At 38.3% G+C, this 72089-nt stretch overlaps 5 protein-coding genes across 9 annotated transcripts in view; 4 read left to right on the forward strand and 1 right to left on the reverse strand.

Moving 5' to 3' along the window:
- LOC131438980 (protein unc-79 homolog) overlaps positions 1 to 22874 on the reverse strand; it is a 676107-nt gene extending 653233 nt beyond the window's left edge. For 2 of the 5 annotated variants that reach the window (XM_058609436.1, XM_058609433.1), the window contains exons 1-3: positions 22629 to 22855; positions 22475 to 22577; positions 22296 to 22415 (exon numbers count right to left, since the gene is read on the reverse strand). In XM_058609436.1, the coding sequence (XP_058465419.1) occupies positions 22296 to 22415; positions 22475 to 22529 (175 nt within the window). In that variant the 5' untranslated portion in view covers positions 22530 to 22577; positions 22629 to 22855. Of the gene's footprint in view, positions 1 to 1237; positions 1338 to 22295; positions 22416 to 22474; positions 22578 to 22628 lie in introns of those variants that run through there. The other 3 variants (XR_009231033.1, XM_058609434.1, XM_058609435.1) reach the window with 3 other exon arrangements.
- Positions 22875 to 36916: 14042 nt separating this feature from the next.
- Positions 36917 to 37258, forward strand: LOC131438984 (ataxin-8; the record flags this gene model as incomplete). The annotated part of the gene is made up of 1 exon (XM_058609441.1): positions 36917 to 37258. A coding segment is annotated over one exon (342 nt), but the record flags the coding sequence as incomplete, so codon positions are not given.
- Positions 37259 to 37327: 69 nt separating this feature from the next.
- LOC131438985 (ataxin-8) lies at positions 37328 to 37669 on the forward strand (the record flags this gene model as incomplete). The annotated part of the gene is made up of 1 exon (XM_058609442.1): positions 37328 to 37669. A coding segment is annotated over one exon (342 nt), but the record flags the coding sequence as incomplete, so codon positions are not given.
- Positions 37670 to 37681: 12 nt separating this feature from the next.
- On the forward strand, positions 37682 to 38023 carry LOC131438986 (ataxin-8; the record flags this gene model as incomplete). The annotated part of the gene is made up of 1 exon (XM_058609443.1): positions 37682 to 38023. A coding segment is annotated over one exon (342 nt), but the record flags the coding sequence as incomplete, so codon positions are not given.
- A 3-nt stretch (positions 38024 to 38026) lies between these two features.
- LOC131434008 (ataxin-8-like) lies at positions 38027 to 38395 on the forward strand (the record flags this gene model as incomplete). Its single annotated transcript, XM_058600627.1, has 1 exon — positions 38027 to 38395. A coding segment is annotated over one exon (369 nt), but the record flags the coding sequence as incomplete, so codon positions are not given.
- Between the last annotated feature and the right edge of the window lie 33694 nt (positions 38396 to 72089).

Raw genomic sequence — 72089 nt, forward strand, 5'->3', positions numbered from 1 at the left:
CTTTGAAGTCGGATATCATCACCGTCACTGGTGGCATAGATTGATGTTTCTTCCCAAAACGACAAGTGTCCATTTTGGGAATTTTTGAAGAATTTTCTTCTATGTCGCTACAATCGGATTCAGGAAGAATCTCGTAAATATTGTTAGACGGCATAGGATCAACGGAAGGGAAATCCGTCCGTTGTCTTTTATTTTTACGTTCAGATTCTATAAGATCGTGAATGTTAGTCGAAAAATGTTGAATAACGGATTGTGATTTATTCCATATTGAATTATTTTAGCCTTAGGCTTGTTGCCTTTCCGGTTGGACGCAGGCATTTTTGAAATGAATGAAATTTTAAAATAAATTAACTAGGCTAAATTAGTCTTCGATTAGACTCCTAGTTTGGAAAAGTCTTGATAAAGACTGATTTTGTGGCAGTCTTAATACAGACTGATTAGTTCGAATAATAGTTCTTTGAATAGCTAGCCTTAAAAAAAGCTGATTAATTTCTTAGTCACTTTAATATCACTTAGTCACTCTAATACCACTCTTTGTATCACTTAGTCACTCTAATATCACTCTTTGTATAGCCTTGAGAAAGGCTGACTATTTTTTAGTCTTTAAAAAAACTATTTGTGATTCAGGTAGCCTGTATTTGATTCAGGTAGCCTTAAAAAAGACTGAAGCCTCGAATCAATGAAACTCTAGGTAGCCAGAAAAAATTTCCTGGAGCCAAGAGCTATACGCGTGCGGTACGAACGACTGTTCAACACTGACGAACGATTATTCCATGATTCTTTATTTTTGCAGTTATGATACTAATGTTAATTCTTTCCGCTCGACCACCCTTTCGTTCTTTCCACCATCTCCATTGAAAACTAATAAATTCGCTCGTTGTAACTAATCCTGTTGTATCTCATCTTCTCCGCTCTTTATCGTTTTTCTCCAATCTTTTCGAACACTAATTAGATCTATATGTCGGTTCTAACCACGTTTGCTCACCCTCCTTTTTTATCCGTCTTCCACCATCTTTTTCGACCACTAATTAAATCTACATGCCGAACCTAACCCCGTTTCGTTCGCCAACACTCATTCACCACTCCCTCCTTCTACCTCTCATTTTAAAGCATATTTCTTTTCTTCTCTAGTTTTAATGCAAAATCACCATTGTTTACCCGATGGGTTTAGTGGCATCTAATTACTATAGAGTTAGTTAGCTAGGGTTAGTTTTAATTGATAGTATTAAGTACATACATGTATCTGTTGGATTGTTGTAATCTGTTGATATAAACGATGAGGAGGTTTTATGCCTGCTGGAGTGAGTGATTATTATTTCAGCTCCATTGGGTTTTTCCTGCTCCAAATGTATAAATAAATAAATAAATAAATAAATAAATAAATAAATAAATAAATAAATAAATAAATAAATAAATAAATAAATAAATAAATAAATAAATGAATGAATAAATAAATAAATAGTAAAAGTTCTCGAAGTGCTAAATTTGATCCATTCGGAAAAGAGGATTTTAACGCTATAGAAAATATCATGGCATCTTATAGCGATGTTTTCTAATTAGAAGGGGATAAATTAATTATCACCGATGCAACGGTACATGAAATTGGAACTACTTCAAACGTGCCTATCAATAAACGGCAATACAGATTTCCAGAAGCCACTAAGAAACACATCAATGAATAAATTGAAGAAATGCGTAGGTAAGGTATCATAAGGCCTAGCAAGAGTTTGTGGAATGCACCAGTCCTATGCGTTCCTAAGAAGGACGATGAATTTGGTAACAAGAAATACAGAATCGTGGTTGACTTTAGGGCTTTAGATTTTAGATAATCTCGGAAACAGTATTATCGGGGTTTTATCAAGTACCCATTAACCCAAGAGGTTCAGCCAAGACTGCGTTTTCAACTCAAAAAGGCCATATTTCGTTCACCAGAATGCCTATGGGTCTACCAAATAGTCCATCCACTTTTCAGCGATATATGAATACGGTAATGTATGGAATAAAAGACGTGAAAGCTATAGTCTCTTTGGACGAAAATTGTTTTTGGTTCAACAATTGAAGAACATAACGATAATTTGGGCAAAGTTTTAAGCGCATTGCCCGGCATAATTTAAAAGTCGACCCAGGAAAATGCCAAATTTTGAAAACGCAAATAAAATACTTAGGTCATGTAATCGACAAGGAAGGCATCCGGCCTATGGAAGAAAACATTAAGACAGTTAAAGAAATGACAGTACCCACGAAGTTAAAGGTTAAAGAAGTCCGCTCATTTTGAGGAACAGTTAATTTCTACGGAAAATTCATACCTCACATAGCAGAGAAACGTAAACCATTGAACGATCTCTATTTGACTATTTGAATGGACGAATATTAGCAATTCCAGAACACAGAATACGGGAACTGGTTCTAAACGAATCAAGTAAATCACTAACCGACACAAAAGTTCTATTTAATGGTTTAATAGATGCATTCACTAGCTGTCCTGTTGCCATGAGAGATGCGAAAAACATTCAGATAATTTCCTACCGAAATATGCAGATATTGAAAATTATGTAAGGCAATGTGATTCTTGTCAGAAGAATAGATTCGGGCGTTAAAATAAGATTCCAATGAAAATTACAACGATATCATCGGAACCATATGAAAAGATGTACATGGACATCGTAGTACTTCCGGAATCGAACTGGGGTAATATGTATGGCCTCGTTATGCAGGATGACCTGACGCGACATTTGACGATAGCACCGATGGAAAATCAAGAAAGTTCTACGGTGGCACAAACGTTCGTAGAACAATATATTTGTAAATTTGGATCACCATCAGAGCTCGTAACAAACAATGGTACCAATTTCAAAAGCTCAATGATGAAAAATGTATGCTAAATTTTGAAAATAAAGAAAATAGCAACGAGTACATATCATCCACAGGCAAACCTCGTCGAAAGATCCTATAGAGAATTGAAAACAAATCTTAGACAATATGTGGGTAACGATCCAAGAAAATGGGACCAACTTTGACCATTCTTTACATTTGAATATAATACTACGATTAACTCTTCAATGGGTTACGCTCCGTTTGAGTTATTACATGGGAAACGAGCGAATATTTCTAATTTAATTTATAAATACAACACTGATTCAATTTATTATGACGATTATGTGAATGAAATGCAATCAACATTCAAACGATTGCATCATCAAGCATGAGAAAATCTAATTAAATCCAAAAAAACTAAAGGAGTTATACAATGAGACCTATAAAAATTGGCAACCAATGTGGGGAGATTTAGTGTTAGTCAAAGATAATCTCTCAGGCACAGGACAAGAATTATAATCACTTTGGAGAGGACCATATGAAACAGTCGCTCTATCTAGTGAACAAACAACTACTATTAAAAACCTGTTTTAATCCACCTAGTGATCTAATGATGCCTTTCTCATAGTACTCATAACATCACAAATATAACTGTGAACGCGAGTGGGATCCTTTTTGCAGTTTTTAATCACTATTTCCAATTCCTCCGAAACCGGATTCATATGACCGGAATAGCCGAAGTTGGTTTGTTTGCCAGCAACAAATATTACCTACAATACAAATTGGAACAGTTTTGAACTTAGTTAAACATAGACTTACTATCTCATTTTCTGTTTTAATTAATTATAATAATAATAATTATTATTATTAAAGACTGTCCCAGAAAGCATGGACGCGACCAAAAACCGCTGCCATTTCGCAATGGTTCAGAATTTGTCAATTTTTATGGTTGCGTTCTGTTGTTTACACTCTTCTCCAACCACTTGTGCAGTTGTTTATTCGTTTTCATTAGTTTGTTTCGAGATGCGTGGACTTTCAGCAAAACAACGTCGAAAAATTGTGTACAAATGGTGCACAGAACGCGGACTGTCACTGAGAAAGATAGCAAAAATGGAAGGAGTAAGTGAAAAAGCCGTGCGAAATGCAATCAAAAAGTGAGGATTACATCTTTGAGGATAAACCGAAAACGGGTCGAAAAAAGGTCCTGCTAACCCTCAGTTGGATAAACGTATACTGAAGGCGTTCGAGCAAAAGAAGGAGATTTTAGTTCGGGATGTGGCCAAAAAAAGTGGGCACTTCGAAATCAAATGTTCTTCGTGCTATTATTATTATTATTATTATTATTATTATTATTATTATTATTATTATTATTATTATTATTATTATTATTATTATTATTATTATTATTATTATTATTATTATTATTATTATTATTATTATTATTATTATTATTATTATTATTATTATTATTATTATTATTATTATTATTATTATTATTATTATTATTATTATTATTATTATTATTATTATTATTATTATTATTATTATTATTATTATTATTATTATTATTTTTATTATTATTATTATTATTATTATTATTATTATTATTATTATTATTATTATTATTATTATTATTATTATTATTTTTATTATTATTATTATTATTATTATTATTATTATTATTATTATTATTATTATTATTATTATTATTATTATTATTATTATTATTATTATTATTATTATTATTATTATTATTATTATTATTATTATTATTATTATTATTATTATTATTATTATTATTATTATTATTATTATTATTATTATTATTATTATTATTATTATTATTATTATTATTATTATTATTATTATTATTATTATTATTATTATTATTATTATTATTATTATTATTATTATTATTATTATTATTATTATTATTATTATTATTATTATTAATATTATTATTATTATTATTATTATTATTATTATTATTATTATTATTATTATTGTTATTATTATTATTATTATTGACATCACTACACAACTGGAACGGTATTACTGCACTACCGGCTGTGCAAATTGCATATTTTTTCAAATAAATTTGAATTCAATGACATTCGTTTATTCTTTCGGTCGCTCTTATCATAGAATAGCTAAGACTTTTATAAACCGCAGCACCGTCTTTTACCAATATCACACACCAGTAGAAGACATTCTTAACCGTTTTTATTTCTTCATAGCGTCATAAATCAAATAAACATAGATTTCTCACTATACGTTGACACTAACAGCACCTCTAGTGACTAACGGGTGTACTTTTTTCCATTAGCTACTGTGATTGTGTTAAATGCGCAGGCAATATTTGCATGCATTTTAGGAGCATTTACGCACCCATTCCCCACCAGACGGTGCTTACGAATTTGCTAGCTGCCGACAATGGAACTTATCAATGGTTTTTTTTATGTTCTTTATAGATATGATGTGTGTTTAAGGAAGGGCTGATCGCGAGTTCAAAAGGCGGTTTACTGATAATGAGTTTGTTGTAGTGTGTAGCGTTTGCGATCGATTATGGTTTCTAAATGATATGAAAACTATTAAGAGAGAGGAAGAAAATTTGCTTATCACATTGGCTTCTTTTGAATCCACAGATAACTTTAGAGCATGTAAAACATGACGAAGCAGTTTGAAACGTAGGTATCCCAATCGTCCGCTGGGTCTACCTCCATTTGATCCCATAAGTGAGAGACTCATCTCATTAAGAACACGTTTTATGTAGATTCATCGTTTGCGTCACGCTGCATGTAGTCAATAAATTATGGGACAAATTATTAACATACCAGTAGCTGTTTCTGAGATGGTTCACATGATTCCTAGAAACATTGATGATGATTAGGCATTCAATGTTAGCATTAACAAAAAATTACATTCATAAATCATCCTATTTGAATGGATTCGTTAAAAAAGCTACTGTGAATGAGTGACTTATGTATCTTGTTGATACTCCATTATACAGTCATTGTAACGTAATTAATCAAGATCAATTAAAGAAGTTTGGCCACTCCTGACAACGAGCTTGAATCTATTGACTTTGAGGCAACAACAAACGCCCCTTTGCAATGAAGATCAGTGTTTGGAAATTGTTGCCTCAGAACAGAATTCCTCTGTCAATAATATATGACGAGTTAGCGGAAGAACTCTAATTTCCAGATATTTATTTCAGACATCCACGCACTTTTAAAACTAATCTTCATGTTACACCATGCAATGCTGTTAAAAATTTTATATAGACTTTCTGATGAACATATCGCTAACTTAACAGATATAATAATGCAACTGACTGCTTTGCATCGAGCTACACTCGTTACTGAGGATCCAGTCACTTGTTGAATTTATTTCAATAAACTCGTTGATACCTTGCTCAAAATATGATCTTTGTCAAGATTTAGTCCCTTTGGCGAATATTATGCTGTCAATTTTTTTTCAAAAGAATAAAGTTTCAGCATCGTACACATTTTGCTGTGGTTGAACAATGATCTTAAAGAAACAATTCCAGATCACATGCCCGCCAGAGTTAAGCTTATTAACACTCCAAATACCAAGCCTCAAAAAAAGTTGGAACGGTAACTTTGAGCTGTCTTAGCTCAGCTGTTTTTTCAACGAATCTCAATAAATTTTACACCCTCGAGTTCTGTGAAGTTCGTAGATTGATTCCAAAATTTTGTAGCAGACGATTGGTAAAGGAAAACCAATGAAAATTTTATTTTTCCCGTTCCAAGTTTTTTCACGCGCCCAATATGCCCTATCTGCTTTCCAATTTTCTTTCCTTTGGCATAATCGTCGCATAGAAAATATTGAATACTTCAGCTTTACCGAGTCATAACATTGTTGTTAGTCAACCGATCTTCAAAATTTGTTCACCATTGGAAAGGTACTACTTCCACAAATAAAATGGTGTCCTCAGCAAAGCTGCTCGATATAAGTTTATCTACAATTTTGCCGAAGAATGCAGTCCTCTATCTCAATACATCCGGAAAATAAGTTTTGGATCACCTTAATAATAAGAGCCACCCTAATACCATGTACATCGACATATGACTTATACTACACTGATCATTTGTTTTGAAGACATCATAGCACTATAGTATAAGGTTAAGCCACAAATGTTTTTGTCCCCCTAAATTGTGGATCCGGACCACTGTGCAATGCAATTTAACTCGGAAAAGTTAAAATTTCCGATCTTTTACCTATTTTTTGAGATTGTACGGCAAACCTACAACAAAATCAGAATTTTGTTAGTTATCAATAGCGTTTATTTACGTTATTTACTAAAATTTTAAAAATTTTCGGTGAAATTCAAGTTTCAGTTTTTTTTTGTAAATTTTGTTTATAATAAATTTCCAACTAAAATAATAAGAAAATAATGTCATGAAATTTTAAAGTTTTGATTACATGTTGTTTGGCAAAATTTTCCCAATAATACAAATTCTCTGTATTTGTATCAAATTTCTTGAAATTCTTTGAACGGATATATAATTTTGGTCATCAGTACATTGTCTCTAGTATGGATTCCAATATTCTGAATCAAAAAAATGTACATGTCATCGCTATAATTTTTTAGTTATATACAAAAATGTGAAAAATAAATGAAAAATTTATATGTATTTATAAATTCATCGATTGTTTAATGTTTTCTTTTGATTGTGCAGGAATGGTGGTTGGGCGAAGATTGTAACTGGTATCACTAGCAATCGAATGATGTGTAAAAATATATAGGTCATCGCTTTGAATTTCGAGATATTTACGATCATTGTAAAAAGTCTCACCTTTTCTTAGGTCATCTATCTACAGTTTTCATTATAACTTTGGGTAGACAACCCTATTTGCATTTTCTTTCTGGAAGTATTACCTTTCCAATGGTGAACAAATTTTGAAGATCGGTTGACTAACAACAAAGTTATGACTCGGTACAGTTGAAGTTCTCAATATCCGATTCGCGATGCAGGTGCCGCATGAATGCAGATAGGGCACTTTTTGAGCTTGAAAAAAAAAACTTGGAACGGGAAAATTCAAATTTTCATTAGTTTTTCCTAAAAGATCGTCAATAATGATATACTTAAAATCATCTACAAACTTCACAAAATTCGAGGGTAAAAAATTTATCGAAATTGGTCAAGTAACAACAGAGCTATGATAGCTCAAAGTTACCGTTCCAACTTTTTTTGAGGCTTGGTGCTTCGCGTAACTTATTTAGGCTTGGTATTATGAGTGTTAATAGACTATGTTCCATCAATTCTAACAGTAATCAGGTACGGTTACAACCGTAAAAGCGATGTCTGTTTAGTATCTCATATCAAATAGATCAAACTAGAATTATTTTGCCAATGCCATCGAATGACTCCCGTCGTAATCGGTTGATGAAAAAAGCTGGAGAAATGCGCGAAAATTTGAATATGAAAATTTATGCGACGAAGTAATTCGTGCCTCCACACAAAGACCTATTATTCTTTTAAAAAGTTCCATGGATGTGCTTTGGACCAACCCATATAATCTATGGGTTGCAAAAAAATTACTGTCAAACATGGATCTTCAATTTATTCTAGATGAATATTCGTGTGCTGCGTATGTTGTTGAATATGTTAATAAAACGAACAGAGGTATAAGTAACTTACATATCTCGAATTAGTTAAGTGGCAAGAAGAATACCCTGATCAAGATTATGCTTCATTGCTGAAAAAAGTTGGTATCAAAATACTAAATTCAGTAGAAATGTGTGCCCAAGAAGTTGCTTGGTACTTACTGCGTCAAACAATGTCAGAGGCCAGCCGGAAAATACAATTTATACCCACCATGTGGCCACATGAACGCATAAAGTCAAGGGAGCATACTAAACAAATGCACGAGGAAGGTATTGATGATGATTCTACCGAGGTTTGGACGCTGAACATAATACAAAAATATCAAAAGCGTGCAGATCTCGATGACATTTGTTTAACTGACTTCGTAGCGTGTTACACGACGGATAACAGTAACAGGAATTCGTATAAGAAACGAAATGCACCTTGCATAGTGCGATGGTTGAAATATAAAATATCTGAATTAAACTATTATATTTAAGGCACAAATCTCCAAATGTCAAGGGGAACGTGCCATTTGAGCCAATTTGTTCTGATTCCTGAAACTATTACAAGCGTGAAATGGTTCTTCTATTCCTATAATTTCGAAATGAAGCTTGTGATATTCTTGATCGTAACAAGTTCATTGATTTGTATAATCAACATAAAACTATTATATTCGACAAGTTAAAGGAATATGATTGTTATATTAAGTTGGAGCAGATTGTCGAAGAATATCTTCGAGCAACAGAAGAAAATGGAAGTAATGATCAACAAAAATCCAACGATAAACACAATGAGTACGTACGGGCCATAACTATGGAGCCCAACGATCATATAGAACAATGCCATGAACAAACAGGGTTATTGTGCTATGGTCAAGGCCACAAATGTAGATCAAAGAAAATTGATTTTACGTTTGATTGATAGTTTGCATGCGTTCAACGAGATGAACACGAATTTGCAGATATTCTTCACTGGTTCCGGAGGATGTGGTAAAACGTTTACTCTGAAAATATTGATGGAGACTTATAATCGTTTTAGTCAAGAGCATTGCATGAACGAGGGGGCTATGATTTATTATCAACAATGTTTTCACAGGTTATCGAAATGCGAAACAACTAGCTAGTGCTAGCTTGAAAATGCATAAGATGAGCGTAGTGGAAACAGGAGGTCTACCTTATCTATTACGGTTGACGCTACATGCCCTACATGATATCTACTAACATTGATGTCGAAGATGGGCTAGTTAACGGGACCATAGGAGAGCTTAAATCCAACGAACATGTTAATGATAATCCCGATGAGCGCATTCATCGATTATGGCTAAAATTTGAGAGTAATATTATCGGTGCCAGCTTAAAGATCAAATCTATACCTGTGGTGTATTCTAATCCAGGTGAATTGGAATTTGATTGGGTACCTATTTTAAATTCAGCTAATATTAAGCTTGGCAGCATCAATTCAATTTCCGATAGTTAGTGCATGTGCACTCACGGTCCATAAATCACAGGGAAATACATTTTCTGAAATTGTACCTGACTACTATGAGTCTTTGGAACAACAACTAGTTTATGTTGGATTGTAACGGGTGACAACAATGGATCGGCTTTGCTTAACTAATCAAAAGAACATCTTCAAATTTTGGCACTCGAAGGGCAGTGATTCGCCCAGAATGATGGAACTGAGAACAGAATTAAACCGCCAATCCAATCATAAACTATAAACAATCTGTGATGTACTGTTGGATTTTATCGATATGACAAATCATGGTCTTAGCTTGATCAGTTTCAATGTTCAAAGCTTAAATGATCATGCTTCAGATATTTCAACTGACAATATACTAAAAAAAGTTGATATTTTAGTATTTAGCGAAACTTAGTTAGACAATTGTTCTGCAGTGAATATAACAGGCTACAATTGCATCACCGAAACCAAACGTTCTAATTGTAGAGCTGGTGGTGTTGCAATTTACCTAAAGGACACTGCGTCTTTTATTGCAACTGTTCATAAACTCGAACAACTTGGTGAGCAATATGACGAAAATTTGTTGTTGACTGACAATTTCAGTGACATATGTGCAATTGATATTACGCGATACTATACGATACGATAGTACAACAAATACTGTTTTTTTTTAAATTTTTGACAAGTTTATTTGAAATTAAAGATTTACAATTCTGCAGCTGAGATATTCACATCATTTTCACTTTGATTAATAAAATTTATATATGTTACAAATAATTTCAGAACTATTGCTTTCATGTTTCTCGACACTCCTTCTAGTGTTGGTTTGATCAGTGTAGAAAACGAGAATCTTCTCCAGCCCCTACATAGTCTTGTATACACTTTTTGAAGTGTTGTCCATGCTGCCGCTACTCGCTGACATTCGCAGTACTTATGTTGTATTGTTTCCACAGCTACATTACAATGAAGACAGCTTTCTCCATCTACTCGTCGCATGTTGAAAAGCAGATGTCGATGAGGGAATTTTCTGTTGACGATGAGGTATATATCGCTCCGTTTCTGTGATAATAGTTCATGTGTGCGGTGAATGTTGTTCCATATCCGTCGCCAACCAACTTCTGGGTTTTCTCGTTCTACTTTCGGTTCATCAGTGCTATTTATGAAAAGTTTGTGTATACTATCGGTGGATGAATTTTGCTGAATTTCTAAGGGTAGGTTTTGCAGTTGCTGTTGAATCAGTTTCAGACAGGGGTAGTCGGCAGGTGTAGTGTTTGGTTGAGATATGTTTTCTAGGAAAGATTTGTAAAACGGCATACAATCGATCTCTTTTAGATGACGGTTAATCAAAAGCGATTTGCATTTGAACAGCGGAAGCTGAAGTTTTAGCCCACCTTGGTTACGATCACGAGCGAGCTGCTGCATTGGCATCCTGGCTATGTATTCTCGCCACAGGAATGTGCCCATGATTGAGGTTATCTTAGCTATGTGCGCGTTTGACGGATGTAAGGTGGACGCAAGATACCAAATTCGGGATGTACCGAACGTATTCAGTAATGCTACTTTTTGTAGTAGTGTAAGAGTTCGCATCGAATGTAACCAAAGGAGTTGTGTAAGTTTCTTCACCGCGTCATCCCAGTTAAGTTTAGTCATCAGTCGGATCGAATTGGCGTACGTCACACCCAGTACCTTTACCGTATTCTCTGTCCGTAGCCATGGTACGGCCAGACATCTTCCATCAATAAGCCCTACATTAATTGATGCTGTTTTCGCGAGGTTGAGTACTGCTCCAGACACTTGAGAGAAACGTGTAAGCACATTGCGTATTCTCTTGATTTTTTCCACGCTAGTAGCAATGATAGTAATATCATCGGCATAAGCCACAATTAGATCAGTTCCACAGATACGTTCGAGTTGCAGTAGTAGTGGGGCAATGTAGAGCGAGAAACATAGAGACGACAGGGGGTTTCCTTGGGCGACAGATCGTTGTATTGGGAAGGGTACCGAAATATGTCCGTTTACTATTAGCCGACACGACGTCAATTCAGCTAAACGTTCGAGTAATGCGACTAATCTTGGGTTGATACCGAGTGAGCACATGTTACCGAATAGGAATTTTCGGTTCACCCAATCGAACGCGTTGTCTAAGTCGAACGAGATTAATTTGGCTCTCTGTTTACGAGCGATCAGCTGTGCGATTCGGTCTTTCAGTGAGAGAGTAGCTTGAAAAATATTACCGTCTGAATTGGAGCATTTTTGAACACTTCCCAAAATCCGATGAGAGTTTACAATTCGTTCTAGTCTTGTTTTGAGAATACGGCACAGGAGCTTATAGTCATAATTTATAAGAGGTATCGGTTTATATGAGTATGCGTAGTTACCTGTCTTTTTTTTCTTGACGAGCACTATGACACTGTCCACGAATTCGGCCGTGAAGTTTGTTTGTAAAACCTCGTTCAGCACGAGATTGAGTTCTCTATGTATTACATTAAACGTCCGCAAGTAAAACTCTCTCGGTAGTCCGTCGGAGCCTGGAGATTTTTTCGGGGCGCTCGTTTTAATTGCTGCTAAAATTTCTGCCGTCGTTATCTCTCTCATGCTAACATTGTTCGCTTCATCGTTTTCAGGTATCAGCTTGTTGCTAACGAAGTCTGTGTCACGATCGTTTGGTGTTTCGTCCGTTGCGTACATTCTTCGGAAGTATTCCAAAATGTGCTGCTCGATGTCTTCGGAGCGTTCTAGCATATTATCGTTCTCGGTCTGCAGTTTCGTGATGATCGTTCTTTTTTTTCTTCTCTCACCTGATTGGAATGTAGACATCGGTTCTCCTGCAATGTACGTTTCGTTGTTTCGGTTGAACATGTGAGTGAATTTCCGCTGATGCACCAACATTTGTGCTTTAAGCTGGTTGATTGTTTTTAACATACTCGGGTTTTGGTAATAACAATCGTACGCTCTGCGAAGTTGATTGTATAATCGCTGGTGTTCACGATGAAAGTCGTCCACCATTCTGTCCAAGATTGGAAATTCCGACGTTGGCGAGTCCAGTACTGCCATTTGATTTTGAATTCGTCAATGTTTTCAGTCGTCAGAAGGTGTAGGCGGAGAGACTAATAGCCGCGATCAGGTTCTCTCCCGAGATGAGGGAGAGATATTCTCACCGTGACAGCCTTGTGGTTCGTAAACGAACACACGTGAGTATTTGCGTTCCTCATATGGTTAAGAAGACTCGAGCTGATGTAAAAACAATCGAGCCTTGAAGACGAGTTGTGTGTTACGTATGTGTAACCGGGTACTTATGGACATAGCTTTACCCACACATCATGTAGCTGCATCTGTTGTATGATAGCTTGCAGAGCGGGACTCGTGTTGCTACCAGTTGCGTCACATTGCCGAAGTACGCAGTTAAAATCTCCTGCCAGGATCACGTGCTCAGTCGGGTGCCGAAGGTAGTATGCTAGTGTGTTGTTGTAAAACCTTTCTCGTTCGGCTCTCATAGCCGTACCAGATGGGGCGTATATATTGCACAAGGTTGTGTTATTTATACGCAGCGATGTGAGGCGACTGTCGAGGCTTTTTTCAACGTTGGAGAACTGAATGTGTTCTTTTAAGGCAATAGCTGTCCCTCTTTTCGCGTGGTCAACATTGCTTATTACATTATAACCAGGTAGCGAGAGTTGCTCGTTTTCAACCTCATGTAGGAAAACAATGTCGATATCCAACGTTCGTAGAAAACTATGAAGTGCGTTTAGTTTGGTGGGATTGGTTATTGTGTTTATGTGTATAGTTGCGACGTTGTAACTGTTGTTCTCCATCACAGTGCTATATCATCTTCAGGCGATTCGTCGCCACCGTCTTGCCATGGTTTTTTTCCTGGTGGACGACGGAGAGAGCGTCGGCTACCAGTGGAGATCGTTGAACGATCTGTGTCATTACCATCATTTTTTATATCATTGAGTGCTGGTCTGCGTTGTGAGTCTCCAGAACTAATTGGTAGTGTTTGGAGGCTGGGGGACTTAAATGTTGTATCGTCAGATTTGTATCTCCGAGAGGAGTCAATCACCGTTTGATTTTGTTTTTTTTTTGTGATTTTGCAGTGTGCGTGTCAGATTTCGGTAATACTTCGTTCACTTGCTTTGGATGAGTTTCCGAAGTGACGGAAATCGGTAACTTCGTGACTGACGGGTTGTTGTTGACTTGTTTTTTGTTTGATAGTTGTGGATGTGTCGATTTTGGCTTTGCCAATTGTTTGGCAACGTTGGCGTACGATTCGTTAGTTCGATCGGCCTCTAACTTTTGGTATAGTAGCTTTTTGTTCTGAACACACGATATACCGCTGTGTACAAACTCACTACAGTGACGACATGTTTGCTGTTGACCGTGATATTGTAACGCTGTGCATTCCCCATCTACAGTGACAAAGGATGGTATATTTTTTTCACGAGCATTTTTGCTACACGAACTCCTGTCGAAATACCGCCGAAGGCGTATTTTTCGTTCCACATAATCTCGTTAATCGAGAGCACTTCGCCGTATTCTCCTAGGAACTCGATAATTTTTTCGTCGGTTACGTCTTCGGAGAGATCAAACAGCTTCACTTCCACTGCTCCATCCTCCATCGTAATTCTTAGTCTGTATATCTTCCCTTCGATCTCGGTTTCGTGTACGTTGTCGTGTTTTGGACGGTGTTTTGGGTTATCGTGAGTTCACTGACTTTAACAAAGGCACATCCAAGACTTCGGCTCGGTTGAATACGAACCACTTGTTCCTTTTTAAGTTCTAGAACCTCATTTGCGAAGCAATGAAGCTCTTCATTGGACGGTTTCCGCGGCAATTGCGAAAAAACGCTATTCGCGACGACGCCGACTTGAAAAAAAAATAAAAGTTTATTGGCGGTTGCTTCACAGCTCTTCGCCGATGACGAAACGTGGTAGTAAATAGCCCGCGCACGACTTCCCAGTAAAGTGCGTCTACTCAGCTTGGAAGTTGAGCGCTAACTGATACTGTTGGTTGTTCTATAAATTTCGCCACGTGCAACCTACGAAGAGAAGCAATTTTTCTTCACGCGTAATTTATTTTTATATTCTCGTAAAATTACGACGATGATAGTTGTAGGGGATTTCAATATAGATGCTTCAAAACAATGTAATAATAAATTCATTGATTTCATGAGCAAGTATATGAAGCTGGATATGGAATCTGATCCCTCACAAACTACCACGCTTGGAGGCACATGTATTGATTTTGTATTTGCTAGGAACATAAATGTAGAAAGCCATAGATATACTTCATACTTTTCATATCACAGGCCTATTGTATCATTGATCAATCCAGCAATTTGAAGTATCTTTACTGGAAGATTGTAATCGGTTGTGAAAGCTATACCTACTCAAACCATATCAGTATCGCACCCACGGACAACAGGTCAGCCTGAAAACAGATGAAGAAAGTCAGCGCTATCCATCGGAAGTCAACGGTATCCATCGGAATTCGAACTCAATTCGTTATTCTCCATCACGAACGCTTTCATAAAAGCTTCTTTTCAGAGCCACCATTATTTTATTATAAAGAACTATACTGGTTATTTCATAACATTTAAATGTGTCGCAGAATTTTTAATGTAACTAATCTGTCTAGGTGCATTGTTTAACATTCTAGTAGTGAAAACAGATTAATGTCGCAATAGAGAGTGGAATCGAGAGACTGATCAGGTCTTCCAATGAAGCTTTCGGAGTCTGACAGAAATCCCTGCCGAAAACGAAAATTGTTATCAAATAATGATGAAGAAACGATGCTTGTTGGCAATGATAATGACGAAAACAATAATGAAGTTTTTGCTAAAAAGGGTATTTCATACGCAGATATTTTATCAGGGAAATCTAAAATTAGAAAAGTTAGCATTAAAAATCATAAGACTCACCCGCTTATTGTGATAAAACCGATCGAGTCGTCACAAACGAGCGATGATACAAGAATATTTTTGAAAGACAAGTTGGATCCAAGGGCACACAGGATTAGTAACTTTAAAAATGGTAAAAATGGTTCGATTATTGTTGAGTGTGCAACAGGAGAAGACATACAGACTTTAAAAAATAACATCGAAAGCAATTTGGGAGTTAATTACAATGCTGTTGTACCCACGCCTGGTAAACCAAAACTGAAAATAGTGGGGATGAGTGATCGATATTCCGCTGATGTTGATCTTTTGAAAAATCAAAATCAGGAAAATGGTGATTGAAGGCGTAAAAATTGTAACTGACTTTGAGAATCCTCGCTTCAAATATAACAAATATAGTGTTAAAATTGAGGTAAATAATAACACTTATTCTAGCTTGATGGTCGCTGGCAAGGTGTGCGTCGGCTAAGATAGGTGTTCGGTTTTCGAGTCGTTCTACGTATTGCGCTGTTTCAGGTGTGGTGAGTTTGGTCACAAGAGCACCGAATGTTCGAATAAAGAAAATTATTCCAAATGCAATGCTGCACATAGAACATCTGAATGTACTTCAACTGATTTTAAATGCGTGAATTATCTGAAAATGAACACTGTACGTAGAATGAATTTGGACATCAACCATCCAGCATTTAGTAAGCAGTGTCCAGTATATTTGAGACTGCTTGAATCGAGGAAGAACAACATAAGTGAATAGCAACTAACGAAGGGGAGATTATCGGAAATATTGTACTTTAATATTGCCGGTTTATCTACTAATTTTGTCGCATTGCGGCATCTTGTGGAGAATAACTGTCCTTTGTTAGTTTTGCTCTCAGAAACACATATAGTTGATTATGATGCTTTCGATCAGTTCAGTATTCCGGGTTACACTATTGCTTTTTGCTTGTCACATTCCAGACACACGGATGGAGTGGCCATTTACGCCAGATAATCGATTAAGTTCAGCATTCTATCAAACGAAGTAGTTGAAAATAATTGGTTCTTGGGTATATCAGTTGAGAGAGGCATGCAGATGGGAAACTATGGAGTTGTATATCATTCCCGTAGTTCAAGCGATTGCCAGTTTCTGGAAATTCTAGAAAACTGGTTGGAAAATTTTGTAGATTTTAGTAAACTTAATATTATTGCGGGAGATTTCAACGTTGATTGGCTCAGTGATCAGAGTTCGAATCACTTGAAACAGTTAGCAGAATTATTCAGTTTCAAACTGTGAATGAATTTACAAGAATTTCTAGACATAGCAGAACTTTGATAGATCACGTATATTCTAATTTTGACGGAGTTTATTCGTGTGTGGAGACCGATTGCAAGATTTCAGATCATGAGACAATTGCGATTTCCATAGCGAGTACCCCTAGAGATGGGAAAAACACAGTGAAAATAAAATGTTGGAAAAAATATTCAAAGCAAGCCATGTCTCGACTTGTGTCAAGAAGCTTGTATTGTACGCAGTTGACGGGAAATTTGGATCGCAGGGCATCTATTCTTACGGACGTATTAAAAAAGTGTACTAATAAATTAGTCACTGAAAAGTACGTTAGTTTGAACAGCTGGTACTCAATGGACCTCTTACGATTAAAACGAGAGAGGGATAAACAGTAAAAGTGGTTCTGTAGAACTAAAATGAATGTCACTGTCGTGCTTATACCAATGCACGAAACATTTATTCACGGGCCCTGAAGAAGACTAGATGTGAATATGTTCAGAGGAAGATCGATCAAAATCAGAAAAACAGCAAGGAGTTATGGAAAATTCTTAAACAATTACCAAAACCTACACATTGCTCAGCAAAAACTTTAACATTTAATGGTAGAGCCGATTAGTAATTATTGAAGATTTCTTGAATTTCACCCAATCACTTTTGAACAATTGAAAGATATTTGTTTTAATTTAAAAAAAATCGACTGGTATCGACAATGTTAACTCAAAAGTGATACAAGATTGCTTTCATGTTATCGGTCACGATCTGCTACTTGGTAAATGAATCGTTACACACGGGGCATGTGCCAAAAGTTTGGAAAGAATCACTGGTGGTTCCTATCCCCAAGGTTACTGGTACGGATAAAGCCGAGGAGTATCGGAAAAGAAGTCACTCTTGCGAAACCGGTTTTAGCAAAATGGAAGGAGAAAATCGAGATTGAAGATACTATTTTTGCAGTGTTCTTGGATCTCAAGCGCGCTTTCGAAACAATTTCTAGACCTATACTGTTACAAACACTACAACACTTTGGTATCGAAGGAGTAGCATATAATTGGTTTGAAAGCTATTTATTTGATAGAACCCAGAGAACTGTTTTCAACGATGTTGTGTCTAGTTTCCAGGGTAATTCACTGTCCCACAGGGTAGTGTTTTAGGTCCGATTTTATTCATTATGTTCATAAATGACATGAAGCGAGTATTACGGTTTTGTGAAATAAAATTGTTTGCTTACGATACTGTGCTGTTCATTACGGCTGAGGATTTGGATAAAGCGGTTGCACATTTGAGCGAAGACTTACATTCTCTGGCTCAGTGGTTGGAATTCAAGCAATTAAACCTGAATGTCGCAAAAACTAAATATATGATTATTTCTTCTTTAAGCAATGGACGTGAAGCCAACATTGAAATTGATGGAGAGATTATTGATCGCATTAGAGAGTTGAAGTTTCTTGGAGTCATAATTGATGAAAAGCTAACATTCAAATCTCACGTTAACATCATCATCAAGAAGGTTGCCAAAAAGTACGGTGTATTATGCCGCCTGAAAAATTATTTAACGACCAGTAGTAAAATTCTCCTGTATAAATCAGTAATCTCTCCTCACATTGACTTCTGCTCATCGATTCTGTTCCTTGCTAACAACACGCAAATATTGAGACTCCAAAATACTCCAGACTCCAGATTTTGAAATGTAATAGATATACTTCCTCTAATATTCTATTGAACGCATTACAATGGCTTTCAGTGAAACAGAGAGTATATTATTTAACAATGGTGTTCATTTTCAAAATCTTAAATGGAATGCTGCCTCGATATTTGTGTGATAGGATTGAAAGAGGAAGTAACTTGCATAGGTACAATACTAGAAATTCGTCTGATGCGAGAACACCAAGCTTTTTGTCAGCCAGATCGCAAAACTCGTTATTGTACAAAGGGATTGGTTTTTTCAATTCGATGCCAGAACGAATTAAGCGGGCTGCAACATGGAGGGAGCTCAAAAAATTGTGTATTTCACACATAAAATCTATTTTGTAATTAGATCTTTAATGAATTAGTGCTATTTGATTTTTCGAAAACTGTTTAAAATGACGAAGATTGTATTTATTTTATTTCTGTTTTTTTTTTTCAAGTAAGACGCATTAGGTTGTTATGTTCTGTATGATGATGATGACGGATTTTTAATAATTTGTTTAGTTAAAAAAAATGAGTTGTCTACAAAAGTATGAGCCTCGCGCGCGCAAAGCAGGTAGAGGCAATCTGGAAATTGAGTATGACTGGAACTGGATATGTTCTCTTTTATTTTTAAGAGCTTTAGCATTCTACGTGTCGAGTTCGAATCTTGACTTTGTAAGATTTGATGAATGATTTATTGATTATATTTCGGAAATAATCGGGATCGGAAGTTGTTGATGGAACTGGGCTTGGCTCTGCTCATCCGCAGTCTCGTTACTCCATCGTAGCTGATGTTTGTAGCGATGAACTGGTCCGACGGGAAGGGCCAGGTGAATTACTGGCTGATACTGACAAATATATCGATTCCTGATTTGTTCAAGGATCTTCCCGGGTAGGAAATTTTCTTGAATAACCCTGGATAGTAAATCGGAAATATTTGAATGTTTTCTTGTTCTCAGTTGTACTTTAGAAGGAGAATCTATACCTGCTGGATTAACCAGATCGTTTTATATTTAGTTAACTGGTTAAAATATGTGATGCAATATTTATTATCATTTAGATAAATCGTCCAGCTCACACCTTTGTAGGGGTATGAGGCGGGACCATCATCATCTTCATCAATAAATATACTTACGACCATCTTTTAGTTGTTATAATTATTTGTGCCTGTCGAAAAATGTCGATTGCTCGCAAAACACTAACTTCATCCTCTCCTTTCTATTTATCCTTTGAACAGAAATAATAACTTGTGCCATGTTAGGTATGGTAATCTTTTAAGTTGTTTTGGAATTATGGTCGGTAAGGAAGTATCTGTGCCAAGTTTTATAGTAATCCGTTGAGTAGTTCAGAGTTATGTCGTTACCCCCTTTTTAGAGGTCCTCCCTTTATAATTATATCTAAGTTGCGCAAAAAGTATCTATGGTTTTCAAAAAGTATCGATTCTCGTCAAATTAGTTGCTACATCTATCCCGATATTATCATATCTAAGGTGTGTAAAATATTTCTATGGAAAAGGGGAATTGATTCTTATAAGTTTTTCTACTGTGTAAATGAATCACTGCAATAACTTTTTGACAAAATTTTCTTATTCGGTTTGAGCCAAATAAATTCGATTAAAATTAAACAAAATGCATATCTTGATCTTCTTTTCACAAACTGTACTGAAGATTTCTGTGTAAATGCCTTACCAAATCCACTCTGGAGAAATGAAACATTTGACACACCAACTGAATACTCCATCTAAATGCATAACATGTCTCTCCCTATCAAAATAGACTCTCGACGACCCTGACGACATGTAGCTCTTTATAGAAATAAAAAAGTGGGTGGGTACCATCAGAGACATAACTGGATGACGTGGATACGAATAATACTTCGCACTTCTCACAAGTTGATATATTGTGTGAATTGTGCAAGGTATTTCCAGAATTGTAACCGTGCACGTATACTAGAGTACGACGAATTCACGATTCACTAATTCTAACAAAAAATAATGAGACAGTGCAAAAGAGAGTAAAAAATTGTTCGTCTGCAGAAGTACACACGGTACGAATTGACATAATTTCAATTTCCTTCCATCTATATCAAAAAGTTCTTAAATAATTATTTTGCTGATATTAAAAGTCAACTGTGCAGTCTGGAATGAATGAAACGTGTCAGTTTTAACATTTTATACCAACCCTGTTGGCAACTCGAAAATGCAAAGTCGCTCACTTCATCGAACCCGTCACCCGAGCACAAGAAAGGCAATCATCATGATTTGTCTTCTATATACTCATATACATAATATTTCCGATAGCATGGAGAAAAAATTACGCTGTTGTGATAAGCACAACAAGAGATAATAACGATTGAGTTCTATTCATTCTTGTACAGGGTAAATTTTGAAAAGGCGCTCCATAATAGAATGAGTTGTTTTCACGACAAAATGCTAAAATTTTGGTGCAACAAAAGCTTACTGAAATTTTGGTGCAACAAAAGCTTCCCCTTCTATTGACATATATTCGGAAACCAAACAGTTGAATAATATGACATTATAAGAGACTTAGGTGTAATTATGGACTCGAAACTTACTTTCGTAAAGCATTATATTAGAATTGGCTTCATTAAAGGTTTCAGTCATAATTTTCTGGACTATTACACAATAGAATTATTATATACAACTTGTGCCAGACCAACTTTGGAATACTGCAGCGTAGATTCGAAGCAGTCCAAAAACAATTTCTACTGTATGCGCTTTGCAGACTTAACGCTGAACTACATTTCCTTTTCAATCATATGAAGCGTGTTGTATGCTCGTAAACTTAGAAACACTCGAAGAATGCCGCAAAGCTACAATGCTCTATTTTATCAACGACATTATTTCTCAACGAAGACAATCTAAATCATTGTTTTCACAAGTAAAATTGTATGCTCCTAGTCGCCATCTAAAAGTCTTGAAATATTCTAGGAAAAAATATCAGAAAAAGTATGCTAAAATTAATCTTGATATTCACCCCTATTCTGTATTTCGATCGAATCGGATTTTGTCGAATGAATGAAAAAATTTACATTCTGTAATTCGATCGAGTGATGCTTTTGTATGGAAAACTCAACCTCGATTGAGCTACAGAATGCAAAATTTCTTATTCGATCGAAACAATCCGATTCGAGCGAAATACAGAATCGCTACGTGGTATAAGCAGATCAACGTAATCTGCTAATGCACTGATGAGCCAAAGGCAAAAATTAAAAATTGAAATTAGTCATTTGCATTTATACACAAACTCATGAGGTACTGAACCCCATTAATGACTGTAGTCATCAACAAATGATGCGCTTTTAAAACGAAAACTGCAAAACAATCGATCTAACTATGTCCAGGAAACGAATAAAAGAAAAATTGAAACCAAATTGTAGAAATAATTAATTGTATATAAGAAACCTTTTTTGTCTGTAGTCTACATTTGTTTAATGAAAAAATAAATAAATATGCTATTATGTAACAATTACCGCAGAATATTTTGGATGACTTAAAATAATAAGCACGAATAAACATAAAGGTTACAAAACAACTATTACACGAAAACAAAGGAATACTTACTGAGCAATGTTTGCGAGAAATATTTTATTGTATTTCCTATATCGGATCCTAATGGTACAGGAATTTGATTGCTGAGAAGACGAACGTGGTATTCGTGCAAGCAACGCAATTTCGCTTGAACTAGAATGCGTAAAGCTACTGTAGTAAATAGATGTTTGAAAATTAGACAAATAATATACATGCCGCTCCTCTGGTGCCCATATTGACTAGCTGTACTCTAAAGCTTCCCGTCATTTGTTCTTCGTTTTATTGTGATCAGTCGTCCGGTTTCATTGAGGGTCACTAAAAATTTAATTATGGAACAATTCGTTTTATATGCAGCTATTCACTTACCATAACACGCCAAAAATTATCCTTCCTTTGTTAATTGTATTAGTTTGTTAATTGTATTGATAAAATTTATTGTGCTGAATTTTGATCTATGAGATTTTTCCGCTTCGAACAAAATTCAAAATATCATGAAACAAGCAAATGGTATTGAGGGACGATATGCTGTTTACTTGCAAAGCATTAGATGTAAAGAAAAATCAATAACACAAGCATTTACTGCTGAGAAATACATTTATATGAAAAATCACAAGCAGCGCATCGAAGATGGAAACACAAAGCCATTCTTACTGTTTAAATGTGTACATGCGCCGGTACAGTATACGAGATGTAAACAAACGTATACTACCACGTGGCTTGTGCAATGTGATACATGCGCGGAATCAACTCATCTATGCAATATTATTCAACAGGACTAAACACGAAATTCACGATCGAAAGTTCCTACACAAAATCTATATATAGGTGCAATTCCATTAGTAGACAAAAATTAAACTATCTCGTGTTGATATTAATAACTCACTATGTTGACTAGGGTTACCACCATACTAACTTCTATCGCCCGACAAGCAAAAAATTATTTACATGTGAGTGAAGACGATTGTTGGATGAGTTGAGGAAAACTGAAACTGAACATCAATGAAACTGTTGGCGATTAGATACGTTTGAATGCACGGAAATTCGTGCTTGAATTACATGATATTATTTGGATTGTCACTTGTCAAACTAATTTGCTAGGCCCGGCAGTCCGGCAAGTAGCTCTTGCCCCGGCACTGCCGGGCAAGGCCTGCTCGTAATTATGATTGTTCATAATACAACTTCGACTGATTCATGTCACCTGAAGATGCAATACAAAAAATCATCTACAATATAAATATCTACAAATATCTAGAATAAGAAATATTCGGAGGAAGAGAATAAATCTAGTGGTGTAATAATGTTTTTCTCATAGTATTCACATTCTTATTAACATAACTTTCATACACCTCAAAATACATTTCATTAAGTATTGAATGAAAACAGAAAAGTCTATTTAAGCATCAACTAGCATAACCAATGAACTGAAACAGTTTGGATCCAAATTTAAGAAAACGTTTTGTATTTTTTTGCATCTGCATATTAAATGACGTTCCGAAATCTTAAATCGCTTTGTAATTTCGGGACAGTAAACAACAAACTAGATAATATGTAGTGTAGTTTTCATATCACATTTAGCGAAGCCCGTGCCCAGGATTTTGTTTCGGGAGGAGCCCACAGATCATTAAACATCTAACTGATGATTTTGTATGTATTTTGGAACATCGTGAGTTTTTTACGTTTTTGGAGACTAAGGCACAGATGGATGTTATCTATACGGATCCAAAAGCTGCTTTTGACAAAATTGACCATAAAATACTGTTGTGCAAATTGTCTCATCTCGGGTTTTCTGCTCAGCTTGTGTCGTGATTAAACTCGTATCTATCTGGTAGGATTTTACGAGTAAAATTGGATAATTGTACGTCATCGCAATTTTCGAATAGTTCTGGAGTTCCACAAGGCAGTAATTTGGGACCATTGCTATTCACACTGTTCTTCAATGATGTTTCATTGGCTCTGAGAGATGGTTTCAAACTGATATATGCAGACGACTTAAAATTGTATGTCGTAGTTAGAACTGTGGAGGATTGTCGGCGACTACAGCATCAACTACAACTACAACTCGTCAATTGGTGCTGCGTGAATAAACTTTTTATCAACACTTCAAAGTGTCAGGTGATGACGTTTCATCGTAATATGCATCCTGTTAAATTCGACTACTGTATTGGTGGTTCAGTCCTGACTAGAGTGAACCTGGTGAATGATTCGGGAATACAAATGGATGAAAAATTGACATTCGATTCACATCGATCATTAATAATCACGAAATCGTTACGTCAATTGGGATTCATTTCTAAAATCGCTAGGGAATTCACAGATCTACATTGTTTGAAGGCTTTGTACTGTTCACTGGTTCGGCCAATCCTTGAGACCGCGTCAGTTGTTTGGTTTCATCATCAAATTTCGTGGTGCACGCGAATTGAACGTGTTCAAAAATGCTTCGTTCGTTTGGCACTGCGACACCTGCCGTGGCGAGATCTAGCAAATCTGCCACCCTATCCTGATAGATGTAAACTAATTGGTATCGATACTTTGCAACGTCGCCGAAAAATTCAGCAAGCATTGTTCGTCGCAAAATTGATTAACGGAGAGATTGATGCACCTGAGTTACGTTGTGAAATGAATTTTCGGACACCGAGTAGAACACTGCGAAATGCAACTCTGCTTCAGCACAGATTCCACAGGACTCTTTTCGGATATAATGAACCGATATCCGCTTGTATTCGAACGTTCACTGCAGTCGAAGGTCAGTTCGAGTTTGGTGAAACATCTAGTCCCTTTGCTAGTAAAATTACACGATGTGCCATTATGTTTTGACAATGTTTTACAATATTTAGTTTTTATGTTATTTATTTAGTATGTAGTTAGCCGTTTTAAGATTATTGTAGTTGTTTTGTTCTTGACCAATTGACCAAAAAGCCATCTCTTTATTCTTACAACAATGACGATCTTATAGAATCTGAATGTAAAAATAAAAGACAACGGACAGACTTCCCTTCCGTTGATCCTATGCCGTCCAACAATATATACAATATTCTTGCTGAATCTAATTGTAGCGACAAAGAAGAAAATTCTCAAAATAGACGCTTGCCGTTCTGGGAAGAAACAACAACCTACGCCTCCAGTGACGTTGACGATATCCGACTTCAAAGCATTCCGTACTGAGCTACTACTTTTCTCGCGGAAGTAAAAGTATCATTTCAAGTCGGACGAAGAGGAGAATGTCGAGTTTTGGTTGATAGATTGGAAGCTTACGAACGGCTTATCCGTTATTTGTCCGAGAAACTTGATAAATTTTATTCATATGATATAAAATCAGATAGACCTTTCAAGACTGTCTTGAAAGGCTTATCAAATGATCAAAGTACTGATGAAATTAAAAAGTACGGGTGTGTAATGTCAGAGACATAACTGGATGCCGTGAATACGAATAAAACTGACACGATTTTTTTACACTTTCGAATTCGAATTGATAGTTGATGGATTGTGTAAATTGCGAAACTTTTCCCCTTTTCACTACTAAAATTTTCAACGAGTTTTGACGTCGATTATCTTAGAGTGCCTATAACCAGAGTGACGCTATCTCATCCGTAATTTTGGCAACAGTTCAAAACATTCCATTAGCTTTACATTGAATTGACAGGTCGTTTGCTCGTTTGGAACTGGGAGCTGTCATTCCAAACGAACAGCTGTCGCCACTCTGATTATAGTCACTCTAGATTATCTCATTTCGGATTTGCATATTTCATTGAACGAAACTATCAAGATGCTGTACAGAATTCATTTCTGACTTTTAGAAGGACCAAATTGTGGAGTTCTCTACGATATTTACCACAGTTCGGAACATTTATCTCGAACGATTTTCGCACAGCGAAAAGTGCACGTACCGAATCAAATTATTTTGGGTTTTTACTAAACTGATGATTTCTAACTTCGAATTTCAAAGAAGTAATCTTAATAGCTCTTTAGATAACATTTAGAGCCATTAGAACGGCTGATTTTATATAATGTTGTCCACTTTTCGTTTCTTGTTTTCTTTCTCTCCAATGCAAACGACCAGCAGCTGATGCAATCGTTCTTGCTTGAATTGAAACTAGCTTTGCGAACAAACCGACACATACGCTCGCAGTGCCAAATGATGCGAAACTGGTTTAATGCGTCTTCTCGCCTTGACGACCGGAAGCAAATGAGAACTAAGATCTGAGCGTTTGAGGTTTTTAATCACGCATAAGGTCTGCTTTCATTGACGACTGCTCCACCTGCCGATTGAAGTCCAAATGAGAGCACGACCTGAGCGTTTGAGGTTTGGCACCACGCAAAAGGTCTGCTTTCATCGACGACTGCTCCACCTGCCGATTAAAGTCCAAATGAGAGCACGACCTAAGCGTTTGAGGTTTGGCACCACGCAAAAGGTCTGCTTTCATCGACGACTGCTCCACCTGCCGATTGAAGTCCAAATGAAAGCACGACCTAAGCGTTTGAGGTTTGGCACCACGCAAAAGGTCTGCTTTCATCGACGACTGCTCCACCTGCCGATTGAAGTCCAAATGAGAGCACGACCTGAGCGTTTGAGGTTTGGCACCACGCAAAAGGTCTGCTTTCATCGACGACTGCTCCACCTGCCGATTGAAGTCCAAATGAGAGCACGACCTAAGCGTTTGAGGTTTGGCACCACGCAAAAGGTCTGCTTTCATCGACGACTGCTCCACCTGCCGATTGAAGTCCAAATGAGAGTACGACCTGAGCGTTTGAGGTTTGGCACCACGCAAAAGGTTTGCTTTCATCGACGACTGCTCCACCTGACGATTGAAGTCCAAATGAGAGCACGACCTAAGCGTTTGAGGTTTGGCACCACGCAAAAGGTCTGCTTTCATCGACGACTGCTCCACCTGCCGATTGAAGTCCAAATGAGAGCACGACCTAAGCGTTTGAGGTTTGGCACCACGCAAAAGGTCTGCTTTCATCGACGACTGCTCCACCTGCCGATTGAAGTCCAAATGAGAGCACGACCTAAGCGTTTGAGGTTTGGCACCACGCAAAAGGTCTGCTTTCATCGACGACTGCTCCACCTGCCGATTGAAGTCCAAATGAGAGCACGACCTGAGCGTTTGAGGTTTGGCACCACGCAAAAGGTCTGCTTTCATCGACGACTGCTCCACCTGCCGATTGAAGTCCAAATGAGAGCACGACCTAAGCGTTTGAGGTTTGGCACCACGCAAAAGGTCTGCTCTCATTATTGACGACCGCTGCTCCCGACGATTGAAGTCCAAATGAAAGCATGACCTAAGCGTTTGAGGCTTTATACCACGCAAAAGATCTGCTTTGATTGCCGACTGCTCCACCTGACGACTGAAGTCTAAATGAGAGGTGCGACCTGAGCGTTTGAGGTTTTTAACCACGCAGAAGGTGCACTTTCCGAAGCTGCTGGTCCCACGACGTCTGCTTGCATCCAACGCACAAGAAGAAATGATCGAATTTCGACCACGGTTCCCCTTTTATACGCAGTCAGTTGAAGATATGTGCCTGACTACCTCAAAATCGTCGTCCTTGCGCGAAAAAGCCAAGCAAAACTAAAGAGTTTTCCGCGTTGTTTTCAAAGTTTGAGAAAACTTAATTTTTGAGTTGTTTGTGGTTATCTCACACTGTTCAAAATATTATCCTAAATTCCTGATCATATTTTTGATGTAATGGTGAAAGAATTATGTTGCTGCCTTTAATACAAGTCGAGATATTCACGATTAAGTTCTGCCCATTCTTCCATAAGGCTAATTTTGAAAAGGCACCCCATAGTAAAGTAAGTCGTATTCACGACAAAATGAACTAAAAGAATTGCTTGGTTTTGCCCCTTCCCAAGTAATACTTATGAAAAAAAGAGCGAATGGTACTCAGGCCCGTACCCAGGATTTCGTTTCGGGAGGGGCCCAAAGATAAAAAAATAATCTTACTGAAGATTTATTATGTACCTAATTCTTGCTGTACCTTTTATGGGTGTTTTTAACATACACTTTAAACTTTTCCACTGGAACTGTTACATTTCTTTACGTTTACTGTCTTGTTATTTATGTAACACATGTCTGAGACCTTCTAAATATGTATACATAAGTTTTCGATTTCGGGAGGGGCCAGGGCCCCTCGGGCCCCCCTCTGGGTACGTGACTGGTCATATATACCAGAATGGATCTCACTCACTTTTCTCAGCGATGGTTTGACCGATTTCCACAAACTGAGATTCAAATGAAAGGTCTTCCGGTCCCATACGAAATTCCTGAATTTCATCCGGGTTCGACTTCCGATTCCGGAATTATAGGGTAAAGTGTTTTCAATATTGTACACCGTCACTTAAACCGGCGAAACAAAAAACGTTAAAAAATTTCTAAACTGGTCTCAAAACTACACAAATCGAGAGTCATTATCAGTTGGCAATTAAACAAACCGATTCCGGCTATCCTGGTTCCCGGTATTCGATTCCGGAAGTACTGGAAATAGTGGTCATATATACCAAAATGGATCTCACTCACTTTACTCAGCGATGGTTCGACCGATTTTCACAAACTTAGATTCAAATGATAGGTCTTCCGGTCCCATACGAAATTCCTGAATTTCATCCGGATCCGACTTCCGGTTCCGGAATTATAGGGTAAAGTGTTTTCAATATTGTACACCGTCACTTAAACCGGCGAAACAAAAAACGTAAAAAACTTTCTAAACTGGTCTCAAAACTACACAAATCGATAGTCATTATCAGTTGGCAACTAAACAAACCGATTCCGGCTATCCTGGTTCCCGGTATTCAAATGATAGGTCTTCCGGTCCCATACGAAATTCCTGAATTTCATCCGGATCCGACTTCCGGTTCCGGAATTATAGGGTAAAGTGTTTTCAATATTGTACACCGTCACTTAAACCGGCGAAACAAAAAACTTTAAAAAATTTCTAAACTGTTCTCAAAACTACACAAATCGATAGTAATTATCAGTAGGCAACTAAACAAACCAATTCCGGCTATCCTGGTTCCCGGTATTCGGTTCCGGAAGTACCGGAAATAGTGGTCATATACACCAGAATGGATCTCACTCACTTTTCTCAGCGATGGTTTGACCGATTTCCACAAACTTAGATTCAAATGAAAGGTCTTCCGGTCCCATACGAAATTCCTGAATTTCATCCGGATCCGACTTCCGGTTCCGGAATTATAGGGTAAAGTGTTTTCAATATTGTACACCGTCACTTAAACCGGCGAAACAAAAAACGTTAAAAAATTTCTAAACTGGTCTCAAAACTACACAAATCGATAGTAATTATCAGTAGCCAACAAAACAAACCGATTCCGGCTATCCTGGTTCCCGGTATTCGGTTCCGGAAGTACCGGAAATAGTGGTCATATATACCAGAATGGATCTCACTCACTTTTCTCAGCGATGGTTTGACCGATTTCCACAAACTTAGATTCAAATGAAAGGTCTTCCGGTCTCATACGAAATTCCTGATATTCATCCGGATCCGACTTCCGGTTCCGGAATTATAGGGTAAAGTGTTTTCAATATTGTACACCGTCACTTAAACCGGCGAAACAAAATACGTAAAATCTTTCTAAACTGGTCCCAAAACTACACAAATCGATAGTCATTATCAGTTGGCAACTAAACAAACCGATTCCGGCTATCCTGGTTCCCGGTATCCTGTTCCGGTAGTACCGGAAATAGTGATCATATATACCAGAATGGATTTCACTCACTTTTCTCAGCGATGGTTTGACCGATTTCCACAAACTTAGATTCAAATGAAAGGTCTTCCGGTCCCATACGAAATTCCTGAATTTCATCCGGATTCGACTTCCGGTTCCGAAATTATAGGGTAAAGTGTTTTCAATATTGTACACCGTCACTTAAACCGGCGAAACAAAAAAACGTAAAAAACTTTCTAAACTGGTCTCAAAACTACACAAATCGATAGTCATTATCAGTTGGCAACTAAACAAACCGATTCCGGCTATCCTGGTTCCCGGTATTCGGTTCCGGAAGTACTGGAAATAGTGGTCATATATACCAAAATGGATCTCACTCACTTTACTCAGCGATGGTTTGACCGATTTCCACAAACTTAGATCCAAATGAAAGGTCTTTCGGTCTAATACGAAATTCCTGAATTTCATCCGGATCCGACTTCCGGTTCCGGAATTATAGGGTAAAGTGTTTTCAATATTGTACACCGTCACTTAAACCGGCGAAACTAAATTTTTTCTAAATTGGTCTCAAAACTACACAAATCGATAGTCATTATCAGTAGGCAACTAAGCAAACCGATTCCGGCTATCCTGGTTCCCGGTATCCTGTTCCGGAAGTACCGGAAATAGTGGTCATATATACCAAAATGGATCTCACTCACTTTTCTCAGCGATGGTTTGACCGATTTCCACAAACTTAGATTCAAATGAGAGGTCTTCCAGTCCCATACGGAATTCCTGAATTTCATCCGGATCCGACTTCCGGTTCCGGAATTATAGGGTGCGTGCTAGAAGAGTTTGTGTGCCATGTTAGTTGGTGGCCGAACGAACCGACTTCGATTATACCGGTTCTCGGGTTCCGGAGCCGGAAGTGCATATAATAGTGAACCCATTTCGTTCTCTTAAGGATGGCTTACGCAATCAAAGCACTGTTTTATTCTGTATGTTATGCATAAACAATCACTTAGTTTCTTTAAAAAATCGAAGAGAAAATTTGAATAGAATACCACAATATTATATGTACATGAGAAAGGCATCATTACACCACTAGGTGGATTAAAACAGGTTTTTAATCTATATTGATTAGTGACCTGTTTACCAGGTCGTATATTGTACTGATACTTCCAGTCTGTTCGTAGACGGTTCCTTTTAGCCTTTCCTCGTTACCTCATAGTTTATCCATGTCTATGTCGAGTCTCGACCTGTCAGCTGAGTCCATGAGCCCTATTGCACTCCATATGCTTCGTAGCTTCCTCAGAGAATATAACGTGCTTATTAAAAGACCCTTTTTTGTAGTTTGTCGTTTTCTACACCTAAAATTTTCTTTAAAGCTTCACATGCGCTTTCGTTCAGTGTTTTTTTTTAATGTTTCGCATACATTCGTGTATTCTTCGAGTAGATTCCCTATACTGTATCTTTCTGTATCAATTTGCTTTAAGTCTAGACTCACCCTAATATTGAATTTTCCCATGGTAATCTTTGCGTCGTCCAGTTCCTCTAATACAAGTTTCGGTAGCGCGCTATTAGGTGGTAATTGTGCCTCGTCATTTTGTTTTTGTTCGGTTTCCGATATGGAATATCCTAGAGCCATTGTCAGTAGTCCAAATGTTACAGCACTATTAGATTATAAATTACAGCTTTATTTAGTTATGTTCGCGAATGGAGAAAAATAATGTTATCGTAGGTTCAATGCTCGTATGGTTCGTGTGTTAGGCGCGGTAAAAAGTATGTATCATATGTGATGATTTGAAACTGAGTTAACTATGGTTAAGTGCATAGTTGTGACTCATTGTAATTTTTTTGTATAAATCTTGTGCATACATTCTGGGAATGCATCATGGAAGCCCATCATATTCCTCGTTTTTGATTTTTCTAAGTTTATTTGACGTCAATAGCGGCTACGCAAAGAACATCATATTTGTCGGCAAAAAAAATTCCTTCATGTGAACTAAGAACTGGTGATTAAAAATCAATTACAAATTCCTACAAATTATAATCATAAAGCATTCGAATTTTTATTTGGGATTCCGCTGTGTAAATTTTCTCACTTTTATTTATTTTTTTTTCATTTATGCTGTCCAAGGCGTATAGTGCTGCTACCGTGTGACACATGGATCAATAAGTCCCGAGACTAACAATGGAAACAACATTTGTTTTTGCAAATTTTTTTTTATTCATCAACATCCTATCCAACAACTATCCTTTTAGGATGATACAATGGTTCCAACGTTTTTCCAATTTTTCAATACCAATTTATAAAAAAAATATCTTTCGCTTCAAAATAAGCTTCAGTTTCAGCGATGACCTCCTCATTTGAGCCAAATCTTTTTCCCAGGAGCATTTTTTTAAGATCAGCAGAGAGCCAGTAGTCACTGAGGGCTGAATCTGGCGAGTATGGGGGGTGGGAAAGCAGATCAAACTCCAATTCGTTCAATTTCTGAATCATCGAGCCGTTGCTGTTTTTGTTCCATCGAAAGCAATCGCGGCACCCACTTGGAAAAAACCTTTTTCATGCTCAATTTTTCATGAAGGATAGTAAATACACTTCCGTATAATATCTGTGTCATCTCAGCAATCTCACGGAGCTTCACTTTACGATCTTTCATTATAATTTTTGTCACTTCACTCACATTTTCCGGTGTAACGGCTTCCACAGGTCTACCCGAGCGTTCCGCGTCATTTGTGTCGGTACAACCACGTGTAAACTCGGGGAACCACCGACAAATCGTTGCTTTTGATGGACAAGAGTCCGGATAAGATTTTTCAATCCATTGTTTCGCTTGCACGGTGTTTTCTACCCATTAAAAAAAACAATGTTTTATCAAAACACGAAACTCGTTTTTTTTTTCATTTTTTAAACGAACTACAAAACGACTTTACTCCAACCTCGATAACTCAGCTGTTTCTGATCGGATCGACTTAAAATTTTGACCCGATTCAAGCAAAGGTTAGTACTCTTGAAAGACGTGGTTACTGGTTTACTACGAGCGCCATCTCCGCTTTAGTCTCGGGACTTGTTGATCCATGTGTTATGTGATTGTACACTGTGTTATATTACAATTCGTGTTGGCCCGCACCGCTGCCCTTGACCCAATTTGCTCGGCGCGTGGTTTGTTCGCTTACCTATTCTATAGATGCTATTCTCTATTCTATATTCTATCTATTCTGTCGTTTTTCCTGCCTTCCGAGACAACGTTCCAATTGCCCGCTGTAGATTGTTTTAGTTTATATGTCCGCAAAACCATCGTCGAGTTTGTCTGATATGTTTTCCAGGAAGATTCTTAAATTACAGTTTCAAGTCGGTCGTTTATGGCTCGCCCAAGCTTCGTGGGCGTTGTGATCTTCATACAATGTACGCTCCTTACGAATAGTACAGCCGATTTGCGAAAAATGCTTATTTTTGCAGTATCCACTCCTGGTCTTTCGCGTATGAACTACCACGTTTTGATTGCTTGATTCATTCAGTTTTCATCCTTGTATCAACCAACATCATATCGCAAAGGTGTATTGTGCTTGCTAGCCTGATGTCATTGTTCTTGCTAGCCTGATTGTCATTTCAACCGCCCGAGTGAACGGGTGCTTTTTGGGCATTGTGCCACAAACCCGCGCGAGCAAATTATTTATTATTTACTTTTACATTTCTTGACCCGCGTCGCGTAGTGCTTAATTGCACATATATTTTTATTTTCTTCCGACAACCTTGTCGCATGTATATTTTTTTATCGTATCGCGTAGTGCAGTATGGCAAAATGCGGTGTCGTCAATTGTGCACTGAACGATAATCGTTCTCTTTGGAATTGCAGTGGAGCCTGCGGAAGGAAATTTCACTCCGCCTGGCGTTCAGCGAAATAATGAAGAACTGCTGCGTACATTCATGCTTCCTTTATGCATCGAATGTCAGGAGGACTATTACGAACAATTCAATTTGAAGGAACTCATACGCCAGCAGAAAAAATTAACGGACAAAAATCATTGAAATTTTCTAAGCTATCAGAAACTATAAGTATGCCCGAATCTCTTGCTGAAGATTTGAGTAAATCAAATAATACACTGGCAATTAATGCGCAGTCGGCAATCTAAAAATGCACCGCAGTACTTCTTCACAAATTTGACGAATTCGAAACAAGAATCGATGCTGACGCTAGTAATATCAACATAGACACGAACAAAATCGTCTACCAAATTATGGACGAAGTCAAATTTTTATCGTCAGAATTCTCTAATCCAAGGCCAGAAAAGAAATTCGCCCATCCAAGCCTACAAGAAGAACTATTGGACTGTACTTCTTAACTCGACAGCACAACTTTAGGAACAGAGGAGGCAATTCAAGCATGTGACAGTGGCTGGCGCTTCATTGGAAGTAAACAAATCTGGAAACGAGACTGGAGTGAGTATGACAAGAAACATATTAGTCCATTGGAATAGTTTACTCATACGCTCTGCCATTCGTTTACTTCCAACATGTCCACCTAGAGGAGCATCGTGGAACTCTTTCAATAAAGTTTCGGCACCCACATTCTGTCTTTTTCTGGTGCGTATAGGGTGAAAATTTTATCAAATTTTTTGCGATGAACCTCAGAGCATGCGGCTAGTTCTTTGTATGATGATCTACTGTTTATTATTACAAAAGTTCCATCAAAATCGCTTTCTTTATTTTTATGTTTTCAAAATTTAAGCAGATCAAATTTGATATCATTGCTAGAAAGCACATCAAACTCCAATTCGTTCAATTTCTGAATCATCGAGCCGTTGCTGTTTTTGTTCCATCGAAAGCAATCGCGGCACCCACTTGGAAAAAACCTTTTTCATGCTCAATTTTTCATGAAGGATAGTAAATACACTTCCGTATAATATCTGTGTCATCTCAGCAATCTCACGGAGCTTCACTTTACGATCTTTCATTATAATTTTTGTCACTTCACTCACATTTTCCGGTGTAACGGCTTCCACAGGTCTACCCGAGCGTTCCGCGTCATTTGTGTCGGTACAACCACGTGTAAACTCGGGGAACCACCGACAAATCGTTGCTTTTGATGGACAAGAGTCCGGATAAGATTTTTCAATCCATTGTTTCGCTTGCACGGTGTTTTCTACCCATTAAAAAAAACAATGTTTTATCAAAACACGAAACTCGTTTTTTTTTCATTTTTTTAACGAACTACAAAACGACTTTACTCCAACCTCGATAACTCAGCTGTTTCTGATCGGATCGACTTAAAATTTTGACCCGATTCAAGCAAAGGTTAGTTCTCTAGAAAGACGTGGTTACTGGTTTACTACGAGCGCCATCTCTGCTTTAGTCTCGGGACTTGTTGATCCATGTGTTATGTGATTGTACACTGTGTTATATTACAATTCGTGTTGGCCCGCACCGCTGCCCTTGACCCAATTTGCTCGGCGCGTGGTTTGTTCGCTTACCTATTCTATAGATGCTATTCTCTATTCTATATTCTATCTATTCTGTCGTTTTTCCTGCCTTCCGAGACAACGTTCCAATTGCCCGCTGTAGATTGTTTTAGTTTATATGTCCGCAAAACCATCGTCGAGTTTGTCTGATATGTTTTCCAGGAAGATTCTTAAATTACAGTTTCAAGTCGGTCGTTTATGGCTCGCCCAAGCTTCGTGGGCGTTGTGATCTTCATACAATGTACGCTCCTTACGAATAGTATAGCCGATTTGCGAAAAATGCTTATTTTTGCAGTATCCACTCCTGGTCTTTCGCGTATGAACTACCACGTTTTGATTGCTTGATTCATTCAGTTTTCATCCTTGTATCAACCAACATCATATCGCAAAGGTGTATTGTGCTTGCTAGCCTGATGTCATTGTTCTTGCTAGCCTGATTGTCATTTCAACCGCCCGAGTGAACGGGTGCTTTTTGGGCATTGTGCCACAAACCCGCGCGAGCAAATTATTTATTATTTACTTTTACATTTCTTGACCCGCGTCGCGTAGTGCTTAATTGCACATATATTTTTATTTTCTTCCGACAACCTTGTCGCGTGTATATTTTTTTATCGTATCGCGTAGTGCAGTATGGCAAAATGCGGTGTCGTCAATTGTGCACTGAACGATAATCGTTCTCTTTGGAATTGCAGTGGAACCTGTGGAAGGAAATTTCACTCCGCCTGTATTGGCGTTCAGCGAAATAATGAAGAACTGCTGCGTACATTCATGCTTCCTTTATGCATCGAATGTCAGGAGGACTATTACGAACAATTCAATTTGAAGGAACTCATACGCCAGCAGAAAAAATTAACGGACAGTATTAAGGTGCAGTCAGACTCCAATATTCAGTACCTGAAAACCACGGCCATATCGAATGAATCATTTAATCATATCGAGTCATTATTGACCGATATTCAAACGGAACTGATCAAAAGAAACCATATTAATACTGCAACCGAAAAAAAATCATTGAAATTTTCTAAGCTATCAGAAACTATAAGTATGCCCGAATCTCTTGCTGAAGATTTGAGTAAATCAAATAATACACTGGCAAATAATGCGCAGTCGGCAATCTAAAAATGCACCGCAGTACTTCTTCACAAATTTGACGAATTCGAAACAAGAATCGATGCTGACGCTAGTAATAGCAACATAGACACGAACAAAATCGTCTACCAAATTATGGACGAAGTCAAATTTTTATCGTCAGAATTCTCTAATCCAAGGCCAGAAAAGAAATTCGCCCATCCAAGCCTACAAGAAGAACTATTGGACTGTACTTCTTAACTCGACAGCACAACTTTAGAAACAGAGGAGGCAATTCAAGCATGTGACAGTGGCTGGCGCTTCATTTTAAGTAAACAAATCTGGAAACGAGACTGGAGTGAGTATGACAAGAAACAGCGCATTCGACGGCTGCAAGAAAAACAAGCAGAAAAAGCAAACCTAAGACGGAAACATCGGAAGCGGAAACAACAAACAACAACAACAACAACAACAACAACAACAACAACAACAACAACAACAACAACAACAACAACAACAACAACAACAACAACAACAACAACAACAACAACAACAACAACAACAACAACAACAACAACAACAACAACAACAACAACAACAACAACAACAACAACAACAACAACAACAACAACAACAACAACAACAACAACAACAACAACAACAACAACAACAACAACAACAACAACAACAACAACAACAACAACAACAACAACAACAACAACAACAACAACAACAACAACAACAACAACAACAACAACAACAACAACAACAACAACAACAACAACAACAACAACAACAACAACAACAACAACAACAACAACAACAACAACAACAACAACAACAACAACAACAACAACAACAACAACAACAACAACAACAACAACAACAACAACAACAACAACAACAACAACAACAACAACAACAACAACAACAACAACAACAACAACAACAACAACAACAACAACAACAACAACAACAACAACAACAACAACAACAACAACAACAACAACAACAACAACAACAACAACAACAACAACAACAACAACAACAACAACAACAACAACAACAACAACAACAACAACAACAACAACAACAACAACAACAACAACAACAACAACAACAACAACAACAACAACAACAACAACAACAACAACAACAACAACAACAACAACAACAACAACAACAACAACAACAACAACAACAACAACAACAACAACAACAACAACAACAACAACAACAACAACAACAACAACAACAACAACAACAACAACAACAACAACAACAACAACAACAACAACAACAACAACAACAACAACAACAACAACAACAACAACAACAACAACAACAACAACAACAACAACAACAACAACAACAACAACAACAACAACAACAACAACAACAACAACAACAACAACAACAACAACAACAACAACAACAACAACAACAACAACAACAACAACAACAACAACAACAACAACAACAACAACAACAACAACAACAACAACAACAACAACAACAACAACAACAACAACAACAACAACAACAACAACAACAACAACAACAACAACAACAACAACAACAACAACAACAACAACAACAACAACAACAACAACAACAACAACAACAACAACAACAACAACAACAACAACAACAACAACAACAACAACAACAACAACAACAACAACAACAACAACAACAACAACAACAACAACAACAACAACAACAACAACAACAACAACAACAACAACAACAACAACAACAACAACAACAACAACAACAACAACAACAACAACAACAACAACAACAACAACAACAACAACAACAACAACAACAACAACAACAACAACAACAACAACAACAACAACAACAACAACAACAACAACAACAACAACAACAACAACAACAACAACAACAACAACAACAACAACAACAACAATCAAATGCACCTCGACGAACATGTAGGGAAAAATAGTACAGAAATCTGCAATCAATTTGCGAATTTTTTCAAGAAGTATATACGTCTTATTCAGAAACTGACCGTGACCGTGAATACTCTTTCATACCTGAATTTTCCAACTCCATCTCTGTAACCTATCTATCAGAACATGACATTTCGACAGCACAGAAAAACTTAGACGCCTCAAAAGGGCCTGGATCTGACAGTATACCACCAATATTTTTAAAAAATCTTGCTGAAGAACTTACATTTCCACTACACTTAATAAATGTACTTTTCCTAAAGCATCTTGTACCAATATTTAAATCTGGTGCAAAATCTAACATTCGGAACTACCGTGGAATAGCCATTATCTCATGCATTCCAAAATTATTTGAAAAAATTGTAAACGAAAAACTTTTTCATCAACTTAAAAATGTAATAACAAACAAACAACATTGCTTTTCTAAAGGCCGCTCAACTACAACAAATCATTGCCGTTTCAACCTTCCGAGCGAACGGACGTGCTTTGTGTTTACTGCGAAAAAAACCAGTGCCGTGTGTGATAACGTGACCGGACGATCAAAACTAGATTATATCGCTATTGTGTAATAGACAATAGTGCTTTTTTCTGTGAGAGGTTTTTTGTACATTATACACTGAAGCAGTGCATTGTTGTGAGCGGACGATCGAAACAGTACCGTTAGCCGGTGATTGTTTGATCGATCAAGGCCAGATTTCAGTGGCCATTGTGATTATACTGTGCGGATTATAAGTGAGTGTGCTTTTTCCTCTCGGAGGTTTTTTGCACACCCTCGAAGCGGCGATACGCCGATCGACGAGGGCTTGGCCTTGGTGGCCCCCGTTGGATTAAAAGTTAAGTACTATTATTTTGTATATTTTTTTTCTTCTTCATTCGACCGTTCATTACCCCCCCGAATCATTTATTTCTGCGCGGAGGTAGCTCCGCGACATGTCAAAATTGAATCCCAACCCCTCCGTTCTCGATGATCAAATGGAGACTTCTGTTGGCAGCAATAAGTCTCGCATAAAGAGTTATCCCGATGGGCTTGCACTCTCGGCCGGGCCTTACTCGGTTTATTTCCGGACCAAGGCTAAAGAAAAAAAATTTAATGTTTTGAAAATATCGCGGGATCTGTCCTCGCGATACAATACTGTAAAAAGTATTGATAAAATACGCCCAGATAAGCTCAGGGTTCTGCACACCAGCTCAAAGCAGGCTAATGAGCTCGTTCAAAATGATCATTTTACGCGGGAGTACCGCGTCTACGTGCCAGCTCGCGAAGTAGAAATCGACGGTGTGGTCACCGATTCGAGTTTGACTTGCGAGGACGTTCTTAAGTACGGGGCGGGTTGTTTTAAAGACCCCTCACTTAAGAACGTCAAGATACTGGACTGCAAGCGATTGCATTCAGTATCGATCGCCGGGGATGGAACAAAGTCTTATCCCCAATCTGACTCTTATCGTGTGACCTTCGCCGGCTCTGCTTTGCCCAACTACATCCTCTTGGACCGGGTTCGTCTGCCAGTTCGTCTTTTTGTACCTCGAGTAATGAATTGTACCAATTGCAAACAATTGGGGCATACAGCTTCTCATTGCTGCAATAAGCCCCGGTGTGCTAACTGTGGGGAGGCTCATGCGGATGGCTCTTGCGGTAAGGATGCTGAAAAGTGTCTCTACTGCAAGGAGGGTCCGCATGACCTAATGGCATGTCCTGCGTATAAGCTGCGAGGAGATCGGATGAAGCGTTCCCTGAAGGAACACTCCAAGCGTTCCTTTGCCGAGATGCTTAAGAGTGCCACCCCTCCTAAACTGACAACGAACCCATATGCTTGCTTGTCAACTGACGAGAGCGATTCTGACGACCCTTTGGAAGATCCATCATCGGCGGTCCCTCATAGCTGTAGGAAAAGAATGAATAAATCCTCTCATAAGCTACCTAGTAAGGGTTCGAAGGTGTCTTCCGAAGGGCTTCGAAAAGTTACAGCTAACGGGAATCGGGACAAACCACCGAAGCAAAAGGCTCCTGGTCTCGGAAAACTCAGTTCCGAGATGGAATTCCCACCACTTCCCGGGACAACAAAATCCCCAAACGTCCCTGAAAATCTATCAGAGAACCAACTAGGTGCTGGACTTATCAAGTTCTCTGATGTTGTGGACTGGATTTTTACAACTTTTAATATTTCTGAACCCCTTAAAAGCATTTTAATTGCTTTCATGCCAACAGTAAAGACATATTTAAAGCAGTTGACTGCAAATTGGCCCCTTCTCTCAGCGATTGTATCCTTCGATGGCTAAATCATCCATCGAGGTCACGGATCTAATCACTGTTTTACAGTGGAATTGCAGAAGTATCATTCTAAAAATAGATTCTTTTAAATTTTTAGTAAATGATCTGAAATGTGACGCATTTTCATTGTGCGAAACTTGGCTAACTTCTAAAATATCCTTAAACTTCCACGATTTTAACATTATTCGCCTGGATCGAGATGATCCCTACGGAGGAGTACTTTTGGGGATCAAAAAGTGCTATTCTTTTTATCGATTTAACCTCCCCTCGATATCAGGTATTGAAACTGTCGCATGTCATGTTACAATCAAAGGCAAGGATCTTTGCATTGCTTCAATCTATATTCCCCCAAGAGCCTCGGTTGGGCATCGGTGGCTCAGTGATATCATTGAGCTCCTTCCCGCACCGACGTTGGTTTTAGGAGACTTTAACTCACACGGTACGGGATGGGGCTGTCTTCACGACGATAACAGATCAGCTATGATCCATGATATCTGCGACAACTTCAATATGACAATCTTGAATACGGGAGAAATGACACGGATTCCTGCACCACCAGCAAGACCAAGTGCGCTGGATTTATCACTTTGCTCGACATCGCTACGGTTGGATTGCACGTGGGAGGTAATTCCTGATCCCCACGGTAGCGATCATCTACCGATCGTAATATCAATCGCCAGCGGCTCAAAACCATCGAAGACAATCAATGTTTCGTATGTCCTCACACGAAATATTGATTGGAATAGCTATGCGACCGCGATATCTGAGAAACTTGAAAGAACTCAACAACTTCCTCCGGAGGAAGAGTACACGTTTTTGGCTGGCTTGATTCTCGACGCCGCGACTCAAGCTCAGACGAAACGTGTACCCGGCGCGAAAACTAACATCCGTCCTCCCAACCCGTGGTGGGACAAAGAGTGCACAAATTTAAACGCGGAGAGAGCCTCCGCGTATAAAATATTCAGAAAAAATGGAACACCTGATAATTACCGGAATTACGCGGCGTTAGACGTTAAAATTAAGAACTTGATTAGAGCTAAGAAACGCGGTTACTGGCGTCGGTTCGTAGACGGCCTAACAAAAGAAACATCTATGAGCACTCTTTGGAACACAGCCCGACGAATGCGCAATCATAACACAACGAATGAAAGCGAGGAATATTCTAACCGCTGGATATTCGATTTCGCTAAAAAAGTATGTCCAGACTCTGTTCCGGAACAGAAGATCACCCGCGCCGCGACACCAAATACAAACGAAACACCGTTTTCGATGGTAGAGCTCTCACTTGCGCTCTTGTCATGTAACAATAAAGCCCCGGGATTAAACAGAAAAATCTGCCTGACCCCGCCAAAAGGCGCTTGCTGAGTTTATTCAATAAGTTCCTTGAGGACAACATTGTTCCACATGACTGGAGACAAGTGAAAGTGATATCCATTCAAAATCCAGGAAAACCAGCCTCCGATCACAATTCGTATCGGCCGATTGCTATGCTTTCCTGTATCCGGAAATTGTTCGAAAAAATGATTCTGTTTCGTCTAGACAATTGGGTCGAGACTAATGGCTTACTTTCAGATACACAATTTGGTTTCCGCAGGGGCAAAGGAACGAACGATTGTCTTGCGTTGCTCTCAACCGAAATTCAAATGGCATTTGCTCGTAAGGAACAAATGGCGTCAGTTTTCCTAGACATCAAGGGGGCTTTTGACTCAGTTTCTATAAATATCCTATCTGAGAAGTTGCATCAGCATGGTCTTCCACCAATTTTGAATAACTTTTTGTACAATCTATTGTCCGAGAAACACATGTATTTCGCGCATGGTGATTTGTCGACAATACGATTCAGTTACATGGGTCTTCCTCAGGGCTCATGCTTAAGCCCCCTTTTATACAATTTTTACGTAAACGACATCGATAAATGTATCAACACATCTTGCACGCTGAGACAACTTGCCGACGACAGCGTTGTGTCCATTTTAGGACCCAAAGCTGGCGATCTGCAAGGGCCGTTACAAGATACTCTTGCCAACTTATCCACATGGGCTCTTCAAATGGGTATCGAGTTCTCTACGGAGAAAACTGAGCTGGTTGTATTTTCAAGGAAGCGAGAACCAGCACAACTACAGCTTCAACTAGAGGGTGAAAACATAGCTCAGGTCTTCACATTCAAATATCTCGGGGTCTGGTTCGACTCCCATGGCACCTGGGGATGTCACATTAGGTATCTGAAACAAAAATGAATAAATCCTCTCATAAGGAGACCTGATCAGGTTGTACCAAACAACGATATTGTCCGTTATGGAATATGGATGCTTCTGCTTCCGATCCGCCGCGAACACCCATTTCATTAAGCTGGAAAGAATTAACTATCGTTGTGTGCGTATTGCCTTGGGTTGCATGCAATCAACTCATACGATGAGTCTTGAAGTGTTGGCGGGCGTCTTACCGTTGAAAAACCGGTTCTGGGATCTCTCATATCGTTTGCTCATTCGATGCGACATTTTGAATCCTCTGGTGATTGAAAACTTCGAAAGGTTAGTTGAGCTTAATTCTCAAACCCGTTTTATGTCCTTGTATTTTGATTACATGGCTCAGAATATTAATCCTTCTTCGTTTGCTTCCAACCGTGCTCATTTCTTGGATACTTCTGATTCTACTGTGTTTTTCGACACATCCATGAGAGAAGAGATTCGTGGAATTCCGGAACACGTACGCCCTCGAGTGGCCCCTAATATATTTTATAATAAATTTAGAACAGTCAACTGTGAAAAGGTGTTTTACACTGATGGATCAAACATCGACAGGTCCACAGGCTTCGGCATCTTCAATCAAAACATCACCGCCTCTTACAAACTCAGTGATCCGGCTTCAGTTTACGTCGCAGAATTAGCTGCTATTCAGTACACTCTCGAGATCATTGAAACATTGCCCAAAGACCATTACTTCATTGTCACGGACAGTCTAAGTTCAATAGAAGCTCTCCGGGCAATGAAGCCAGGAAAGTATCCCCCATATTTCCTGGGGAAAATACGGGAGCACTTGCGAACTTTATCTGAACGGTCTTATTCAATATCGTTAGTCTGGGTCCCTTCGCATTGTTCCATTCCGGGCAACGAAAAGGCAGACTCATTGGCTAAGGTGGGCGCATTGGAAGGTGATATTTATGAAAGACCAATCTGCTTCAATGAATTTTTCAGTATTTCTCGTCAGAAAACTCTCGAAAGTTGGCAAACTTCATGGACGAATGACGAACTGGGACGATGGCTACACTCCATTATCCCTAAGGTATCGACGAAACCTTGGTTCAAGGGGATGAACGTGAGTCGTGATTTCATTCGCGTTATGTCACGACTCATGTCAAATCACTATACATTCAACGCACATCTCCGGCGTATCGGGATCGTGGAGAACGGGCTCTGCACCTGTGGCGACGGTTATCAGGACATCGAGCATGTCGTGTGGTCGTGCGTAGAGTATCGCGACGCCAGATCGGAGCTATTGGAATCCCTCAGGGCCCGAGGTAGACCGACTGAGCTTCCGGTTCGGGATGTGTTGGCCAGTCGGGATAGTTCATATATGCTTCTGATATACCAGTTCCTCAAACACATTAATATACAAGTGTAATCTGTTACATCTTGCTTAGAAAGTTCCTCCTATTTATCGACGTTATTTCAACTGTGGCTAAGAATAATTTTCACCTGCAGGTTCGACACTAACTTCCGCCGATTATCCCGATTCCTCATCTGTCCACCATCTTCATCGGAACTAACAAGATCTTTTTGCTGTCACTAACCTTTTCGCTTCCCCCCTCCCCGTCTCTTCTCCATCTCGATGTCAACTAATTAGATCTCTGTCGTTCTTAGTCATTTCGTTCCCATATCCCCATTTTACTCCGTTTCCGCAATATTTACTTCTCTATATTTTTTCGTTATATTTACATCACCATCATCGCCCACGGAAGGTCGCTCTAGTCATACGGGCCACCCGCCGGGTATTCGTAGCCTGGGGGTGTTTCCCGCGGACCCACATGGACCGACGGATGCGGCCAACGTCATCTGGAAGACTCATGATATATTCCATCCACCGGCCGGTGCCGATCGCCAGCTGAAGGTTGGATCTGCCAAAGTCGACCACTGCGACCCCAATACAACATTATCCAATCATACTATCCTAGTTTTAAGTTAGTCGTTAATAAAATTAGAAAAAGTCCTTGGCACCTTAGAGCTAAAGCAGTGTGCCTTAAAAAATAATTATATTATTGAATAAAAAAAAAAACTACAACAAATCTCTTAGAATTTATGACACTCACTCTGAATGCAATGGACGCTGGCAACTACGTAGAAACTCTTTACACAGACTTTAGCAAAGCTTTCGGAAATAAAAAATTTCAACGACTTTTGATATCTTTGCGCATATTAGTCCATTGGAATAGTTTACTCATACGCTCTGCCATTCGTTTACTTCCAACATGTCCACCTAGAGGAGCATCGTGGAACTCTTTCAATAAAGTTTCGGCACCCACATTCTGTCTTTTTCTGGTGCGTATAGGGTGAAAATTTTATCAAATTTTTTGCGATGAACCTCAGAGCATGCGGCTAGTTCTTTGTATGATGATCTACTGTTTATTATTACAAAAATTCCATCAAAATCGCTTTCTTTATTTTTATGTTTTCAAAATTTTAGCAGATCAAATTTGATATCATTGCTATTTATGCATATTTCATATTCGTCGAAATAAGAAGATGTTCCTAAGTCTTCTTTTTCGTCCCATCCAAAATCGATGTTTTCTAATCCGTCCATGTGCGGATTCCATTCTTTTTTTTTATTTTTAAATAACGTAAACCTGCCTGATTCGTCTTTAAGTTGTTTCGAGGGAGTTGTTTTATTTTCCGCGTCTTTCCGCTTCGCAAGTTCATTGTTCTCCGCTTGCTGCTGTTGACGTTTCTGTTGTCTAGTGACTACTGATATAGGATGTAAGGACTCGGCCTGCTCGAGTAGTCTCGACAAAAAATCTGCCACACATTTTCTTTTCCTTGTTTGTAGCGAATATCTATTTCGAGTCCCTGTAATTTTAGACTTAGTCGCGTAAGGGTTGGCGAAGTTTCTTTTAAGTGCCATATTGAAATGAGAGGTCTGTGATCAGCATAGACAATGAATTTCTGATTGTAAATATAATGTCTGAAGCGGTTTACTGCCCATACAATCGCCAATAGCTCCTTTTCGATTGTGCGGTACCTTCTTTCGGTACCTACCAGACCCCTGCTTGCGTAGGCTATTGATATCTCAACTAATTTTTCATTAGAAAGTACTGCTCCAAGGGCGTACTCACTAGCGTCTTTTGTGATTACGAACATGTCTTTGTAATTTGGTCTTATCAACAGTGTATCTGAAGTTAAAAAGTTTCTTAGTTTCTCAAAAGCTTTTTGACACTCGTTTGTCCAAACAAACTTCACATTCTTTCGCAAGAGATCGTTCAGTGGTTTACGTTTCTCTGCTATATGCGGTATAAATTTTCCATAAAAATTTACTGTTCCTAAAAATGAGCGGACTCCTTTCACCGTCCTGGGCGCTATCATTTCTTCAATTGCCTTAATGTTTTCTTCCGTAGGCCGGATGCCTTCCTTGTCGATTGCATGACCTAAGTATTTTAATTCTGTTTTTAATATTTGACATTTTCCTGGCTCAATTTTTAAATTATGCCGGCGCAATGCCCTCAAAACTTCGCACAAGTTCTCGTTATGTTCTTCAATAGTTGAACCAAAAACAGTTATGTCGTCCAAGTAGACTATAGCTTTCATGCCTTTTATTTCATACAGCACTGTATTCATTAATCGCTGAAAAGTGGATGGACTATTCGTAAACCCATAGGCAAAGTGGAAAAATATTTGCTGTTTCCGAGATTATCTAAAATCTCGTCGATTAGTGGAATCGGGTATACAAATGGCTTTGTTACTAAATTTAGAGCCCTAAAGTCAACCACAATTCTGTATTTCTTGTTGCCGAATTCATCGTCCATCTTAGGAACACATAAGACTGGTGCGTTCCATGGACTCTTACTAGGCCTTATGATACCTTGCCTACGCATTTCTTCAATTTCTTCATTAATATGTTTTTAGTGGCTTCTGGAAATCTATATTGCCGTTTATTGATAGGCACGTTTGAAGTAGTTTCAATTTCATGTACTGCTGCATCGGTGATAGTTAATTTATCCCCTTTCAAGTAGAAAACATCGCTATATGATGCCATAATATTTTCCATGACGTTAAAAGCCCCCTTTTCCAAATGGTTCAGCTTTAGCACTTGGAGAACTTTTTCTATTCTACTCGATCCTTGTAGTGTCTTAAATTTGTTGTTTTCCACTAAGCTAAGGTCATAGTCGTCTTCTGTAAGAATAGGTTTTTGCTGCCCCGATTTGTTTTCGTCGAATTCGTCTACATTTTTGCATACTGCGGTAAACTTTTCCCTTTTAAAAACTGGTTCATTTATCATTTGTTTGTAATCAAAACCGGCTGTGTCATTACCGTTATTATTCTTGTTATGATCATTGTCATGTACACTATTATATATGTTATAGTTATTTGTTATCATTATGTCTACGTTTGCTATAATCAACTCGGTTTGGCAACTTATGTTATTGGTTTTCGTTTTACTACGTACATTTTCTTCAGTTTGACACCCTATCTTGGATACCATTGGATATTGATTTTTCTTATATATTAAAATGTTTGTATTTGACTTGTATTCTATATTTTTATGAAGCTAATTCTGTGCTCCTGTAATTTTCTGATTGTGGCCTTCTGCTTGTCGCTCCGTATCTCTCATAGCATATTGTAACCATTTTGGTATCGACTTTGCTTCCACGCTAAATACAATTTGTTTTTTTTTTGTAAGATTATCTTACCATTTTGGATGTCTATATTAGTAACGTGCTTATTGATAAAGTTCATTAAAGGATACCTGCAAATCCTAATTCCTCGACGACGTCAAATTTTACTCTAAATTTTAGGTTATCTATTAAAAAATCTGCTTCTGTAGTATCGAGACCGCGAAATACTCATTACTCCTGTGTAATGAATTTGTTCTTTAATATTTACTCTAGATCATCCTATTTCTTCCGCGCATCTTCTGCTAATTAGGTTGGAACTGGCGCCGGTATCAATTAGGATTTTTTTTCTAATGTTAGGTCTTGTTGTGGTTCTCATTTCAATTTTGTCAATGAATGGCTTATAGTATCTGCTTCTTAAGTTTTACTCGAACTTCTTTCTCTGTTTGAAAGATTCGTCATTCTTTCCAATTGGTGGTCAATGTGTTCCACCTCGCTTTGTATTTTCTTAATTACATTCCATGTGTTATACTTTTCATAGGGTGTTTGGTTCTCTGTCAACTCATACGCCCCATAATTTAGTTTTTTCGATAGTTGGATTGTTGGTTGTTATATCTTCTGACGTTATTCTGCGTGCTGTCTTGGTGTCTAAGCTGTTGCTCATAGTTTCTGCCATCATACCTTCTTGTGGGAGACTGGTCTCTATACATCATTTCTCGATTTCCGTCTTCTCGCCATGTTCTGCCCTCAGCTCGGTTATTCGCGCCCTGGTTTCGTACTTGATATCTTTCGTCTTGACGATTATATTGGCGTCTGTTATCATCTCGGTTTCCGTAGTTATTCTGATAATTTGGCATCATGCGTCCGGATTCTCTATACTGGTTACCGCGGTTTTCAGGTTCTCGATAATACCCCCTATTATCGTTCGATCGACTTCCGCCAGGTCTTTCCTGGTTCCAAGAGTTCCCCCAATTTGGTTGTCGTGGAGCTCTTCCGTGAGCCTGTTGATGCTGCCCTGAGAATCTATTTCTAACATGGCCCAACTGATCTGCAGTTCTATTTTGGTTCTCTGACATCCGACAGTCTTGTAATCGTTGTACTATGTTTTCCAGATGGTCACATTCCGCATGTTCATCCTGCAGAAATTGTATCAAATCTCTAAATGCAATACCTTTTTGACTTCTCGCTGCCTGTTTCAAGCTTGCGTTTCGTAATCCCCCAATGAAATGTATTTTCGAATTCCTTTCTGCGAAAGAACTTTCTTCGTGTTGATCTCGTTGCATCTCTTCGATACATTCGTAAATTTGCAGTGCTCTATCAGCATAATTTGTAAAGGTTTCCGACGGTCTTTGCTCTAGTGTCTCTATTTTTTGTAAAATGCCTTTAACGGTTATTCTTATGCTGAATTGCTTTTTTAGATTTTGAAACATTTCGTCCCATGCGTTAGCTCGTATTCTGTTTATAAATGACGCTGCCTTCCCTTTCAATTTCATCAACACCACGTTCAATAGTGGTTTTTGATCCTCCCCCAATGGTATTTCGTCTGCGAAATAGCTTATTTGTATCAGAAATGGTTCGAGTTTATCCACTAAACCATGGAACTCTGGAATACAATGTATAGCCGTTTGCATCGGAAACCGATATCTTTCGGCGTTTTCGTTGCTATTTTGGCTCATGTTTGCTGTGTTTGAGCTGTTACCGGCGCGCTTGTTTGTACCTAAATCAAAACTTAATTGCAATGTGGGCGATTTTAGTTGCTTGGCCTCGATAATAGTGGACTCGTCTAATATTCTAATTGCCGCGTCGTATTTTGTTTTTACGTTTTCAAACTGATCTGTTAATGTATTCCAATCGTCGACGCTGACGCGCGCGTCGTAACCACCAATTAGTCTCTCTAATTCCCTGAAAGCGTCAAGAAGGGTCTCTCTTTTTGCAATTATCCCAGCTAATGATCTGGGTCTAGTTTTATTTTTACAAAGATTTTCGTACTCTTTTACAATATATTCGCCAATTTCGTTAATTCTACCGAGCTGATCCATTTAGGATAATTTCAAAATTATTTGCTCCGGTATTTCCCATATGTGAAGATTGGTTGAAAACATAAACCAAAAATCACTACATAAACATTTTCCTGCCGAACTGAGATTACCACTTTCACTGTCGGAAGGAACTAAGAAAACTCTGTATAAAACGCTTTGAAACTGCAAGCATAGATTGTTTTTGTTTCAGTGTAGCATGCGTCCGTTTTCCGGATTGGTGTTCCTTATTGATTTATTTTCAATCATATGTATACAAAAAAAAAGTAAAAAAACCTGTTTTAATCCACCTAGTGGTGTAATGATGCCTTTCTCATATCAATCATACTATCATATATAATACTGTTATATTCTTCAAAATAATTTTCTTCGATTCCTAAAAACAATAGATGATGATGATGATGGTCCCGCCTCATACCCCTACAAAGGTGTGAGCTGGACGATTTACCTAAATGATAATAAATATTGCATCACATATTTTAACCAGTTAACTAAATATAAAACGATCTGGTTAATCCAGCAGGTATAGATTCTCCTTCTAAAGTACAACTGAGAACAAGAAAACATTCAAATATTTCCGATTTAATATCCAGGGTCATTCAAGAAAATTTCCAACCCGTGCAGATCCTTGAACAAATCAGGAATGGAACCCGATATCTTTGTCAGTATCAGACAGTAATTCACCTGGCCCTTCCCGCCGGACCAGTTCATCGCTACACACATCAGCTACGATGGAGTAACGAGACTGCGGATGAGCAGAGCCAAGCCCAATTCCATCAACACTTCCGATCCCTATTATTTCCGGAATATAATCAATAAATAATTCATCAAATCTTACAAAGTTAAGATTCGATCTCGACACGTAGAATGCTAAAGCTCTCAAAAATAAAAGAGAACATATCCAGTTTCAGTCATATTCAATTTCCAGATTGCCTCTACCTGCTTTGCGCGCGCGAGGCTCATACTTTTGTAGACAACTCATTTTTTTTAACTAAACAAATTATTAAAAATCCATCATCATCATACAGAACATAACAACCTAATGCGTCTTACTTGAAAAAAAAAACAAAAATAAAATGAATACAATCTTCGTCATTTTACACAGTTTTCGAAAAAATCAAATTGCACTAATTCATTAAAGATCTAATTACAAAATAGATTTTATGTGTGAAATACACAATTTTTTGAACTCCCTCAATGTTGCAGCCCGCTTGATTCATCCTGGCATCGAATTGAAAAAACTAATCCCTTTGTACAATAACGAGTTCTGGGATCTGACTGACAAAAAGCTTGGTGTTCTCGCATCAGACGCATTTCTAGTGTTGTACCTATGCAAGTCACTTCCTCTTTCAATCCGATCACACAAATATCGAGGCAGCATTCCATTTAAGATTTTGAAAATGAACACCATTGTTAAATAATATACTCTCTGTTTCACTGAAAGCCATTGTAATGCGTTCAATAGAATATTAGAGGAAGTATATCTATTACATTTCAAAATCAATCGCATGACCTTATTTTGCAATCGCTGGAGTCTCAATATTTGCGTGTTGTTAGCAAGGAATAGAATCGATGAGCAGAAGTCAATGTGAGGAGAGATTACTGATTTATACAGGAGAATTTTACTACTGGTCGTTAAATCATTTTTCAGACGGCATAATACACCGTACTTTTTGGCAACCTTCTTGATGATGTTGTTAACGTGAGATTTGAATGTTAGCTTTTCATCAATTATGACTCCAAGATACTTCAACTCTCTAACGCGATCAATAATCTCTCCATCAATTTCAATGTTGGCTTCACGTCCAGTGCTTAAAGCAGAAATAACCATATATTTAGTTTTCGCGACATTCAGTTTTAACTGCTTGAATTTCAACCACTGAGCCAGAGAATGTAAGTCCTCGTTTAAATGTGCAACCGCTTCATCCATTAGCTGTAATGAACAGAACAGTATCGTCAGCAAACAAATTTATTTCACAAAACCGTAAAACTCGCTTCATGTCATTTATGTACATAATGAATAAAATCGGACCTAAAACACTACCCTGTGGCACACCAAGTGAATTACCCTGGAAACTAGACACAACATCGTTGAAAACAGTTCTCTGAGTTCTATCAAATAAATAGCTTTCAAACCATTTATATGCTACTCCTTCGATACCAAAGCGTTGTAGTGTTTGTAACAGTATAGGTCTAGAAATTGTTTCGAAAGCGCGCTTGAGATCCAAGAACATTGCAAAAATAGTCTCTTTAATCTCGTTGTTCTCCTTCCATTTTGCTAAAACTAGGTTTAAAGCGGTTTCGAAAGAGTGACTTTTCCGATATCCCGATTGTTCCGGTATTAGCAAACTGTTGGAGTTTAAATAGTTCATCAGCTGATCTTTAACAACAAGTTCCAAAATTTTTTCCAACGTGTGCAACATGTATTTCCGGATCCGGAAGTCGGATCCAGATGAAATTCAGGAATTACGTATGGGACCACAGGACCTTTCATTTGAACCTAAGTTTATGAAAATCGGTCGCGCCATCTATGACCAAAGCTAGAAAACAGATTTTCATTTTTTTGCACATTTTATCCCATAACTCCGGAACCGGAAATCGGATCCAAACAATACTCAATGATATTATTGTCGATATGTGTACGTGAATGGATCTACTGCGTTTGTTCGTTTTGTCAATCTATCTATTATGTGCTTTCATTAGCACAGAAATACCCGCACGGACGTCGATTATTAGTACGATAAGAACTTCATATGCATTCAGTCAATTATGTACCTGACCGCTGTTATTCTAACTATCTGTGTGCGTAATAAATCCTAACTTTTTTTTTCACTCTAGCGTCCGCCAACCTGACCGAAGTGATGAAATAGAAACTCAAATTTTAAACATGACCGCGGATATCACTGGTACCGACAATGTACAGACTGCTGGGTTCATAAACCTGCCTTGTCGTAAACCTGCATTTGTCCACTGTATATATAAAAAAATTAAATGCAGACTCACCTGATTATAGTTTTCTTCATTTGAAATTCACTCGCGGTACAATACCTCCTCTCGAATAGCGTATTATTTTTTTTCAAATGTTCTTTTTTTCCGCTGTCACCACAAATGTACAACGCACCCGAGCGGCGAGAGGGGTATTTCATTCAATGAACAAAGTGTCGAGAAGTTTTCTTCCAACCCGTAAACCGCACTTATATTTGCTTCTTTTAATAGCTTTTACAATACAACGCACTAACTTCCCAACAGCACATAATTCTGTGCCTGTCCTATCTAAAGCACTTATTTTCCGTGCCTGACCTATCGAACACCATAAATATCCCACCGGTTGACCGACGTTCCAGCAAGGTTCTAGTTAGAGATGTCCTGCGGTACAAGCCACCTCTAAGTCTAGATGGAATCTATAATTTGCAGCACCTACGTAACAAATGCTACACGCTATAGACTTTGGGGTGGAGCCCTTCGTCCAGTTATTACCGTCCTGCGTTACAAGCCGATACTAAATCAGGGCGTATGGTTAATCTGATTCCCCGCCTGCGTTACAAACAAGGAAGTAGATCGACCAACGGATGCAAAGTGGAAAAACCAACGAAGAGCTCCGGTGTTTTGGGACCAACAGAACTACGACAAGCCCCGATAAATTCAAAAAGCGCCATTTTATACTAGAAATATTGCTACCTAACCAAAATTATATATATTCCATCTTTACATATATCTGGAATTCACTGCTAACTCTTAAATGCGAAATGTTCTTTTCCGGCGTATTTACGAAAGGCTGCCCTAAATAATCCATACTGGACATTCTTGGGTTGACTAACTACCACATATAATCAATATACATATTTTCATTGCTATGGATATAGGTGAATGCAATGCGATAGCGTCGCTTGTGTACATAATCAATTAACTCGCTTGGTGGTACAGTTTTACTGACTGATGCAATATGTTAAAATAGGCACCCGTGAGCACCGCAATAACTTTACTAATATACTATCTGTACTAGCTAAGATATAGTGAAATATGGTTTTGTAAGATCTTTATGATAAGATCTCGGCCTGATCTTGATCTATGATAAAATTAGGGCTATTGCAGACTTTCGGGGATTTTAAAATCCCAGGAAGGAGGGGAAATTCTTGCTCGGAATTTAATTTTCCAAGACCTGGAGCTTTTTTCTCCGGTTTTTTGGCAAAACTTCCTGTTGCTGTAGCTTTAGGAGCCCCCTCTAAAGACATCTTCGAACCTTACTAGGGAGCTTATGAGAGGATATATTTCTCCTCTTTCTGATTGATGAGCTAATGAGGGACTGCCGAAGATGTACCTACGAGGGGGTCATCATATTCGCTCTCGTCAGTTGACAAGTAAGCGTAAGGATTTTCGGTAGGTGGCGTAGCACATTTCAACATTTTCGCGAACGAGCGTTTGGAATGTTGCTTGAGTGAACGCTTCATTTTATCCTTACGCAATTTGTACACGGGACAATCCGTGAGGTCATGCGGCCCCTCCTTACAGACACTTTTCATTGTCTCCACTGTATGAGTTATCAGCATGACTCCCTCCACACTTTGTACACCGGGATTTATTGCAACAATGAGGTGCTGTAAGTTGTTTGCAATTGGTGTAGTTCATGACCCGCGGAACAAAAAGGCGAACAGGTAAACGAACTCGGTCCAGGAGGACGTAATTAGGCAAAGTCGAGCCAGCGAAAGTCACCCGATACGAGTCTGATGGGATATAGGACTTAGTCCCATCCTCAGCGGTCGATATCAAAGACATCATATTAACAAGATATCCAGCTCTCACATTTCCCGAACAAATCATTGGCAACATCCTTTTTTGCGAGCATGGCGCTCTCAGGCGAGTCCGCATCGAATCTCGTACATAGAAGTAGAGGAGAGAAACGTCAAATTCGTGCGCGCCAAAATAGCAGCACTGCGCACCCATGCAATTGACATGAATTGTTGAATGTGATGCCGTGCGATGGCGTTGCTGAACTGAAAATTGATTTCGCTCTAAGCTGACAGGGTCTGTCGATATTGAACGCAATTGCTTGCAGTCCAGTATCTTAACATTCTTAAGTAGGGGGTTTTGCCTGCCCCATGCTTAAGAACGTCCTTGCAAGTCAGACTCGGATCGGAGATCACGCCGTCTATCTCGACTTCGCGAGCTGGTACGTATACGCGATACTCCCGCGTGAAATGCTTACTTAGAAAGATCTCATTAGCCTGTTTTGCACTGGCTAACAAGACCCTAAGCTTGTCCGGGCGTACTTTTTTAATTTTTTGTACAGTATTGTATCGCGAGGTCAGGTCTTTTGAAAGTCTGAGAAGGTTCATTTTTTTACTATTGGCTTTGGTCCGGAATAGCTTCTAATGCTAGATTTATTGCAATCAGAAGCATCCATTTGATCATCTGACGGAAGGTTGAGAAATTCTATATCGCTTGTCATATGACATATTTGTGTCCGTGCGGTCAAATAGGGGTGCAAATAAAGTGGTATTAATCAACAGAAAGAAAGTTTTACTTAGCTTAAGCTCCAAAAACGGTGAACGGCTACCAAGATCCGGTCCGAAGCAATCGATAAATATTTCTTCCAGTAGAGTGCAAAAAACCTCTTTAAGGAAAAAGCACTTTTTTCAGTCTCTCACTACACTGTCCAATGAAACGTTTCTCTTTTTATCACTTTATGTATTTATCACTGTTTCTTATGTATATGTAATCTAACGGTACACAGCTGGCGCAGGCTAACGGTACCACACGCAGTGCTGCTTTACACAAGCTCACAGTCGGCCTTGAGAACGGATTAATTCGGATTATCACTCGACCGCACTAATGCAGGCACAATGGAATATGGAATAACATTGATAACGGAATAAATCAACTCAATACACGATTGGAGAAAGGCGAATTTACGTCCGATCGCTCCGATAGTTACGGCACGAATGCCGATATTCAAGTACTCAAACACAGACTTCTAGCAACAGAGCTGGGCTAAAAAGTTCTTATGAGGAATCAAAAGTTTATAACTAACGAAGGGTACCAATTTGAAAATAATGAGTATCAGCCAAAATACGATTTAATAAATCGGTATGATAATAGAAATCCACCTAATTGATACAATGGTAATATTTGAGAGGAAAATAATGGGCTTGATAGAAAACACTACGAAAATAATGAAGTACAGTTATGGGTAAATTGCATGTCTTACGATAATAGAAAAATATTTCGAAGATATGATAGTGAAATCAAGACCAGAAATATGCGTGATCAAATGAGACATGCAGCATCTAGAAACCCGAATGCAAAGTTAGTCAAGCAAACATGTCAAATGCAAAATTTGGATCGATACGGGGAGAATACAATTATAATGAAGAGAGAAAAAGATAGTAAAAACGCAAAGAAGGGATATGGGTCAAATCACATAAGACGAAAGACAATGATTTTATGATGTTGTTGAGATCGCAAACGATCCAAATAACAAGATACAGTTACTGGTAGACACTGGAGCATTTGGCAACTTGATAAGTAGATGAAACGCAGAGTACATGGGAGTGTATAAAATTAATGATAACGAAGTCATAGAATATTCCGGGGTAACAGGTACTGTTAGAAAAACATTAGGTACCGTAGAACTAAACTTCATCATCGCAGAAAGAATTTTCCAACCGAAGTTTGACGTAGTGGAGAATTTGACTCCAGGGGGTATTTTAGGAATGAGATTTATGAATAAGTATGTAACTAGCATACACAATGACCAAGGTTGGATATGCTTACGGAAAATACCTCTCACCTTTGAACCAAAAACAGAATCATATGAAACTCAGCAGAAACAGGAGAACAGAGTCTCAAAATACGAGGCAGATAACAACGTCAAAATACAGGAAAAATACCAAGCGGATGATCAAATGAAGCTTAGTCCACAAGGTAGACTGTGTGCAGGAACGACACAAAATTACCCGGGGCAATGGCAATGCAGCCTCACGAAATGTTAGAAATAGAGTGTGCTAAAAACAATCAGTTAATTGTAAAAGTTGCTGCAGCAGATAGACGTAACTGGTAGCGGTGTACGGACCTCCCCTTCACAGAACGGGAAACAGTGAGACGATATAAAAGAGAGAGTTAGTAGAGCGGCAGTCAGTAATACTGAATTGGCTGTCTAACGGTTAACAGCTTCTTGTGGAATTTTCACGCGGAAACACGCACACAGGAGGAACAATTAAGGGCAAGGCAAAGTCCCGCTCGAACCGTGCTGGTCTGCAGTTCCCAGTTGGCAAAATCCATCGTCTGCTCCGGAAGGGAAACTACGCAGAGCGTGTCGGTGCCGGTGCACCGGTCTATCTGGCGACAGTGATGGAGTGGCTACCGAAGTGTTGGAATTGGCCGGTAATGCTGCCCGCGACAACAAGAAAACGAGAATCATCCCTCGCCATCTGCAGCTGTCCATCCATAACGACAAGGAGTTGAAAACCCCGTCCTTTTCAGGACGACCACATAACTGTGATAAAGAAATATTTAGGATTGCTTTAAATTTAGCCAGTGACGGTGCAAATTAATTTAACTTCTCGTGTGTGCCTTGTTTTGGCAACCGTTGCTCGGAAAATGGTAGGAAAGCGATAAAATTCAACTAATTCTTTATGATTATTTTTAGCACTTAAAAGTGCTATTTGAATTTGCTGGAATTTTCGGCTGCCTTTCATCCGGTTTTCGCTGTCATCGTCCTGACACTCGTGCTTTAACTTAAATGACGCTATTTTTCACATCACCTTTGTTAGAATTCCTTTCCTGTACGCAGAACGGGAAACAGTGAGACGACAGGTCCACGATGTTGCTCTCGTGTGTCTTGTTTCGGGAACAGATGCTCAGCAAATGGTAGGAAAAATGAAGCACTCAACTTTTATATGGATGCTCTTGTATAGATGCAGACATCTCGCGTTCTGATTGGCTGGTGCTGTCATGGGTTAAATCAAACAGGTTTTTCAATAGTGTACTATTGAAAAACTTCAATGTTGTTGCAATACACGTTCAAGTTGAAAATTTTCGATTCTATTGGTAGTTAGATTATATAAATCCTTCCACAGATCACTGAGCTATGAGCTTCCAAAATACGAGAAAGGCAAACGCGCCATATGAATTATCCTCTTTGACACTCGTTTGTACCAAACATTTAAGAAAAGTTTAATTTTGAACTATTTAAGATTATGTCACACAACTGAAAATTTTATCATAAAATTGTGATCATATTTCCGATGGCATGTTGTAAGAATTATGTTGATTCATTAGATACAACAGAAGATATTCACGATCAAAAACTTATCACTCTCTCAGAGGGTAAATTTTGAAAAGGCGCCCCATAGTAAAGTAAGTAAAGTTCACGACAAAAAATAACGAAGTAAATGATAATAATGAGAAGCCAAAGATGTTTCCAAACAGTGAAAATAAACCAAACAATAATTGTGAAATAAAAAATCCACAAGTAGAGAGAGGATAACCAAGAAACATATTAAAACTGATGTAGCGAAAGACAAAAATTAAGTAATTATCGTAAATGCTTAAATCTTGGAGGGCAGTTTATCAAAGCATAATAAATATGAAATGAACCAAAAAGTGAATCAAAATCAAGGGGAGAGTCGCTTAACACAAACTATATTGTGCCTCTTAAAACATCCGTGATATACTGTGAGTCTAAGTGTGCCACGCTGTGCTCCATGAAACAGCTACTTGTCAAAACTGTGCCCTTTGTGTGCCGCAACTGTGCCACTGTATGAAAACGAAAGTGCCAATATTGATAAATGCACCAACGCATTGTGTTAATGTGTGATTGGCACATTGTTCTAAGCGTCCTCCCCTTGATCAAAATAATAAAATTAATGCACTGTATCAGAACAACTATGATATATACAATAACGACGATCGTTCAGACAGTATGCTTCCACGTTGTGGAACTAATATTACCAATGAAGAAGAAAAAGCTTTTTTAGACAGAGAGTGTGACAAAGAAGACAAATGTTTCCTTGATTTAGATACAAATCAAGACCTAATTCTTACGGAGAATAAAGGATACGGTCGAATAACCGGTCGGGACCGAACGGATAAAGTATTAGAAGCACTAAATATAAACCATTTAAAAAGAACAAATTTCATGGATATAGAGAAAATTCTGGCATCATATAGCGATGTATTATATCTAATAGGGGGGTAAATTAACTATCACTGATGCGGCAGTGCACGAAATTGAGACCACTTCAAATGTGCCTATCAATAAACGGCAATACAGATTTTCAGAAGCTACGAAGAAGCATATTAATGAGGAAATTGGAGAAATGCGTAAACAAGGTATCATAACGCTTAGCAAAATGTGTTCCCAAGAAGAATTTGGTAACAAGAAATACGTGATTGACTTTAGGACTTTAAATTTAGTTTTTCCTTTTTATCTTTTTGCGATATTCTCCTAACCAGAGACCATTTTTTTGTAGAAACAGACAATGAAAATTATAGAATGATTGTACTCAAGGGATAGCAAGGATGTGAATATATAGAACGGAAAGGTTAGACGTGACAGAGGGTCATTTAAGCAAGCAGAAATCTTCTAGTAACTTTTTTAAGTTACTAGAAGATTTCTGCTTGCTTAAATGACCTTCTGTCACGTCTCACCTTTCCGTTCTATATATTTACATCCTTGCTCTCCCTTGAGTACTATCATTCTATAATTTTCATTGTCTGTTTCTACAAAAAAAATGGTCTCTGGTTAGGAGAATATCGCAAAAAGAAAAAAGAAATATTGACTACTGAACTTAGTCGTTAAAAAATAAAAAAAAGAGTAAAAAAAAATTTAAATTTAGTTGCAAAGTCATTTGTATACCCAATTCCACTAATTGACGAAATTCTAGATAATCTTGGAAACAGCAAATATTTTTCTACCTTTAATTTAAAATCAGGATTTTACCAAGTGCCAATTAACTCAAAAGATGCAGCCAAGACAGCGTTTTCAACTCCAAAAAGCCATTTTGAATTCACAAGAATGCCTATGGGCTTGCGTAACAGCCCGTCGACGTTCCAAAGATTAATGAATACGGTACTTTATGAGATAGAAGGGGTTAAAGCAATCGCCTATCTGGATGATATAAGAGTTTCAATAACCGACACAAGAATTCTAATAGATGGGTTAGTAGACGCTGTGTAGTGTACATATCTAGATGAGTATCATGTTCCTTACCCTAATGAAGTTACCCTCTAAACTGCTCCCACTTGGATACGCGTGTAACATCCGCTCGCAGAATAACGAGCATAATCGTATCCGCCATGTTACGCTCACAGTCAACTTAGATCCTTCGACCAGGTAAGACGTAGTAATGTGCGCTCGACACTCGGTGATTTCTCTGCGAATAATAGGATTTCACAATGGCGATCCTTCCAGGAGTTCCTCCCAGCGAGCAACATAAAAGCGAACAGTTCTATTGAGTTCTCAAGAGAAATCACCGAGTGCATTAAAAACTTTTTTTTTTGTGTGTGAAAAATGAGGTTATGTTCACCGCGTAGTGCGAAAAATTCCGTAGCGTAGTATACAAATACCATGCGGTTTGGGACATCCGCAGTAAAAGATATAGAAGTTGATTTTACAAAGCATTTAGAGAAGTAAATTTGAAACGAACGCGGTTCAGGACAACTGCCACGAGCAATGATATAATCTCTACAGATACCATGCGGTTCGGGACATCCGCAGCGAAATATATTGAAGTAGATTTTAGAAGACTTAGCACAGTAACCTAAAAACGAACGCGGTTAGGGACAACCGCCACGAGTAATTATAGCACAATTATGAACTAGAGCGAGTTGGGACAACCGCTATGCCACCCATCCGGAACAATGGCGTTGGCTAAACGGCGACATTACCGCGAATTAAAAAAAACAACAATGCAAAAAACATTTCCAAAAAAATACAATCCCCATATCGGGAACCAAACGAAACAAATTATATGTGACACAGTAAAAGTTATCACATCTGAAAACAATCTAATGCGTTTGTACATTCACTTGTTACAGGTGCATACTCCACGAAATTCAAACGAACTGTATAACATAAAATAACAACATGAACCACGGCAAATACGTGCGAGCTATAGAGCATACAGAAGCAATTGAAAACAATTCAAATTCGCAGTCGGAAGTTAGACGCGCAAAGCATGAGACGAATCAATGCGAAGCAATCAGCTTTAATGATGCGGACAATGATACCGGCAGTAGCGACCACAGTGAGAGCGATTCCGAAGATGTGAAGTCAGTAGGGAATAGTTCCAGCGACAGCGAAACCGACAACGAAACAGCGGGTACCCATGAACAATCAACAAGCTTGAATAATACGTTCAATGAAGCGATTATTCGAGAAGGGAACCCAGAATGTTCTCATGTAGATATGGAACAGCAGACAGCTCAAAAGATTTCCAGCGAGGAACGAGCAAATGAACGAATTGACCGAATGGAAAAAAAAATCCTCGAATGTATGGCAGCTACAATGGAGTCCTTACGAACGCATAATAACCCAACAACACCCTCTGCTCGTTATGCAATAGAGCCAAGTTGGAATGCGATCAGTGACACTCCAAGTACGTCATCCATAATCCGATGGGATAATATTCAACCATTCCCCCCTGGTGTTCCTGCGAACAAGATGTGGGAGGAGTGGAATAGATATGTAGAGAATTTCGAGATAGCCGCCACGTTAAGCAATGCCAACGACCCAATCAAAAGAACACAGCTCTTATTTCTCTCGATGGGACCTGATCTACAAGAAATAGTTAGAGCCGCAAAACTGCGCCCTAGTCTGGCGGACAGTAATTGCTATAAGATTTTTGTAGCGAGCATTCATGAGTATTTCAAAACAATGACAGATACGGCTGCGGAACATGAAGCATTTTCAATTATGAGACAGGAAAGAAACGAAACTGCCATCGCATTTCACGCACGTTTGATGTGCAAAGTCAGAATGTGCGGTTATAGTGTAATCGATCAGGATCGTTTTGTGAGAGCACAACTACTAAAAGGACTACGGAATAAAGAAATAGTCAAGGCATCCAGAACGTACGGTTACGATACAAATTTTATTGTGTAGGCGGCTACCCGGGACGAATCATACGAAGCCGAGACAGCATTGACCGCAGAACAACAAGTGTTTCAAGTAACTCGTCAGAATCCTCCAAGTCACGGTAACCAGAAAAGAAGATATCCTGATAATCCTACGAGTGGTGCACCTTTCAAGCGCCGGTACAATGAGTATGCCCAGGGACGACGTTCACGTTGCTCACGATGCAACCTTTTGTCACATAAAAACGGTCGATGCCCTGCACTCGACAAAAGTTGTTTGAATTGTGGTAAACAAGGACACTTCGCAGCAGCCTGTCGCAGCAAGCGCGTAAATGCAGTTCTTAAGCGTGAAGATGAGGCTAGGGTATTGCAAAATTAGAATAAATTTTGTTATGTTACAATAATATAATACAGTAATAATATATAGTAAATGGTAATACGGACGTTGTTTTTTTTCTAGAATATCGATGCATTATCCCTAGAAGATGTTCTGGTTGACTGTAACTTGGGGTCATCATATCCGATTCGTTTTCTCATAGACTCTGGTGCAGATATAAACATCCTATGCGGTAGGGATTGGGATCGAATAGAATATGAATTCAAATTGGGAAAAGGCGAAGCTTGAGATGATTAAAAGAATAAACAGCGGAATAGGTGCATATGGTTCCCAACAGGCATTGTTAGTTGAAAGGACATTCAAGGCTGATATTTCTGTTCTAAATAGCAGCAAACCCCCAATTAAGGCTTCTTTCCACGTTATTCGAACGGGGCTTAGATCACTCCTAGGGCGGTCTACAGCTAACGATCTAGGGCTTTTACAAGTTACAACCACAGTTAATAGTTGTGAAATTACCGAGGAAACGAGGAAAATTTCCAACTATGCCAGGAGTCATGGTAAAATTTAACGTGGATAAAAGTGTTATCCCAGTAAGAAATGCCTATTACAACGTGCCAGCTGCGTATAGAGAAGGAGTAAAACGCAGACTACTTGAGATGGAGGCAAAAGGATTTATAGAGAAAGTAACAATGGCACCCGATTGGATCAGCGGAATGTCAGCGGTCCCGAAAGGGAAAATTGATTTCCGATTAGTGGTAAATATGCGTGCTCCTAACCGAGCCATAAACCGCGAGTACTTTCGGCTCCCACTGATCGAAGAAATTAAAATAAAACTGCACGGAGCCAAGTATTTTTCAAAATTGGATTTAAGTAACGCTTTTTACCACCTTGCACCTGTCAACTGAATCCAGAGATCTGAGAACCTTCCTAACTGAAGATGGGATGTACAGATTTACAAGGCTAATGTTTGGAGTAAACTGTGCTCCAGAAGTTTTTCAGCGAGAAATGGTACGGATATTGAAAGGTATTGGAAATGTTGTTGTATATATTGACGACATCTTGATTTTCTCTGACACATTGGAAGATCTTCAAAAAACTACCGCAAGAGTCCTTCAAGTTTTGAAAAAGAATAAGTTAACTCTCAACGTAGCAAAGTGTGAATTTGTTAAAACTAAAATTAAATTCCTCGGCCTCGAATTAGATATGGAAGGCTTCCATATTGATGAGAAAAAGATCAAAAGCATCAACAATTTCCGGGAACCAGAAACGCTCTCTGAACTCCGAAGCTTTCTCGGACTGGCTTCATTCGTCAGCCCTCATGTTCCGAATTTTGCACATATTGCTAGTCCAATGTTGGCCGTTACCGCAGCTAAATCCTGGTTCTGGAGCTCAGAACAAACCGAAGCATTCATACTTGTGAAGCAACAAATTGTGGAATGTACGGTTACTTCTCTGCCACCGATAAAACTATTCTTTATACAGACGCATCTCCGGTAGCGCTAGGATCTGTCTTAGTACAAGAAAACAAAGATCAAGTTCCACGAATAATCAGCTTTGCTTCGAAAGCATTACCATCAACCGAGAAAAAGTACGCACAAAACCAACGTGAAGCTTTAGGTGCGGTGTGGGCAGTAGAACATTTCTCCTATTTTCTTCTAGGTAGACATTTCACGTTGCGTACTGATGCACAGGGAGTGGCATTTATTTTGAACCGCTCTCAAGAAGATTCAAAGCGAGCCCTGACACGCGTTGATGGCTGGGCGCTGCGTATTAGCCTTTACCGTTACGATGTCGAATACATTCGAGGACACGACAATATAGCCGACAGCTCATCTAGACTGTATTGTGGAAATGACGACTCATTCGAAGAGAACATGAGCCCTTGGGAAGTTGCTTGTCTGGAAGCAAATACCATAGATTTTCTAACTGAGCAATAAATCAAAAACAGTACAATAAATGACGAATCTCTTCAAAAGTTGATCCATGCTCTGAAAACTGGTGAGTGGATGGATGAATTGCAAAGGTATAAGGCCATACAACAAGACCTAACCGTGCGAGACGGAATCATGATTAAAACTGGTTGTGCTGTATTACCAGAGGATCTTCGAGCAAAAGCACTGCAAGTGGCTCACGAAGGTCACCCTTCAACTGCTAAAATGAAAAGCATCATACGACAGCGTGTCTGGTGGCCGGGCATTTCGAAGGATGTTCAAAGCTGGGTAGCATCTTGTAAAATTTGCGCTATTAATGGAAAACCTGAAAAAACGACACCAATGGAACGAATTTTTGTACCGAAAACTGTGTGGGAAACGATAGCCCTTGACTTCAACGGGCCATACGTCAAGTTTGGTGGTATATCGATACTTGTGATCGTTGATTACAGGTCTAGGTATCTAATAGCGAAACCAGTAAAATCGACTACGTTCATGTTCACGAAAAAGATCCTCGACGAAATTTTTGAAAGAGAAGGTTATCCGAAGTACATCAAAACAGATAACGGTCCACCATTTAATGGAGACGACTACAAGCGGTCCTGTGCTCAACGAGGAATAAGAACAATTTTTTCAACCCCGTTATTTCCACAACATAATGGAATGGTTGAATCGTACATGAAAGTCATCAATGGAGCCATGGCTACTGCTTCAATTAATAGAACGAATTTCATAGAAAACTTGCAGAGTGCGATTTCTGCACATAACGCTGCAGCACACAGCGTAACTATGATTCCACCAGAGGAAGTCATGCTGGGTCGTAAAGTTAAACGAGGACTGCCTTTATTACAGCACGCAAAAGCTGCATACGACGCTAAACGTTTTGAAGACATCGATCGACAATCAAAAATCTCGGGCAAGATACGTGAAGACACCAGACGTGCAGCAAAACCATGTAAAGTAAAACCGGGCGACACAGTGATAATTGGACGTTATAATCGCACAAAATGAGAATCACGTTTTCTTCCTAAAAGATACAAAGTCACACACGAGAAAAACGGCAGCCTAGTGCTTAAAGACGACGAAGGGCAAATAATTAAACGCCACATATCACAAACCAAGAAGGTTCACGAGTGGCGTGAAACTGTAACGCGGAAGCTGCCATCTAACACCTAAACTAATAAATTTAACGATGCCACGACTGGAACTAGCTGTAATCCAAAAGTATCAGATGCATCACCAGCCCGTAGTGATCGAAAACGGAAAATGCCCAACTACCTCAACGACTATGTTCGCTCGGTACGAAAAGATCACTAGCGACAGTACTTATCAAGTAAATATTTTCAAGCTAAAAAAAAGTGCAGGTGTGTAATGTCAGAGACATAACTGGATGTCGTGAATACGAATAAAACTGACACTTCCGAATATCAATTAGTTGATCGATTGCGTGAATTGTGCAAGCTTTCCCATTTTTCACTACTAGAATTTGAAACGATACACCCAAACTACAGTACAGATTAGTTACATCAAACATTCTGACACATAAATATTACAAAATAACCAGTATAGTTCTTTATGATAAAATATTGGTGGTTTTGGAAAGAACCTTCTATGAAGGCGTGCGTGAAGGGTCAAATTGTATAATTTTCTAAGATATTAAACACTGATCGGATATAAACGATTTTTACACTGTTGCGAATTTAGAACTGTGAAAATAGCAAAAAAAAACTGGTCATATTATCTTAGATTTGCACTGCACTGCCAATTTTAATCTTCGATTTACAAAGAAGCAATCTTTATAGTTCTTTAGGTAACATTTAAAGCCATTAGAAAGGCTGATTTTGCATAATGTTCCACATTGTTGTTCATTTCCCGTTGTATTTTGCTCCAATTCAAATGACCACCAACAGGATGATGTAATCGATCTTCTTCGAAGGGAAACTGGTACTGCGACCTGAGCGTTTGAGGTTTTCGCTTTATACCACACAAAAGGTCTGCTTTCATTGACGACTGCTCCACCTGACGGCTGAAGTCCATATGAGAGCACGACCTGAGCGTTTGAGGTTTGCTACCACACAAAAGGTCTGCTCTATTTATTGACGACCGCTGCTCCCGACGATTGAAGTCCAAATGAAAGCACGACCTAAGCGTTTGAGGCTTTATACCACGCATAAGGTCTGCTTTCATTTACGACTGCTCCACCTGACGACTCAAGTCCAAATGAGGGTTGCGACCTAAGCGTTTGAGGTTTTTAACTACGCAGAAGGTGAACTCTCCGAAGCTGCTGGCCCACGACGTCTACTTCCGTCCAACGCACAAGAAGAAATGATCGAATTTTGATCACGGTTCCCCTTTTATACGCTGTCAGATGAAGATATATGCCTGACTACCTCAAAATCGTCGTCCTTGCGCGAAAAAGCCACTCAAAAGTAGAGTTTTCCGTGTTGTTTTCAAAGTTTGAGAAAACTTAATTTTTAAGTTGTTTGTGGTTATCTCACACTGTTCAAAATATTATCCTAAATTTCTGATCATATTTTTGATGAATTGGTGAAAGAATTATGTTGCTACCGTTAATACAAGTCGAGATATTACCGATTAAGCTCTGCCCATTCTTCCATATGGCTAATTTTGAAAAGGCACCCCATAGTAAAGTAAGTCGTATTCACGACAAAACAAATTCGTTAGATAAATTTATTTCTTTCATACCCTTTTTCAGAGTTTCCGATTACCGACAACATTGAGCTTGCGTTGTTTTGTTACTGCTATTTGCAATTGATCACAGTCCATCTCTTCCATCTCTTTAGTTTCACCAGCGCAGTTCAGCATTAATGTCACTTGTGAACTCAGTTCAGCTCATTCAGCATCAATGTCAATATTGAAATTTGATATACCCAGTGTAAATACAATACACAGAAGTGCTGACCGATCAAGATGAATTATGAGGAAGGTAGACTGATTGTAAAATAGGTAACAGAGTTAAAGATAATGCAGTTTATATTTATTTACTCAATATTGTAAGAGTATAATCGGTAATATTTGAACAACATCGAAGAGCAATATATTTAATAATATTGAGGGAAAAAGTGAAATAGAAAATGTTCGACAGGAATCACGTAGGTTTTGTTTTTTTTTGTGGAGGAGGGAGATGTGTAGTGTACATATCTAGATGAGTATCATGTTCCTTACCCTAATGAAGTTACCCTCTAAACTGCTCCCACTTGGATACGCGTGTAACATCCGCTCGCAGAATAACGAGAACAATCGCATCCGCCATGTTACGTTCACAGTCAACTTACATCCTTCGAACAGGTAAGACGTAGTAACGTGCGCTCGGCACTCGGTGATTTCTCTGCGAATAATAGGATTTTACAGACGCATTCATTAACTACCCTGAAGACATGAAAAATGCAAGGAATATTCAAATTATTACTTTTTGAATCATGCAGAAAACCCCTGAGGCAAATGTGTTGAGATTTATTGCCGAGAAATTTGGAAAAAAATCACATACTGTACGCATCCCAAAAAGACAGGATGTAAGTGTCAAAAAATGACCGCGAAACTATATTGAAAGAATTCCACGATGCACCTCTAGGGTGACATGTTGGAAGCAAACGAATGTTGAAGAGAATGAGTCCGCTATTTCATTGGACTAATATGCGAAAAGATATTGAAAATTATGAAAATTATGAAAAATTATTATGAAAAATATATATTGAAAATATTGACAACATCGTCCGAACCATTCGAGAAATTGTATATGGACATAGTAGTATTACCTGAGTCAGAATGGGACATATACGGACTTGTTATGCAAGACGATCTAACTAGATATTTAATAGTAGCACCGATTAAAAATCAAGAGAGTGCCACAGTCGTGCAAATCTTCGTAAATAATTAGATATGTAAATATGGGACACCCGCCGATTACCACTAGTACATATCATCCACAAGCAAATCTGGTGGAACGATCGAATAGGGAATTGAAAACCTATCTACGACAATACGTAGGTAACGAACCGAAAACATGGGAACAATTACTCCCATTCTTCAGTTTCGAATATAATACAACGGTAAATTCCTCAACGGGTTATACGCCGTTTTAGTTATTATACGGTAGACGGGTGAATATTCCAAAGTCCGTTTACAAATATGATAATGATGGTGCCTACTACAGGGTCCGCCATGTAACTTTTTTTAAAACATATAATAAAACACAAACGGTTCATCATATTTCAAAAAATTTTTCTCCATGTTAAAGTACAATCCTTCCGGTTATTTGTGGAACATAAATTCATTCAAATGGCTGCCTCTGTTGGCCTTGCAGTACGCCATACGGTCTGTCCAGTTTTTTAGTACACTTTCGATTGTATGCAGCTTTATTTCAGCTATGGCTGCACGAATGTTACCCTTCAAGGCTTGAATTGTCTCTGGCTTGTCCATATAACACTTATCTTTGACAGCCCCTCAAAGATAATAGTCTAACGGCGTCAAATCACAGCTCCGAGGCGGCCAAACGACATCAGAATTTCGACTGATAATTCGATCTTCGAAAACTGTGCGCAGAAGATCGATCGTTGCGTTGGCTGTGTGGCACGGACCAATTTTTGTCCAAGTCTTCCTCTGCAAGTAACGAGAAGAACAAATCGCTAATCATGGCGCGGTAGCGCTCGTCATTGACCGTGGCGACGGCTCCTGCCTTATTTTCGAAGAAAACTGGCTCAATGATGCCGCTAGACCAAAATCCGCACCAAATCGAGGAATGCATAGGCTTCTCTATGATAATGTGCGAGCTTTCCGTCCCCCAGATGCGACAATTTTGCTTATTAACATACCCGTCGAGATGAAAATGTGCCTCATCCGAGAAGATGATTTTTTCGCACACATTCTTCAACATTACCATGATTTTCAAAGTAAAACTGCACTATTTTCACGCGTTCCTCAAGCGTATACACAACCATTTTCGTTCAGCGGAAGGATAAAACTAAGTTGCTGTCAAATCAGAAGTGACATTAAGGTTACCAATGTCGAAATAACCGCTAGTTAAAATGGCGGACCCTGTATGAGGACTACGTCAATGAAACGCGATCGACATTTAAACGACTTTATCATCAAGTTCGGGAGAGTCTAATTGAGTCTTAACAAAACAGCAAATTGTATGATAAAAACTCCAACGAATGGCAACCAATGTGGGGAGACTTAGTGTTCGTAAAAGCCAATCCCACAGGCACACGACAAAAATTACAATCACTTTGGAGAGGACCGTATGAGGTAATCGCTCTCCCTAGCGAGCAAACAGCAACTATAAAAAATGGGAATATATTAGAAAAGGTTCACAATAACTGATAGAAAAAGCATACGGATTGAGGAATCGAACGTTAGCACCGAATATCAAAATAATTAAGAAAGTATCAAAGAAACATTAGAAAAGTAATAAAAAGATTCAAAATGTAGACAAAGTAATACACGAAAATAAACATATTGTATTAAGAGTTTCATCGGGAAACTAAATAAAGGGTAATAATATTAAAAAGAGATGTCAGTTAAGAATATGAAGGAAACTGAAATCCTGAGTGTAATTGAAGTAAGGAAAAATAGTATACAGTTATAACAGAAATTAACAGAACTGATGATTATTACCAGACAAATCGGGATCATGATAAAGAAACATTAGAGGTAAAATATTACAATAGGATACATTATCAGAGAAGATATATTATGGGGAAAAATATATGATAGAGAAAAAAAGGAATATACTTAATGAAATTCAAGCATATAGTTGCAGTTATAGAAAATGGGAAAACATGACGATTCTAATGATACTAGATGAGTTAGGCAATCAAGAGAAAAAAAGATAGAATAGAATTCAAATCATCAACATGGAAATCATGTCATACACAGCAATACCGTGCTGGTCAGAAGGATAAAAAAATGTTAGATTGAAGAGGAAGATTATAGATGTGAGAAAAATGTGATGCTATAATGCTACAAATTAAAATGAACCGGGGAAAAGTCACAATACGTTTAGAAAAATAGAAGAGTACATTACACAAGGGAGGTAAACATAATGGCATAGAATACAGAAATAATGTTATAAATACGGAGAGTTTCTATGGTGAAATAAGATGGTTTATCATTAAATAACATAAAACTAACACTGAAAAGACATTGAAAGAATATTTCGAACAAAAAATAAATAAAATAGGATTGAGATATGACACTAATTACGAAGAAAGGATGGACAAGAAAAGGATAAGACACAAGCGAGCAGACTACCAAAACGACGTGGCCAGCACATAATTTCTATCTAATGTATGCATTTATGCAATGATCTTAGTATGAGTGATTAAGTGTGTGTGGACAAGGGGATCGCGACCCCGGAATGAAAAAGGAGATGCGTACTATATGAATGAATTGAGGATTTCTTAAGTGCAAATAACGCACTCAAATCAAGATGTCAATAAAATACAGACACGACAATACAGAAATGTAAAAATTTACAACAACACTTTTAACAAGGAATTAGAATCTATGTTACTTCATGGGTTAATGTTATTATTGAAAAAATATTATAATCCAGATTTAAGTCTATTTTTAGAAAGGAAAAACAGGAACACAAGAACCAGCTCGAGTAGTCGGGGAACCAGCTCGAGTAGTCGGGGAGAGGAGCTGCGACATGAATATTAGACAACTGACCAGTTCAGAGGCGATTCCAGTAATAGAACGGAAGGATGACTTCTGAAGCTATGAAGGCGAGGATTGTAAGGCACCATTAAAATGAATACGACATAGAAGCTAGTTGCGGGATAGTTTAGAAAAGGTTTAGAAAAGGTTCATAATAACCTGCAACAAGCATTCGCATGCCGCAACTTTAATAACAATTTTCTTTTCACAGACAGACGGGTTGTCGACCTGCATCTACGGGTTACAAAGGTGCGATGTACCTTAACGAAAGAAAAATAAATACATAAACATGAAAACTTCCCTGTTGAAGGAAATTAAATCGAGATAACATATGAACGAATAAATATATCGACAGATACACTTAAATACAAAAAAAACATAGATTCAGCTATTAAAAGAACAAGTATGATAACGAAAATGAAAAAAAAATACGATGCACAAAGAAATGACAATGAAAAAAAAACTATGTTGTACAATGCAAAAATGAAAAACAATACGAATATAAAAATAATAATAATAGTAACAATCATAGAATAGAAAATAGATTACATTAGAGGCACAGAATCATACAAAACGACTTAGAGTTATTTTTTCAATTTGGAGTCCTAAACTGTGTGTGTGCCCGAAAATAGTCGTCGCAGAAGGAAGGATGTCGGTAGCTTAGTCAAGCTACCTAAGAGGATGAGAGGGTGTGGTCGGATGCGGTGGCAAGTTGAAGACAAAAAGAACCGGGGAACCACCAAGGTGTAAGAAGGAAGAACAACAGAACTGAAAAATCGACTCAGAAAATTTACGAAAGCTTAATATGGAAGACCGTGATAACAAATTGAAGTAATGGCAACGCTACAAATTGCTACATCAACAAGTACAACTGATAATAAAACAAGAAGGAAGTCAACGCAGTTAAAGATTACTTGCGTGGGTATGCCACTCATCACCTTTCAAGCAAGTCTCCACGTCAGCGTAACCGCAACGAACAGCTACAAAAAATATCTTTTCACGGGCACTGGTCACTGCCATTGACATAGTGACAGTGGTTTCGGTTCGCGGAATTTTGGTAGAACTTCGGGAGAAAGTCGGATAAACTTTCTACTTAAGATCGCAAGCTCAGCTTGTACTAAAATCTTCGGACTTCACCCGAAAGTAAATGTTAGAAGCTTAAAAATTCATAGTTGGGAAGAGTAAGGAGCCAGTCAGTGAAATTTTAGGACGAAATGAAAATATTATTCATTGCGCGATTAACACTAGAAAGAAAAAAGGTCGCTCTCGTGTTAGTAATCATTTTCAAGTAGTGTCAATGCATGTACAATATCGTTGTAAGCAAAGAATCCGCTAATTGTGGCGGACAGAAAAGCATGAAAACAGTTTTGCATACTGATAAGAAAAGATTCCGCTAAATGTGGCTGACAGAAAAGCATGAAAATAGTTTTGGATAGTGATGCGAAAAGAATCCGCTAAATGTGGCTGACAGAAAAGCATGAAAAGCAGTTTTGAATAGTGATAAA

This window comes from Malaya genurostris, chromosome 3 (assembly GCF_030247185.1).
Source record: "Malaya genurostris strain Urasoe2022 chromosome 3, Malgen_1.1, whole genome shotgun sequence".
In the NCBI taxonomy this organism is placed as follows: Eukaryota; Metazoa; Arthropoda; class Insecta; order Diptera; family Culicidae; genus Malaya; species Malaya genurostris.